We start from the raw sequence: 72089 nt of genomic DNA, 5'->3' as shown, positions 1-72089 counted from the left end.
TCAAATTCAAAGTAGCCTACTTTGGAGCATTGTAGTTTGAAAACCAGCTCGAATAAGCCCATGCTCCTTAAAGCAAAGTTGTAGTACTCACATAGCTCTACAAATTCTATTAACGAAGTTTGCCCTGATTCACCATGGATTTGGAGTTATAGATGTGTGAAGTCGAGCTGTCTATCAGCCTAATGGCCAAATTTGAATGGAGCATCACGCGCCGTCATGACCGAAATGCGCCTAGGCCAGTGTCTGTCACGTGGAGGCCTGTCCAGCGGCGATGGACCCACCGGTTAGGCTAGAGTGGGCAGAAAAGGGTGTCACGTCATGCTCGCTCACTCTCTCGCGCTCACTCTCTCTGCCTCGCCTCGGTCTCGCTCTCACCATGCCCGAGCGAAGCCGAGTGCCACGCCATCGCTACCGACCTCCGCCGCCGTGGCATTGCTCGATTCCTTGCACCCATAGCTCCACCATACCTTGCTCTACCTCGTGACTCACCATTGCCACCTTTTGAGCCTAGGTATAACCTCAGGTCAAGTTGCCATCACCGTGGCCATCGCCGGAGCATCGCCGAGCTCGCATTCGTTGTGGTCGTGCTCCACCATGCCATCTCGCTTGCTCACTTCTCTCATTAAGGTTTGCCTAGGGTCACATCTAACTCACCCGCTAGCTATTGAGCCAATGTTGGCATATCAGCGTCAGAATGCGGTTGCTCACTGCATGCTCTCACCACCGCCATGCCATGCATGAGGCCAAACCTCACCATCGCTCCACCATTGTCCTAACCTAACCCTACGTCTTCACTTGGTAGCCTTGAAGCCATAGCAGTGCTCACCTAGGCATGCCATCACCGGAGACAATGGGCCCATCGTAGCGCAGCGCCGCCATCCTCCATTAGCACTGTCGCTGTAGACAACTGTCGTTAGTGGTTCGACCATCTAGCTTGTTGGATGCGGAATGAGATGGGGGACACATCAGTGCTGATCGTGCCACCGAAGACCTCGCCATCGGTGAGTTCACCACCGGTAAAGCCAATGCTCTGCTCTGCCTCATTGCCACATGTCAGCACCTGGGTGTGTAGTGGATCAGGTGTACATAGCATTTAAGGTTTAGTTTGTTTTTATTTATTTTCACAGATTTGAATACAAACTTCAAAAATTCATATCTGGAGCTAGGAGTATCCAAATGGGGTGAACCATTTTTTTTATTTATCTTGGAGTGTACTATTTGATAAAAATATGAAATATACTGTTTAGTGTACTTTTCTAGGAGAATTAAATTGAGCAATATAAGCGCTTTTAAATTAGGTTATATCTTGTAAAATGCATAACTTGAGCTAGGAAGATGATAAAATTGTGATTGCAATTTTTCTGGTCTTGTGTTGACATGCTCTAGCTAGGAAAAATACTAAACCTATAGTAGGCATATTTGAAATATGGTATTCATATTTAATCCTAATTAATTGCTAGTTTCTAGTGAAATAAAATGGGGTAAAAATACATAACCTATGATCATGCAAATTTGTATACAGTATTCTTGTGCAATGAGGAAAGTAAGAAAGATATTAAATCTATTACAATTTTTGCTAAAGTAAGCATATGTAGCTTGCCATTTTTGTAGAGGTGTCTATACTTATCCAAATGACACAAAAATTGTGCAGTAGACTATTAGGGTCATTGGTAGGCTACTGTAATTTTCTCAAAATTTATTCAGCAATGGAAATATTTATCCTTTAAAACACCTTATTATATAAGGAAATTGATAAATAAATATAAATAAATTAGTTAGGCATAACCATGATGTTTTCTATGATGCTTATGATTCATATGATCTGCTGGTGCCATTAGTTAAGCTTAGAAGTAATTGGTTATAGGCAGCTAGTTAATTATTGCTTTATAATTCAACTAGATGGCTGCATGTATAGTTTCTGTTTTGGTGGTAAATTCATGATGATAATGATCTGTTCTGTAAACCTTGTTGATAACAAAGTTGTAGATAGCTTACTTATCTACCTTGTGTTAAATTTTCAAAGTCATAGGCCCTACGGTTTGAGAATTATAGCTGTTAGAAGTCTACTGTCAGAAATACTTGTTCTCTAGACAGATCCGAAAGATGGAATTATTTGGCCTAGATAACTACTAAATCACCTTAATATTATTAAAATAAAGTTGTAGGAAATTTCATAATCCTTCTAGAAAGTCCACAACAATATTATTTAGATATGTATAACTCTAGTTAAGGTCAAAACAAATGACTATTGTCTTACAGTCCACAAAATTGCTTAGATGAGAATTTGTTTAATTACTAGAGAAGAGATATACACCTACTCAGTAAAAAAAATTTATCTTGTTATCACCTTAATGCAATGCTATTGAGAGCACTTATGAGGATGCATTTCATCACACCATATCATATCATGCATGTCAATATATATGCATTCGTGATATCTTATTTCATGCTCATGCATATAGGATTGTCCGAGGGGATCACTCTATTTGAATTCAATGAAGAAGAAGAGGAACATTAGGAGGCACCTTAGCCCATAACTCCAGAAGGCAAGGAGCAAGCTCTTAAGGACCTACCCAAGTGTTCGGATCATCGGCCAACATCTTTTCTCAAAGGCAAGCCCTGGAGCATTTCAAGCCTCCCATGTTTTACAAAATGTAACTTGAGTCCTTTCTATTTGAAGCATTAGGTTATAAGAGTTGAATTGGAAACACTTGATGCATAGAACTACCTTGTACATATAAATATACCTTTAACCCTATGCAGGTCTAGGATTGAATATATGCTTAGCCATGCTTAGACTGGTAGAAGTCGGGTGATTTCCTGTTACCTACGAGGTATAGGCAGATACCAGAGCACGGTTGGCTATATTTGCTATCATGGAAAAGAACCACGGGGTAATGTAACTAGAGGTCAAACGGAGTCTATGCATAGGTTCGCTCATGTGATTCTGTCTATGCCGATTAACGACTATACCATTGTTGGCACTTCTGACAAGATTGAACGCATGCCTCTCACTTAGCTGGCCAGATAACTTGTTCCGACCATGAAGTCGAGTAGCTCAACTCAGGCCGGGCCCAATTCTATTAGAGTGCGCACTCTGGATGGTAGTAAGGATGTGTGGGGCGCTAGATGTGAGCCCAAGGGTAGGGTAGTCCTGATCATCCTAGCAGCTGGTTGTCCCTAGTTGTGCGGCACTGATCGAACCCACGAAATGTGTAACTGAGTTGTACCAAAGGTGACCTAAGGTGACCATTGATCTAGTCTGCCTGGTTTTGTGCTAGAAATAAATTCCCAGCTGGGTGAAATCGATTCGAATCATCGTCTCTCTCGGACAGTGAGAAACTTAGCTAGCTCCAACATCGTAGTAACTAGATTATGGAATGATGGTTGTGGTGAACTTGGAGCTTTTACACCAGCTATGGTTACTACTATATGCTACTAAATGATATACCATATGTTTGGCATAGGTTAGTTGCTAATCTATAGATGAATAGCTATAATTAACTTGATGACCGAACTATGAATGTATAATTGAATTAGTAGCTTTTCATGCAAAACATTATCAAGCTAGCTCCACTTATAAAGACTTGCATGATCCTTGGAGTCACTTTCTTTTTGGTTTATGATGGGTAAGTCTAGCTAAGTACCTTCGCGTACTCAGGGTTTATTTCCTACTTGTTGCAGATGGTATAGTCTATCATGGCTACTGTAAGAACTGCTTCTATCCTACCGTGGATGAGGAGTAGGGTCTTGGGCAAGCCATCTCTTGTTAATTCCCTCTATCATGCTTTTGTGGTTGTGATGATGAACTGGCACTATATTGGAACAATGTTGTGAGGTGTTGGTTTTCAACTTAATTGCTTCCATGACTATTTTATTTGAACATGGTTTGTAATAACTCTTAATCATACTTTGATGTAGGACATTATATTTGTGAATTGATGTAACATGTGACATGTCTGTTGAATCATGTACGATCTTGGTTAATCGAGACCCTTTGTGGTATATATGTTGATGGTTAATCGAGACCCTTCATGGTACTCGATGGACTACTAGGTTTATATGGGCTCAGGTATGATAGTGTGACCACTTGCGGGCTATCATTGTACTTATGCTCTTATAAATTGGATGGTTCTACTACAGCTGGTATCATAGCAAGATTCAACATTAATTGCCACATGTGTATTTATAACAAAGGTTTTTGTTTTCTAAAACTAGTTTTTAGAAACTTATAACTATATATAGGTGTTTAAATATAAAGTTTGAATCTAGAGTGTGCGAGTGATCACTTCCTTTATGCCCAGTTAAGGATTTTAGGTGGTTAATTAAGTACTAACTTGGTGGTTTTTACTTTTGTTGTCCATACGACGTGCTATTGTATGCATGTCATTCACTTGAGTAGTAATGTATGGATCAAATGCCTCTATGCCCTAGGTAAGATGATGAGTGGCATGACCGCAAGATGTGAGCATGCGGTCTAAGGGGAGAGGTAGCTTTGATACTAAACTATATATATGTCTCATATATATACAGAGGTATTTAATTGTGGGTTAGCATTAATATGACTGTATATGCATATTTATATGTATATATGGATGTATTTACTTTCAGGTAGCTTAGATACAGAAGTATATATGTGTATATGGAAGTATTTAGATTGCAACCTAGAGCCTAGATTTTCATTCTTGCATATATAATTATGGGGTTGGGCTGAAATGAAATTCTTTTGCAGGTACGCTAACAGCAAAACATGTAGCCCAACTAGTTACATTATATATGAGAGAACGCATGTATGCCACCGTGTATGCCATTAGAAGTTTAATTCTCCTAAGTTTGTGAGGACATATGGAACGTGCATGCATCATGATAAATGATTATTACATACTTGCATTGTTCTCACGAGAGTTGCACCATTTTGTTGGTACCGATGGCAGCATCAGCTGGGAGTGAGACCTTCCTAGAGATGTTTGGTTCCCCTGCCCTGCTTTGCAGGGTCCTGCATTTTGTGGGGTATGCCAAACCACCCCTGTATTTCAGGAATGAAGAATAACTAGAGGGACAACCATGGTATGAGGTGTAGCTAACCATACATGCTTGTACCCAAACACACCTATGGTAGGAGTGGAAGGTGGATTCTAAAGGGAAAACTCCTTGGGAAGCTGCCCAAGTAGTGGCCTATGAAGTGTTGAGTCAGATATTTCAGCAACACGGGGATGAGCTTACCGGTAGTGCCACTGGTACTTTTCCTCTGGTGGATCCATCAATAGCAGTATGGGCACAGCACAACCATAATGTGTTGATCTGAGACCAGGATGAGCGGGCAGATAGTTCTAGTGTCGCTATGAGTGCCATGTTTGCCATGATGAAGATGTTCTATACTCATTAGGATACCCAGAACTTCTGGCAGCAGTCCTACACCACTTGCAGGGACAAGCTCATGAGAGCCAAAGTTGTATAGCGTAAACTGAGGAAGCATGTGTGCAAGCACAAAAAGGCAGCAAGTGAGGCTCGTTGGGACTTTGATCAAGCTTATGTAGTATTGGGAAATCTCCACACTTAGATGAAATAGGTTGATTAGCAGAGAGCTACCGCCCAAGAGGCAAGAGCTGATGATTAGGCTATGCTAGCAGGACTCTAGGAGAAGCTAGAGGCCACTCGCATCGTGGCACTCATCGCTATGCGCTAGTGGATGCAAGCAAACAATCGTGCAGTAATGGCGGAAGCTGCATGAAACAATGTTGAATCCTTAGCCGCGCAATAGGACCAAGTCAAAAGGGACTTTCTCGAATAGCTTGCACATACCTAGAACATGGTGGTTGATCTTTAGCATGAGGTGCATTAACTAAACAACCAACTACACCCACTCCTTGATGAGGAAGAAGAAGATCCAAAGATGTTAATTGAAGATGATGATTGGGAGGAAGAAGAAGTGGATCTAGAGGATGAGGATGATGCTATCTCCGACCTCAATAGCGAGCACGCTAAAGAGTAGAGCCGTTTAGTGACTAGTTTGAAGTGTTAGTTGTATCCCTACTATTTATGTAATGGACTTGTAGTATGAACTTCAGTACTTGTAATGTAACTTCGGTGTAATATTGGTACTTTGCATGTTAATCCGTGATGGGTTGAACTTTGATGAAATTCTAGTTTTTTACTGGTGAAATATGACATGCATGTTAACGCATTGTGAGTATGATAAGTGATAAAATTGGTGATGTTATGTTGCGAGAATGAATTATTGTGCCTCTATTTTATTGTATGAATTTAAGATTCTCTCTAGTAAATTTAGTTTGGCATGATTACACAATTCATCTGCAATCTCATGCCATCATCCAATAATCACTTATTGTTGCAATTTTGCAGATGACTCACTCATGCTGGAGCAGGCACCAGCCAAGGTGGCAATGATGGTGACTTACCACCACCGCCGTCACCATCTGCGAATGGAGGATACACTATGCCTCACTACGTAGAACACTGCTCACACCCGCTAGCAACATTGAGGGCTAGAACCACATCAGTACAATTCATTCAAGAACTTCCAAACACCAAGCCACCTATCTTCAAAGAGGCCAAAGAATCGCTCCAAGCGGATGAGTGGCTAAACATGATTGAGCAGAAGTTCTGCCTATTGAGGGTCATGGAGCATCTGAAGGCTGAATGTGTCCCATCAACTATAAAGACCCACAGGAATATGGTGGACCCATTTCCTGTCCTCTTTACCTACAAATGCATAGGTCACATGGGAATAGTTCAAGGCAGCCTTTAGGGGGCATCACATTCCCCTGGGGCTAATGCGCATGAAAGCAACCGAGTTCATGAGACTTACTCAAGGGACCAAAACAATTATTGAGTTCATGCATGCCTTCAATAATTTGTCCAGATATGCCCTAAGGTTTGTTGATACAGAGGAAAAGAAGATTGAAAGCTTCAAGAGAGGCGTTGGCACCAAACTAATGAAGACTATGGTCAACTCAAGATGTGCTACCTATAATGAGTTTGTTAGTGATGCCTTAACCTAAGAGAACTAGAACAACTTACATGCAGCAACAAAGGGCTCCAAAAGAGCAGCTAAGGCAGGAGCCTTAGGATCATCCCAGTCTAGAGCTCTAGTGCTAGCTAGGCCACAATTTCATCCACTAGTGCCTAAGTGTAGGCCTCCTCCGCTAAAAGCTCAAGTCAATTGCCCCCAAAAGACATTCTATAGGGCGTTCACCGCTGCCCTACCCAAGGGTAACATGGGCCAAGGTAGCTTAGCAGGACCAAGAAGCAACTAGCCATGCTTTAACTACAATCAGCTAGGTCATTGGTCCAAGGAGTGCCCCCATCCCAAGAAATGTGGCAATCAAAACTAGGGTAATCAGAAATAGGCCAATCCTAAGGCACAACCTAGAGACATGCATTACACAGCTATGGAAGAAATCCCTACAGGAGAAGTTATCACCGCTAGTATGTTTCTTGTTAACAAATATCCCGCCATTGTTTTATTTGATTCTAGAGCTTCTCATTCATTTGTGAGCCAAACATTTGCATCTAAGCATGATCAGAAGATAATTGAGGTAGACAAGGGTGGTTATAGTATAAGTTCAGCTAGGGCTACTATTTCTACAAATCAAATAGTGAGAGATGTGTTCATCTCTATACAAGAGAGGGAGTACACTATGGATCTTATAGTAGTGCCCAGAGTAGCCATAGATGTGATCTTAGGCATGAGTTGCATGAGTGGTCATGGAGTTCTTATTAACACTACCACTAGAACAATTATTTTGAGAGAACCAAAGGGGGTAATGCTTTTCTAGTGCCACTTCCCTAGAGTTTTGATCTTCAAAACTTGTCTTGTGCTATCCAAGCCACTACTCTCTATGATATTCTAGTGGTTTGCGAATTTCCTAATGTATTTCCATATGAGTTGTCATGTTTACCGCCCGATAGGGATGTGGAATTTAACATTGAGTTAGTGCCAGGTACAACACCCATCTCAAGAAACCCTATATGATGCAACCAAATGAGTTAGCCAAACTTAAATCCAGTTACAAGAACTTTTGGACAAAGGTCTCATTTGGCCTAGTTTGTCTCCATGGGGTTGTTCAGCCTTGTTTGTAAAGAAGAAGGACAAATCCTTGCGGATGTGTGTGGACTATAGGTCGCTCAATGTTGTCACCATTAAGGACAAGTATCCTTTGCCCTATATCAATATTTTGTTTGATCAACTAGCAAAAGCAAAGGTATTCTCTAAGATTGACTTGAGATCAGGCTATCATCATATTAAGACTAGGCCAGAAGATGTACCTAAGATAGCTTTCTCTACTAGGTATGGCTTGTATGAGTATTTAGTCATGTCTTTTGGACTGACAAATTCTCCTGCCTACTTCATGTACTTGATGAATTCAGTATTCATGCCTGAGCTCGATAAGTTTGTGGTCATGTTTATCGATGATATCTTGATTTACTCAGAGAATGAAGCAGATCATGCAGAGCATCTGAGAGTTGTCTTGTCTTAATTGAAAGAGCATCAATTGTATGCCAAATTTAGCAAGTGTGAATTTTGGTTGAGCAAAGTACCTTTCTTGGGTCATATCTTATCTGAAAATGGAATATCTGTAGACCCAATTGAAGTACAAGAAGTCATGGATTGGAAGGCCCTGACTTAGATTCATGAAGTTTAGAGTTTTCTAGGGTTAGCAAGCTACTATCATCGTTTCATTCCTGACTTTTCCAAAATAGCTAAGCCCATGACTAGACTACTCTAGAAGGATGAAAAGTTCAATTGGACTCTGGAGTGTGAAGCTGCTTTTCACACTTTGTAAACCCTGCTAACTACAGCTCCTATTTTAGCACAACCCGACATTGAGAAGCCTTTTGATGTGTTCTGTGACACATCTGGTACATGTTTGGAGTGTGTGCTCATGCAAGAAGTTTAAGTTATTGCCTATGCTTCCCAAAAATTGTAAAAGCATGAAGTCAACTACCCTACACATGATTCGGAGCTTGCAGCAGTTGTTCACGCCTTGAACATTTGGAGACACTACTTGTTGGGAAACATATGTCACATATACACTGATCACAAGAGTCTCAAATATATCTTTACTCAACCTAAGCTGAACATGAGGCAACATCAATGGTTAGAGCTGATCAAGGACTATAATTTGGAAGTGCACTACCATCTAGGAAAAGCCAATGTTGTAGCAGATGCCTTGAGCCAGAAGTATCATTACAATTCTCTATTAGAGGATGGGTTTAATCTATTACATCCTATGGTGCTGCACAATATCACCGTTAGTTGTTCACTTGAAAGCAAAATCATCAAACTACAGAAGACAGATGTGGGTGTATTTCACATCAATAAAAAGATGAAAGGACAGAAGACCAAACATTTTAGGTTAGATGAAAGAGGTGTGCTATGGTTCAAGGACTGACTTGTGGTACAAAAAATTCGTGAACATAGAAATCAAATTTTAGATGAAGCTCATTCATCCAAGTTGTCTATCCATCCAGGCAGTAGCAAAATGTATCAAGATTAAAAAAACTATTTTTGATGCACTAAGATGAAGAAGGAATTTGTAGCCTAAGTTACTATGTGTGATGTCTATAGCCGAGTGAAGGCAAATCATTTGATACCTGGTGGACAGCTCCAGCCGTAGTCCATTCCAGGCTAGAAATGGGAGGAAATAAGTATGGACTTTATTACAGGCCTCCCATAGACACAACAATGTCACGATTCCATATGGGTCATTATAGATCACCTCACCAAGTTGGCACATTTTGTACCGGTTAACACAATGTATTACGCTGGGAAGTATGCTAAGCTATAAGTTTCTCAAATTGTGAGGCTACATGGAGTACCAAGGACCATAATCTTAGATCATGGACCACAATTTATACCTTGTTTTTGGGAACACTTGCACAAGGCCTTGGGAACCAAACTAATCAGAAGTTCAGCATACCATCCACAAACTTCTAGACAAACCGAGCGAGTGAACCAAATCTTGGAAGATATGTTGAGAGCTTGTGTTATATCCTCTAAGGGTTCATGGGAAAAATGGCTATCATTAGCTAAGTTCTCCTATAACAACAGTTATCAAGAGAGCACCAAGATTACTCCTTTTGAGGCCTTGTACGATCGCAAATGTAGAGCTCCTTTGAATTGGATTGAGCCCACAGAAAGGAGGTGCTATGGCATAGATTTTGTCATAGAAGCTAAAGAACAAGTACGTGTTATCCAACAGCACATGAAAGCAGCTCAGTCAAGACAAAAGAGTTATGCTAATAAAAGGAGAAGACCACTAACCTTTGAAGTGGGAGACTATGTGTACTTAAAAGTTTCGCCCATGAAGGGAGTGCAGAGATTCAAAGTGAAAAGGAAGCTTGCGCCTAGATATGTAGGCCCATACTAGATTATTGAGCAAAAGGGAAATGTCACCTACTAGGTACAACTTCCCCTAGAAATGAGTGCTATATTCAATGTCTTCCATGTTTCTTAGGCTGAAAGATGTCTTCACATACCTAAGGAAGCTATTGCACCCACCAACATTAAGCTCCAATCGGATTTGACCTATGAAGAGAAACCAATCCATGTGCTAGAAGAAATGGAAAGACTAACCCAGAGCAAGGTCATTAAGTTCTACATGGTGGTGTGGAATAACCACAATGAACAAGATGCCACCTAGGAATGGGAGGATTATTTATGTGAGGTTTTATCCCATATTTTATGAAGAATGCTAGGTCTTTCAAATCTTGAGATGAGATTTCTATAAGGGGAGGGGCAATAGCACCCTAGTGTTAAGCATGGAATTTGGCACTTGCATTTCATGAGCACAAGCATCATCCAAGCATTCATGAACATGAGCATATGAAATTTCATCTCATTCTTATACATTATTGCATGAAATGTTGATTATATATATATGCTTATGCTTGTAATCATGCATGACCCATGTATGAAATGGTTGTAAGGTCACAACAATACCTTAGATACATCTAGGATGGTAAATGGAAGAACTTTTGTATTCATGACATGAACCAATTTTGCTTCTAAGTGTTGGGTTACCTTGGAATACCATTTTCATGATGCTAGTTTGACCAAAGTTGAACGGTAGCTTAGAGTTTTTGCATGGTTGTATAACCTAAATAAAAGTTGTAGTTCACATTAAGGGTAACAAACTTTATTTAAGGGTCATGAGCTAAATCAATGCCTAACAGGGTCAAATAGAGCTCATAATTTTCAACTTCATGCTGTTTGTAAAAGAAATTTTTTCTAACTGTGGTACTGGTTTTTAGTTTCAAAGTAGCCAACTTTGGAGCATTGTAGTTTGAAAACTAGCTCGAATTAGACCATGCTCCTTAAAACAAAGTTGTAGTACTCATGTACCTCTACAAATTCTATTAACGAAGTTTGCACTGATTCTCCATGGATTAGGTGTTACAGGTGCATGAAGCCATGTTGTCAGTCAGCCTGATGGCCAAATTTGAATAGAGCGTCGCACGCCATCGTCGCCGACCGGTGCTAGGCCATGTCTGCCGCATGGAGGCTGTCCACCGGTGATGGACCCACCGATCAGGCCAAAGCGGGAAGAAAAGGGCACCGTGTCATGCTTGCTCACTCTCTTGCGCTCACTCTCTCTGCCTCGCCTCGCTCTCGCTATCACCACGCCTGAGCGAAGCCAAGGGCCGCACCCTTGCTGCTGACCCCTGCTATGCTCACGTGGCACCACCGCTGTGCCATTGCTCGATTCCTTGCACCCACAGCTCTGCCATACCTTGCTCCACCTCACCGACTCACCATTGCCAACTTTCGAGCCTAGGTGTAGCCTTAGATCGTATCGCCGTCACTGCAGCCATCGTCGGAGCATCACTGAGCTCGTAGTCACCATGGTTGTGCTCCATCGTGCCATTTTGCTTGCTCACTTCTCTCATTAGGGTTAGCCTAGGGTCACGTCTAACTCACCCCGCTAGCCGTTGGGCCAATGCTGGCATATCGAGGCCAGAACACGGCTGCTCACCATTGTGCTCTCACCATTGCCATGCCATGCATGTGGCCAAACCTCACCATCGCCCCACCATCGCCCTAACCTAACCCTATGTCTTCACTAGGTAGCCTTGAAGCCATAGCAGTGCTCACCCAGGCATGCCATCGCCGGAGATGATGAGCCCACCACATCGCATCGTCACTATCCTCCATTAGCGCTACCACCGTAGACAACCATCGTTAGAGATTCGACCATCTAGCTCGCTGGATGCGGAATGAGATGGGGAACGCGTCAGTGCTGACCATGCCACCAGAGACCTCGCCATCGGTCAAGCCAGCGCTCTGCTCTGCCTCATTGACAAGTTGGGCCGAGTTGACTATAGGACCCGCATGTCAGCGACTGGGTGTGTAGTTGACCGGGTGTACATAGTATTTAGGGTTTAGTTTTTTTTCATAGACTTGAATATAAACTTCAAAAATTCATATCTAGAGCTACGAGTATCCAAATGGGGTGAACCAAATTTTGTTGGATTTACCTTGAAGTGTACTATTTGATAAAAATATTAAATATACTATTTATGGTATTTTTCTAGGAGAATTAAATTGAGCAAGATAAGTGCTTTTAAATTAGGTTATATTTTTTAAAATGCATAACTTGAGGTAGGAAGATAATAAAATTGTGATTCAAATTTTGCTGGTCTTGTGTTGACATGCTCTAGCTAGAAAAAATACTAAACCTATAGTAGGCATAATTGAAATATGGTCTTCAAATTTAATCCTAATTAATTGCTAGTTTCTAGTGAAATTAAATGGGGTAAAAATTCATAATCTATGATCATGCAAATTTTTATATAGTATTCTTGTGCTAGGAGGAAAGTATGAAAAATATTAAATCTATTACTTGACACTTTTCACTATGCTAAACTATTTTTGCTAAACTAAGCATATGTAGCTTGTCATTTTTGTAGAGGTGGCTATACTTATCCAAATAGCACAAAAATTGTACAGTAGACTATTAGGGTCATTTTTAGGCTACTATTATTTTCTCAGCATTAATTGAGCAATGGAAATATTTATCCTTTAAATCACCTTATTATATAAGGAAATTGATAAATGAATATAAATAAATTATTTAGGCATAACCATGACGTTTTCTATGATGGATATGATCTGTTGGTGCTATTAGTTAGGCTTAGAAGTAATTGGTTATAGGTAGATAGTTAATTATTGCTTTATAATTCAACTAGATGGCTGCATGTATAGTTTTTGTTGTGGTGGTAAATTCATGATGATAATTATATTTTCCATGAAACTTGTTAATAATAAAGTTGTAGGTAACTAATTTATCTACCTTGTGTTAAATTTTCATAGTGGTAGGACTTATGGATTGAGAATTATAGCTGTTAGAAGTCTATTATCAGAAATACTTCTTCTCTAGATAGATGGAATTGTTTGGCCTAGATAACTACAGAATCACCTTAAGATGATTAAAATAAAGTTGTAGGAAATTTCATAAGATTTCCATAAAGTTAACAACCATATTATTTAGATGTGTGTAACTCTAGTTATGGTCAAAACAAGTGGCTACTGTCTTGTAGTCTAGAAAATTGCTTAGATGAGAATTTGTTTAATTACTAGAGAAGAGATATACACATACACAATAAAAGAAAAATTATCTTGTTATCACCTTCATGCAATGCTATTGAAAACACTTATGAGGATGCATTTCATCACACCATATCATATCATGCATGTCAGTATATATGCATTCGTGATATCTTATTTCATGGTCATGCATATAGGATCGTCCGAAGGGATCACTCTATTAGAATTCAACAAAGAAGAAGAGGAACATCAGGAGGCATGTAACACCCTAGGTGCTAGGCTTACACTTGCATTGCATGAGCATAAGCATCATTCATTCACATATGAGCATAAACATATGAAACATTCATATGAAACATACCTTTGTTATTCTATGTTGCCACATGTGTATGCCTTATGGTCATCCTTGTTAATGCTAGTGGTTGATGTTGATCACTAAAACACCTTATACACACTTAGGATGGTACATGGAACAGGTTTGATACTCATGACATGGACCAAAATAGCCCCCAAGTCATTGTTATTCTAGAAACTCCAATTTTCATGATCCCACTTTGACCAAAGTTGAACTATAGCATAGAATGTTTGCATGGCAGTGCACCCTTAATAAAAGTTGTAGCTTATCTTATGTGGAACAAACTTTATTTAAGGGTCATGAGCTAATTCAGTGCCTAACATGATCAAATAGGGCTCACTAAGATCAACAAAATGCTATTTCTAGACAGAATTTTTGCGAAGTCCAAAATGCTGATTTCAGTTTCAAGTGCACCACTTTGGAGCACTGTAGTTTGAAAAACATTCTAATTTAGGAAAAACTCCTTTAAGCAATCTTGTAGCACTCATGTATCTCTACAACTTTCACTAATACCATTTTTTCTAACTCGAACTTGATTAGGAGATGTAGAGTCACGAAGTAACACTATTAGTCATCAAAATCGGACTTAGCTGATTCAAATTTCAGCCATGTCGTGGCTGACCACGCATAGGCCATGCACGCCACATGGTGGTCATCCGCTAGCAAAATGGCAGCGATGCGCCCTCCCTCCTCACTTGCTCTCACTCGCCTCTGCCTTGCCTCTCTCTTTCGCTCTCGCACTCACCGAGCAAACCGCAGCACGCTACTCCATTGCCGCCGACCTCCATCAAGCTCGCTGGCACCACTACACCACCATCCATCATGCCTCGCCCATAGCTCGGCCATCACCTTCTCCACCTCGCCGACCAGCCATTGCCTTGGCTCGAACCAAGGTAAAGGCCCATGGGTCATTGCTGTTGCCACCATAGCCGTTGTGTGCTGCTGAGCTGCAAGCTCGCCCATGGCCAGCCCTATCCACCATAGCACCTACCTTCTTCTTCATTGGTCCATTGTTACTTTAGGCCATAGGTACTCATGACATAGCCCAGTTCACCATTATCGCTGCCACCTCACAAGAACGTGTGACCTCATAGCGCTCACCAGCCATGGCCGCAAGCTTAAGCTCGCCATGGCCGACCTTAGCTAGGCCCTGTCAACTCCCTCTAGCATGTGTTTCCGCACCTCCACTAACCCTAGCACCATCACTAAAGATGGAGACCCATCACTAGTCATCGGCTCACTGGAATGGTGTCATCACCGCCATGCTCAGTGCATCGCCACAACGCCATGCATGGGGTCGTGCTCACTGGTGCCCTTGCAAGCCCTCATCGGAACCCTAGGTCTCCGCTATGTCCCAGTAGAGGTGTAGCCGAGCCTGTCCAAGCTCACCATGGCCAACCTTAGCTAGGCCCCATCGACTCCCTCTAGCACGTGTTTTCGCACCTCCACTAACCCTAGCACCATCACTGAAGATGGAGACCCATCACTAGTCACCGGCTCGCTGGAATGGTGACATCACCGCCATGCTTAGTGCACCGCTACACCGCCATGCATGGGGCCATGCCTCACTGGTGCCCATGCAAGCCCCAATCTGAACCTTAGGTCTCTGCTATGTCCCAGTAGAGGTGTAGCCAAGCCTATCCGAGCTCACCATGGCCAGAGATAGCCGGTGCGCCACCACACATCACCGCTGAGCTGCCATCACCACCATTGAGCTAGCTCTGGCAAGTCTCTAAGCCAACTGAGGGTACCCATCGACGCGGAACGGAGAGACGAGTGTAGTGGTGATGATGCTACCGCCGAAGACCTCACCATCGGCGAGCTTTCATCGGTCAGCGCCGTCCTCTACTCCCATGTCACTGACGGATGGGACACGTTGACCTATGGGCCCCTGCTGTCAGTCATAGTGGGTGCACTAGACCGGGTGCACCTAGCAGCTGAGCTCGATTTGAAATTCAATTTTCTTTATTTATTATTCTAGATTTTGTAGCAAACTTCAAAAATTCATATCTAGAGCTAGGAGTGTCCAAATTGAGTGAAACAAATTTTGTTGGATTCATCATGAAGTTTACAATTTGATAAAAATATGAAAGCTATTGTTTGGGATATTTTTCTAGGGGAATTTAATTGAGCTAGATAAGTGCTTTTAAATTTATTTCCATATTGTAAAATGCATATCTTGAGCTAGGGAAGTGCAAAAATTGTTATTCTAATTTTACTAGTCTTGTGTTGACGTGCTCTTGCTAGGAAAAATGCTAAACCTATAGTATGTATACTTGGAATATGGTCTTCCTATTTAACCTTGATTAATTGCTAGTTTCTAGTGAAAATAAATGGGGTAAAAATATAGAACTTATGACCATGCAAAGTTTTACATAGTGTTATAGTGTTGGGATGAAAGTAAGAAAAATATGAAATCTATTGTTTGGCACTTTTCACTAGGCTAAACTATTTTTGCTAAAATAAGTCTATGCAAATTGTCATTTTTGTAGAGATGGCTATACTTATCCAAATGGCATGAAATTTGTATAGTAGACTTTTGGGGTAATATGTAGGCTACTGTAATTTTCTTAGAATTTATTGTATAGTTTTGATATATGTTCCTTATTTCACCTTAGTGTCCAAATAAATTAATAAAGGCATTTAAATAATTTATTTAGGCTTGACTATTATGTTTTCTAAAGTGTATATGATGTCTATGAACTATTGGTACCATTGGTTGTGCCCAGATTTGATTGATTGTATGCAATGAAATATCAATTACTCTATAATTTAATTATAGTGACTATTTTTGATAGTTTCTGTTGTTAAGTAAATTGCATGGGTAAAATGATGTTTGCTGTGAATCTTCTCAATAACAAAATTGTAGATAACTTACTTATCTTGCTTGTGTCAACTTTTCAAGGAAATAGGATAAATTGTTTGAGAGTTATAGCTGTTGGAAGTTTATCTCTAGAAATGCTTATTCTCTAGAATTTCTAGACAGATCTTAAAAATTACTTTGTTTGACCTTAATAGACATTGAATCATCTTGTGATGACTATAAGAAAGTTGTAAGCACTTTGATAAGCTTTCTAGAAGTCTAAGATCATAGTATTTGGTTGAGTAGATCTCTAGATATGGCCAAAATAAGTAGCTGATGTTTACAGTCCACAAAATGACTAAGTGAAATTGTAATTGTTTGTCTTATATGATGCTTGTGTAGATGCTTAGGCTAATTGAGATTAGTTGTTAGCTATAGGTTCTAAGCCTCTTACTGTTGATAAACAACTTTACCTTAGGTTACTAGAACTTGGTGAGTGTATGTTTCTTATACTATAGAAGAGATATGCACCTACTCAGTAAAGATCAACTAGAAGAAAGTTATAAATCTACTTGGTAAACGAATGTTAAACTTATCATACATCTTGCGGATAACCATGCTCATGCATACACACTTCATCAGGTCATCTCATCTCTAATGCATTCATGATACTCATTTGTGCATATGCATGCAATAGGTTCCCCAGAAGGAGTGATGCTACTCAAGTTCGAACCCGAGCGTCAGGAGGAGCAGAAGGCAGCCCAGGAGCAGGAGGTTCATGTGGATAGAGGAGTCAACGTGGAAGATCTTCCTAAGTGTCCTGACCACCAACATTCCTTGTTTCTAAAAGGCAAACCCCGAAGCATTCTAAGCCTCCTATGTTTTCTAAATATCAACTTGAGTCCTTTTATGTTGATGCATTAAGTACTAAGGGTTGATTGGAACCACTTACTGCATATACTTTCCTTATCCAAACAAATATATCTTGAATCCTATGTAGGTCTAGGATCGAATATATGCTTAGCCATGCTTAGTCCAGTAGAAGTTGGGTGATTTCCTATCACCTGCAAGATATAGGTAGATATCTGGTCATGGTTGGCTATAATTGCTATCATGGAAATAACCATGTGTTGATGAATAATAGGAGACTGGGTGGGATTGTGATAGAGAAGCAATAAGGCATGGAGGTCTTGGTGCCTATTTATCCCCGTCTATGTCGGTTAAGGACCAATTCACTCTACATCCTCATATCATGTTGAATGCATGCCTAGCACTTAGTTGGCCGGATAAGTCATTCCGACCATGAAGCCAAGTAGCTCAACTCAGGCTAGGACCCGGTAAGTTAAAGTGCACACAATGGAGGAAGTAAGGATGTGCGTGGAGCCAGTGGCGTGAGTCTAAGGGTAGGCTAGGCCTAAACTTCCTAGCAGACTAGTAGTATCCCTGAGGGTGCGGCGCTGATCAAACCCGTGACTATACCTAAATTGTACCAAAGGTGACCCGATGCGACCCTGATGGGGGAAGTATAGTGTGGGGTGTATGACCCCGGATACCCACGGCAGGCCACATAGGCTGCGCCCCTAGGGGTGGCCTAGCCCACAAGACGAAGCCTTGTGGGTCACGACTCTGCTCGGCGCCTCACGTAAGACACCAGGAAGACATCCTAAAGATACTATGAGATCTATTAGGATATGTATGATCCCAAGATTCCTGTAATTAGTTATTACTTTCTGGTTATCTCTCAGATCTAACCGACTTGTTAACCTGCTCCCTAGACTATATAAGGCGGGCAGGGACCCCCTCCAAACTCACGCAATATCATACGATAGCTAATACAAACCAATAGACCATAGGAGTAGGGTATTATGTCATACTGATGGCCTAAACCTATCTAACTCATGTGTCTCTGTTGCCTTCTTGTTCTTGATCTCATGCTCCTCTGCCGATCAATCTACCTTCATGGGATACCCCTCAGAGGACTATCGATGATATTCTATCGACAGTTGGCACACCAGGTAGGGATGGGCGCTTGATCCATGGTGAGCCAGATGGACCTCAAATCAACAGCGCGTTCTCGTCATCAATCTCATGGAGATCCATGCCGGTTGATGATGATGATTCATCGCTGGCTACATCAACCCCCATGACTACAGATCCAATCTTGGAACCACCTCTGAGGTCGTCTTCACCAACAACTCACCGTCCACTAGGTGCTCACTGTCAATGCCAGCTAGATAACACCATACATCGCTGACTAGACGCTTCGTCTAAAGCTAAGTCATGCTTTAATATTTTTCTCAATATTCTCCAATCTCCGTATATCGCCATGATGTTTCTCCAAACTATTTTCTCCATATTTACTCTCCAAATGATTTTTTTGAACCCTCGATCAGTCCTGTTGATGCTCGGATGCCTCCAGAGATAGCCCTATCTCCGTCTCCTCCCTACATGTGCATGAGCGTCTGTCCTCTGTGTTATGGGTGGTCAGCAGCGTCTCCTTAGCGACACATGTTCCTCCTACACGTGCACGGGCTCCGTGCTTGATGTTATGGACTATGGGCTAGCTAGGGCTAGAGACTCAGCTACACACTAACTATTCGGGCAGTTTATATTAAATATAAATATATCTTCACACCAACTGATCGTTGAACTGCATGCATCATTTCATCACCATTGCTGATTTTTCTCCGAAGTTTATTTATTTGTGTGTCATGTACTACCTGTTCTACTTGTTTGTATTACAGGATCATCGTCTAGGTGATTAGACCACCTAGTGCTAAAACTTCTCCACCAATCAACTGGTCGGACCGCTTGGTTCATGGACTCCATCGACTATTCGTCGGTCGTTTCTACTCAATGCTCACTTCACCGTCGACCAGTGGACCAGACTGTTCGTCGCTCATGCTTCATCGCCAGCTACACCGGTTACTCCTCGGCACATAGATACTTTGTGCTCGAGGACTAAGTGGGCACACTTCACTGCATGGACATTGCCAGCTGCGTCAGTGCTCAGACCTCGCCGCCTACGCCGAGGACTCCTCGGTGCTCAAACATCGTCGCCTACACCGAGGACTCCTCGGTGCTCGGTCATCGCCAGCGACGCTGAGGACTCCTAACTCCTCGATGCTCAGACATCGCCAGCAACGCCGGGGACTCCTCATTCCTCGGTGCTCGGTCATCGCCAGTGACACCGGGGACTCCTCGCTCCTCGGTGCTTGGACATCACCACCTACACCGGGGACTCCTCGCTCCTTGGTGCTCAGTCATCACTAGCGATGCCAGGGACTCCTTGCTCCTTGGTGTTGTCACCAGTGACGCTGGGGGCTCCTCGCTCCTCGGTGCTCGGACATCGCCAACGACATCGGGGACTCCTCGCTCCTCGGTGCTCGGTCATTGCCAGTGATGCCAGGGACTTCACGCTCCTCGATGCTTGGTCATCGCCAACAACGTTAGGATGCCTCACTCCTTGGTGCTCGATCATCACCAGCGATGTCGGGGACTCCTCGCTCCTTGGTGCTCGGTCATCACCAGCGACACCGAGGACTCCTCTCTCCTCGGTGCTTGGTCATCGCCAGCAATGCCGGGGACTTGTTGCTCCTTGGTGCTCGGTCATCACCAGCGACACCGGGGACTCCTCACTCCTTGGTGCTCGATCATCGCCAGCAATGCCGGGGGACTCCTCGGTCCTTGGTGTCGTCAACAGCGATGCTAGGCTCACTCTTCGGTGCTCGAACATCGCCAGTGATGCCGGGGACTCCTCGCTCCTCGATGCTCGGTCATCCCCAGCGACATCGGGGAATTCTCACTCCTCGGTGCATTCTCATACTCAGGGTTTATTCCCTCTTGTTGCAGATGATGTGATGTATCATGGGTACTATAAGGACTGCCTTCATCCTGCCATGGATGGGGACTCAACCATGGGGCATGGTACTCTTAAGTTATCCTCTCTATTAAGCTTTTTCTAGAAATGACCGTGGTACTGACATGTATTTGAACTAAGTGTGATGTTGACATCAAACTACTTTGCTTCCGCTATTTGAACTTGGTTTGTAATAACTATGTGAACTCCGATGTATGTGAGATACTTGTGAACCATTTGTGAACTATGATGTAACATGTGACTTGTTATGTTGAATCATGTACGATCTTGGTTTGTATGTTCATTGGTTTGAGATCCTTCACGATTTATATGGGCTCAAGTATGATGCTTTAATCTCTTTGGTGATTGCTATTATACTTGTGCTCTTATAAATTGGATAGTTTTATTATAGCTGGCATTAGAGCAAGATTCAACACTAAACTTATCATATGGGTATTTAAAATAAAGGTTTTGTTTTATAAAATTAGTTTGACAACTTATAGCTATATATAGGTGTGTTAAAATCTAAATTTTAAATTTAGAGTGTGCTAGTGGTCATATCCTTTATGCCTAGTTAAGGACTATTAGGTGGCTAAATAAGTACTAACATGGGGGTTTTTAGTTTCGTCATCCATACGGCATGCTATTGTATGGATGCCATTCACTTGAGTGGTAATGTATGGATCAATTACTTCTACGCCCATGGTAAGATTGGTAAGACCACAAGGGTGAGCATGCGGTCTAAGGGGAGAGGTAGCTTTGGTACTGCGGTATATATATATATACTAAGGTACTTAATTGAGGGTTAGATTTGATATGACTATAGATACATATTTATATATATATATATGGCACGTATTTACTTTCGGGTAGCTTTGATACAGAAGTTTTTGTATGGGTATATATATTTGGAAGTATTTAGTTGCAACCTAGAGCCTAGATTTACATTTTGGCATATATAATTGTTGGGTTGGGCTGAAATGAAATTCTTGTGCAGGTACATTAACAGCAAAATGTGTAGTCCGATTAGTTATGTATATTGAGAGAATGTATGTATGCCACCGTGTATGTCGTTAGAATTTTAAAATTTTCCTAAGATTCATGAGTACGTAATGGAACATGCATGCATCATGTTCACTCATGCATTTACATTTTTGCATTCCACCCTCACTTATAATTGCTTACCCCATTCATTAAATTTCCTCTCACGTACGATATCCTCTCACAAGAGTTGCACTCTTTGATATAGATGGTAGCACCAGGAGCCCCACCTCGCAGTGACACATTCCTAGCTATGTTTGGCACTCCTACCTTGCTATGGAGGGTGCTAAACTTAGTTGGGTACGTTGAGCCGCCCCACTACATCTGGAGGGAAGTGGCAGCTAAGGGGCATCCATCATATGATGTGCAGGTGACCATTCTAGCCTATGCAAACAATCCACATTGGTAAGGTTGGAGTATTGAGTCAGATGGGTAGTCTCCTTGGGAAGGTGCCCAAGTGGTAGCTTTGGAGGCACTAAGTGAGATATGTTAGGAGTTTGGTGATGATGTGTCTAACATCGACAACAACCACTCCGAGGCATAGCTTAGCTATAGTACCTAGCTAGATGCGCTAGCTCTCTATCTTCGATCCTTTATGTAATGAACTGGTAATTTAGGTTTCGATCCCATGATGTACTCCTTGGAAGAAATCTCACAACCTTACATGTTTAATCTATGTCGTTGTTCAACCTTAACAAATGTCTAGTTTGTGCGCTAGCAAGTATTTGGCATGTACAGGAATGCAATGCATGATCGCTAAGTAATATAATTGATGATGTTGTGTTGTGGAAATGAATTATTATGTCTTTATTTTATTGTATGAATGTAAATTCTCTCCAATAAATTCAATTTGGCATAATTATATAATTCCTCTACAATTTTTCTAACATCATCAATAATTACGTGTGGTTGCAATTCTACAGATGATGCACACTCATAGGGGAGCTCGTGGAGATGATGCAGGGGGTAGTGGTTCACATGGAAATGACAATGAGGACCTCCCACCACCATCGCATCCCACGCTAGCGGAGATGATGGCAGACCTCATAGAAACCCAACGTTCCATGGGAGAAGTGTTGTGCGGTCTTGCACAGAATGGTGGCCATGGACGAGGAAGTGACCAACACTAAGGGCCTAAACCTCACTAGTTCAGCAATTTTATGGACTTTCTAGACACCAAACCTCTTATCTTTAAAGAAGCAATGGAGCCATTGCATGCAAATGAATGGCTAAATACAATTGAACAAAAGTTCCATCTCTTAAGGGTCATAGAGCACATGAAAGCAGAATATGCATCACACCAGCTGCAGGGGCCTATAGGCATATGGTGGAGTCATCATCGATCTACTTTGCCTAAGAATGCTCAAATTAACTAGAACCAGTTTAAGGCTGCATTTAGGGGACATTACATTCCCCCGGGTCTTATGAGCATGAAACATATAGAATTTACAAAGCTGACACAAGGTACCCAGAGCCTAACTGAGTATCTACATGCCTTTAACAATCTATCAAGGTATGCCATAGAGTTTGTTAACACTAATACAAAGAAGATTGCTAGTTTCAATAGGGGGCTTAGTCCAAAGCTATTGAAGACTCTAGCTAATAGCAAGTGTGCCACTTTCAATGAGTTTGTTAGTGATGCTTTCACTCAAGAGAATTAGAACAATATCTATTTAGCATCTAAGAGTCGTAAGAGAGCTTATGAAGCAGGTGCATATTAGTCAAAAGCTCCTATTGCTATGAGACATCAGTTCGACCCACCTGCTCCAAAGTATAGACCACCTTAGAAGAAGGTACAGACCAGTTAGACCCAAAAAGTGTATAGCAAGTCCTTTTCTATTGCCCTACCAAAGAATAGCATTGGACAAGGTAGCTCCAGCATTCCACCTAGCAACATGCTATGCTAGAACTGCAACATGCCTAGCCATTGGGCAAGAAATTGCCCCTATCCTAAGAAGAACAACAACCGAAAGTAGGGTAATCCAAATGCACGTCAGGGACACATGCACCATACCACCCTAGAAGAGATCCCTTCAGGTGAAGTTGTTACTATGGGTACATTTCTTATGAACCAACACCTCATAGTTGTTTTTGTTTGATTCTAGAGCTTCACATTCATTTGAGACAAACATTTGCATCTAAGCATGATCAGAGGGTAGTTACTATAGATAAGGGTGGTTATTGCATAAGTGCAGCCAGAAATAATATCTCTACCAACCAGATAGTCTGAGATGTGTGCATCTCAATAAACAACTGAGAGTATACCTCAGATCTTGTAGTATTGCTAGGGTTGGGGACAGATGTAATCTTGGGTATGAAATGGATGAGTGGCCATGGAGTCCTCATTGACACTTTGACTAGACCATCATGTTGAGGGAACCCTAGAGTAACATTGCTTTCCTAGTGCCACTTCCTAGGAGTTTTGATGTCCAAAACTTAGCCTATGCTATTCAGACCATGACCCTCCTTGATATCCCGGTGGTATGTGAGTTTCCAGATGTTTCTAGATGAATTGCCTGGATTGCCACCCGACAGGGATGTAGAGTTTAAGATTGAGTTATTACTAGGTACAGCACCCATCTCTCAAAGGCAATATAGAATGCCACCAAATGAGCTAGCCGAGCTTAAGGTTCAATTGCAAGAGCTTTTAGAGAAAGGTCTCATTCAACCTAGATCATCTCCATGGGGTTGTCCCACCTTACTTGTGAAGAAGAAAGACAAATCCTTGCGGATGTGTGTGGACTACCGACCACTTAATACCATAACGGTCAAGAATAAATATCCTTTAACTCAAATTGATATCTTGTTTGATCAGTTGGCAAGGGCTAAGGTGTTCTCCAAGATCAATTTGAGATATGGTTACCATCAGATTAAAATTAGGCCGGAAGACATACCTAAGATTGCTTTCTCCACTAGGTATGGCCTGTATGAGTACTTGGTCATGTCCTTTGGGCTGATAAATGCTCCTACATATTTCATGTATCTGATGAATTTGGTGTTCATGCCCAAGCTAGATAAGTTCGTTGTTGTGTTCATCGATGACATTCTGATCTATTCAGAAAATGGGGAGGATCATGCAGAGCACCTAAGAGTTGTTCTAACTAGGCTAAGAGAACATAAGTTATATGCTAAGCTTAGCAAGTGTGAGTTTTGGCTTCGAAAGGTACCTTTTCTAGGGCACATGCTATCAGAAAATGGGATCTCTATAGACCCGTCTAAGGTGCAAGAAGTTATGGATTAGAAGGCCCCAGCTTTAGTTCATGAAGTTTAGGGTTTTCTTGGTTTAGTAGGTTACTACCGTCGGTTCATTCCAGACATACTCCAAAATCACCAAGCCAATGACAAGATTGCTTTAGAAAGATGAGAAGTTTGTGTGGACTCTGAAGTGTGAAGCTTCTTTTCACACTTTACGGACTTTGTTGACTTCAGCTCCAGTTTTGGCACAACCTGATATCAAGAAACCTTTTGATGTATTTTGTGATGCATTAGGTACCGGTTTAGGATGTGTTCTTATGCAGGAAGGACAAGTCATTGCTCATGCCTCACGTTAGCTGAAGAAGCATGAAGTCAATTACCCAACCCATGACTTAGAATTAGCAGTGGTTGTCCATGCATTGAAAATTTGGAGACACTATTTGCTTAGCAATGTGTGTCATATTTACACAGATCATAAGAGTCTTAAGTATATCTTCACTCAACCTAAATTGAATATGAGATAGAGAAGATGGCTAGAATTGATCAAAGATTACAATTTAGAAGTACATTATCATCCTGGTAAAGCAAATGTTGTTGTAGACGCTTTGCGCAGAAAGTCTCATTGCAATTCTTTGTTAGAAGATGGCTTCAATTTATTACATCCTGCTATGCTACATAATATTATGATTAGTTGTTCTCATGAAAGCAAGATCATCGAGCTTCAGAAGACCAATCTGGGTGTGTTCCACATCAAAAGAAAGATGAAAGAGCAAGAGGCTAAGCATTTCAGGATAGATGAGAATGATGTTCTATGGTTTAAAGATAGACTGGTAGTGTCGAAGGATAAGGAACTTAGAAACTAGATCATAGGTGAGGCTTACTCTTCTAAATTGTCCATTCATCTAGGTAGTAGTAAAATGTATCAGGACTTGAATACCCATTTTTGGTGGACCAAAATGAAGAAGGAAATTATAGCTTATGTTGCTAGATGTGATAATTGTTGCCGAGTCAAGGCTATTCATTTGAAACCTGCTGGATTGCTTCAACCACTATCTATTCTGGGTTGGAAGTGGGAAGAAGTTAGCATGGATTTTATTGTTGGACTTCCACCTATTCATAAGAATTTTGATTCCATATGGGTGATTGTGGATCGCCTAACTAAGTCTACACATTTCATTCTAGTCAGAACCAACTATCAACCGCATGAGTATGCTAAGTTGTATTTCTCCCACATAGTATGTCTACATGGTGTGCTAAGAACCATTATGTCTGATAGAGGGCCTCAGTTCATTGCTCATTTTTGGGAACATTTGCACAAGATGTTAGGCACCAACTTAGTTAGAAGTTCTGCCTATCACACTCAGACCTCCAGGCAAACAAAATGTGTAAATCAATTATTGGAAGACATGTTGAGAGCTTGTGTCTTCTCTTCAAAGGGTTCAAGGGAAAAGTGGCTACCTTTAGCTGAGTTTTCCTACAACAATAGTTATCAAGAGAGTTGTATGGCCGTAAATGTAGAACTCCTTTGAATTGGGTTGAACCCAAAGAAACAAGATACTATGGTGTAACACCCTAGGTGTTAAGCATGCATTTGGCATTGGCATTGCATGAGCCCAAGCATCATTGATCATTCATGAGCATGAGCATCTCAAATATTATCTCTATGATTGCTTATATCACATGTGTTTATCACTAAATGCTTTACATATGCTAGGGTTTATAGGAAACCAATGTATAAAATGTGTGTGGGACCCTAGGAGTTCTTTTAACATGCTTAGAATGTCATATGGAACAACTTTTGCATTCATGACTTGGACCAATTTGGCTTCTAAGTCATGGTTATAGTGTAAGTTATCATTTTCAAGTTCCATGTTTGACCTAAGTTCAACTATAGCATAGAATGTTTGCATGGTAGTGCACCCTTAAGTAAAGTTGTAGTACATGAGTAGAGTAACAACTTTTATTTTTGGGTCAAGACCTAATTAGGTGCATAGCATACTCAAAAATAGTCCACAAGTAGCAATAGAATTACTGTTTTTGACTTGGAATTTTTTCTAAGTCTTGAGGTGGTTTACTGTTTCAATGAACCTATGTTTGATGCACTATAGTTTGTAAACTAGATCAATCTAGACTGAACTCTTTTAATCAAAGTTGAATATCTCGTATAGCTCTACAATTCTTGTTAAGGAAGTTTTTGTAAAGGACAAACTATTTAGGAGTGACAATCGCGTGAAGTAGCTCTGTTAGTCATGTTCATCCGAACCTGATGCCATTTCGACGCCGCCATCAGTGGTCGACCGAGGGCAGGCCAAGCGCGCCATGTGGTGGCCATACACTGGCACTAGCCTAGCTGGTTAGGCTAGCACAGAAAGATAAGTTACACACCTCTGATGCTCGTTTCCTTCACTCTCGTGCCCCGCTCTTCTCTCGCCTGTGCCAGAGCATAGCAAAGCACAGCTCCACCGTGCCATTGCCAATGCACCATTGTGCCCGCTTGCCACCATCGCTGCACCACTATCCAATCTAGCTCGCTAGCAGCTCCACCATTGTCACCTCTTCCACCCTGACCCGCTTACCCTACTTGTCGAGCTAGGGTAAGGGCGCATTTTGCTTCGCCGCCACCGCGACATCACCAGAGCATTGCCACGCTCATGGCTCATCGTGGCTCAGACATTCCATTGCCCTGCATGCCTCCATCTCCTTTGGTCCAGCACCCTATTAGTGTCTTGTAGCTTAGGCTCAATCTACGGATAATGCCACCGCATGTCAGTGCCGAAATGGGTCACCACTCTGTGCGCGGCCGCCATTGCCATCATGGCACTGGAGCTCCTCACCATCGAGTTGGTTGACCATATCCCTCTGTCCTCTCAAGTCTTCGATAGGGTAACCCTAGGTCTAGTTAATGGAATGTTGGAGACCTCTCTCCCACCGCCATCTCACCAGGACAGTGAGAGCACCGCCGTGCACTAAGCGCCGCCGCGTGACTACACACGCAGACCAAGCTCACCGTCACATCACCAGAACCCTAGCCACCTAGGTTAGCTCTGATAGGTTACCACAAAGCTATCAAGCACCTCATCAGAGCATATGGTACCACCGTGCGACCACCATCGTTCGCCATTGCCGCCGGCGAGCTCCTTCCGATGAGCTTCTAGGCAAACCGAGCACACCTACTAACGCGGCTCGACGTGTAGAGTGCAGCGGTGTAGATGCTACCTTTGGAAACCTCACCGATGGTGAACTCTCGCCGGTCAACCGCTATGCTCTACTTTAGTGTGTCTGACGTGCGGGTCCCACTGACCAGCAGGCCCTAGCTATCAGTCTGTGATGATTTGAATTTCTAATTTATTTTTCCAAATTTCAATGCATGTTTCAAAAATTCATATCTCAAATTTGGAGTGTCCAATTTTGGTGAACCAAATTTTGTTGGATTCATCATGAAGTTTAGTATTTTATAAAAATATAAAATGCACCGTTTCTAGTATTTTTTAAGGTGAATAAAATATATAAATGGTTTCTATCTTGAAAAATGCATAACTTAAGCTTGGTATGTGCAAAAATTGTGATTCTAATTTTGTTGAGTTTATATTGACATGATCTAGCTAGGAAAAATACTAAACTGGCAATAAACTTGATTGGAGTAGGGTCTTTCTATTTATCTTTTAATAAATGGTGTTTTTATGAGGAAATTCATAAGGATAAAAATAAGTAATATATTGCCATGCAAATTTTTGTATAGTGTTATGGTACTAGGATGAAGCTAAGAAAAAATATAAAATCTATTGCTTAGCACTTTTCTATAGGGGTAACTATTTTTGTTAAAATAAACCTTGCTAGCTTGTCATTTTTGTAGAGGATGTTCTACACATTCAAATGGTATGAAATTTATTTAGTAGCCTACTAGGAGCACTTAGAAGCCACTGTAATTTTGTGAGAATTTACTATACACTTTTGATATATGTTTATTATTTCACCTAACTATCTAATTAAATGAATAAAGACATATAAATAATTGAGTTAGGTTTGATCATCATATTTTCTAGAGTGTATTTGATATTCCTGAACTGTTGGTACCAATGGTGTTGCTCAATTTGAGATTTTTATATGCCGTGAAAATATTATTGCTCTATAATTCAATTTTAGAGGTGTTTTTGGATAGATTTTGTTGTTGGGTATTTTGCGTAGTCAAAATAAAGTTTATTGTAACAATGGTTAATAACAAAAATGTAGGGAACTTCTTCATCTATCTTGTGTGAAAATGTCAGGTCTATAGGCCAAATGTTTTAGGAGTTATAGCTATTTGTAGTTGGTCTCCCAAAATGCTTGTTCTTTAGAATTTCTAGACAAAGCTAGAAAGATTGCCTATTTTGGTTTGGATATATTTTTAATTAGCTTTTGGTGATTAAATATGAGTTGTAGGCAATTTTATATGCTTTCCAGAAAGTCCAAGACCACAATATTTGGATAGGTAGAACTATAGTTATGATTTAAACTTGTAACTACTATGTGTAGATCAGAAATTATCTTATGAAGAATATTGGAAATGGATAGAGAAGAGTTATGCACCTACTCAGTAAACAAGAAATTAATGTTGTTATCATTTAAGTAACTTAACATCATTATCATAGCATCATGTACATTCCCATGTCACATCATCCATGATCCTTCTTATGCATTCATGGAGCTTACTTATGTATATGCAAACAATAGGTGCAACCGAAGAGATCACATTGGTGGAACTCGAAGCCGATCCACAAGAGGAGAGCCAAGAGGTGTAGCACTAGGAGATTCCCAAAGAAGGAGAGCCTAAAGCTGATCATCTTCTCGAGTGCCTAGATCATCAACCTGCCACATTTGTGAAAAGACAAGCCCTGGAGCATTATAAGTCTCCCTATTTTATTAATGTCACCTAAGTTAGCCGTATTGATGCATTACGTGATAGAAGTTGTTTGGGAACACTTGCAGCATATTACCTTTCCTTGTCCAGAAATATCTAGCTTGAATCCTATTTAAGTCTAGGAACGCTCCTTATGCTTAGCGATGCTTAGACTGGTAGAAGTCGGGTGATTTCCTATCACCTGTGAGCCATAGGCGATAACATGATCACGGTTGGCTATATTGTGCTATCATGGAACATAACCTAGTGTTGTTGATCAATTGGAGACTAGGCAGAGTTTTATGTTGCTAGTGATTATAGTGATTCTATTTGTGTCATTTAAGGACCGGTCATTGGAGGTCATCTTGTCATGTTGAATGCATGCCTCTCACATGGTTGGCTGGATAAGTCATTCTGACCATGAAGCCGAGTAGCTCAAATCAAGCTAGGACCCGATAAGCGAAAGTGCACACCCTAGAGGTAGTAAGGGTGTGCGTAGAGCTAATGGTGTGAGCCTAAGGGTGGGTTAGAGTCCCGAGCTTCCTAGCAGATTGTTTGTATCTCTGAGGGTGCGGTGCTGATTAGACCCACGATTTGGACCTAAATTGTACTAATGGTAACCCGAGGTGGCCCCTGATCAGGTTGCCTGGGTGTGTGTTAGGAATATGTCCCTAGCTAGGTAGGAATCGATTTGAATTGCCATCTCTCCCAGATAGTGAGAACTTGATAGGAGTATGGTTCATCGTAGTAATTGATAGAATTGTAGGCTATGAGATTATGAAAGAGCTCAACTTGGTATGGTTATTATTGTATTAACTTAATGGTACCAACAATGTTTGGCATAGGATAGTTGCTAATCTTGAATGAGATAGGATTAATAACTGGTGATTCACAGTTTAAAACTTATTGGACAACTAATGTTGTTTTTACAAATAATGTCAACTAGGTCTACTTATAAAGCCTTGCATATTCCTTGGTGTCTTAGCATTTTAGTTGATGATGGGTAAGTCTAGCTGAGTACCTTCTTGTACTTAGGGTTTTATTCCCATTGTTGCAGATAATGTTATGTATCATAGTTATTGCAAGATCTACCTTGCTCCGACCATGGATGAGGACTAGGACCAGGGGCAATGGCCACTCTTTTATATCATCTCACCCATGTGCTTTTGTTTGAGATGACTATGAAAACTAGCTATGTATCTAAACTACTATTGATGTCAGTTCAGAACTATGTTGCTTCCGCTACTGTTAAACTGATGTTGTAATAACTAGGTTGGAACTCCGATGTATGAGAAACTATTTGTGAACTTGTTGTAACATGTGGCTTGTATGTTGAATCATTTACAATCTTGGCTTATATGTTGGTTGATTCGAGATCCTTCACGATACTCGACGGACTACCCGATTTATATGGGCTCAAGTGTGATGGTTTGACTGCCTCTATGGTTGCTATCATACTTGTTTTCTTATAATTTGGACGGTTCTATTACTGCTGGCATCAGAGCAGGATTCAACACTAAACTTGTCACATATGTAATTAAAATAAAGGTTTTTGTTTTATAAACTTAATTTCTACAATTGTAGTAACAAGTTTAGAGTGTTGAAGATTGAACTTAAAACTATAGTGTGCAAGTGGTCATCTCCTTTATGCCAAGTTAAGGACTATTAGGTGGCTATTTAAGTACTAACATGGGGGGTTTTTACTTTCATCGTCCATATGGCATGCTATTGTATGGGTGCAACTCACTTGAGTGGTAATGTATGGATCAATTGCCTCTACGCCAGGTAAGAAGGTAAGTTGGTGAGAGGCATGACCGCAAGAAGTGAGTGTGTGGTTAGGGAGAGCTAGTTGTGATTCGTTTGTATATGCATGCTTGCATGTGTGTATGGTGCGTATTTAATTGTGGGTAGTGTATTGATCATTAGGTAGCCTTGATACAGAAGTATATATATGGAAGTATTTAGTTTACTGCATTCATATATATCTTGCTATCCTTGATATTCAACTTAGAGCCTAGATTTGCCTTTCTGTACATATAACTATGGGGTTGGGCTGAAATGAATTTTCTACAGGTACACTAACAATGAAACATGTAGCTCATTTAGTTATGATTATATCGAGAGAACATATGTATGCCACCACGTATGTCGTTAGGATTTATTTTTCTAAGTTTGTGAGGACGTACGGAACAAGCATACATCATGATACATCATTCATTCATATCATTGCATTATTCCTCCCCCTTGCAAGATCTTATTGTTAAATAAGTCTTTTCCATCATCGTGTTGTCTCACTTAATTGTAACATTTTACTATAGATGACAGCCCTAGGAGCCCCTATTGCAAGCAACACCTTTTTGGTAATGTTTGGGACTCCCACCTTACTGTGGAGGGTACTGCACTCTATCGGGTATGCTGAACCGCCTCTATTTTTGGAGCGAAGTGGTAACTGATAGACAATGGTGGTATGACATGTTGGTCATTCTCACTGCTCGTGTGGACAACCCTTAGTGGCAAGGATGGAGTATCGAGTTAGATGGATAGACCCCTTAGGAGGGTGCCCAAGTGGCCGTTTTTGAAGTTCTCAGCAAATCTATCAGGAATTCAGTGATGAGTTTGTCAATGGGCTTGTTGGATCTTCCCTCGAGTGGATGCATCACAGACTGCTTGGACTCAGCTAGGCGGTAATGCTTTGGTAAGAAACTAGGACAAAAGAGCAGGAAGTAGTAATGCTACCATGAGTGCCTTGTATGCAGTTATGAGGATGTTTTACTATCCCTAGGATAGCTACATCAGCTATATGCAAGAGCACCAAAGAGCACAGGATGCACAGTGTAGGATGCGAGGACATGTGCGCAGGCACTGAAGGACAGTTAGAGCAGCTCAAAATGAGATGGGTAATTATATGATAGCCTTGGAAGCCTATTGGGGGTAGTTTGTCCATGTTGTTGCTAAAAGAGACGCAGCTAGGGCTGAGTTACAGGACGTTCGTGCTGAGAGAGATGAGGTCATTCGCCTTGCTGAGACTAGGGAGGTAGCTAGGATCATGACTATGTTTGAGGCTGCTAGGCAGGCAACAGAGTTTGATCATAGAGAGCAGGAACTCATGCCAGATTGAGGAGCTTCAGCTAGATGTTCATCGTCTCAACAACATGGTGAACACAATTCTTCCTCCAGCTCCAGCGATGGAAGAAGATCCCAATGTGTTGATTGCTGAGGATGATGGCATGGAGATGGACATCGAGGAGGAGCCTGAAGATGAAGAGGTTGAGACTTTTGAGGATTACCATGGTGATGGTGTGTCCAACATCAACAGCGACCACCCTAAGGAGTAGCTTAGCTATAATATCTAGCTAGATGCGTTAGCTCTTTATCTTTGATTCTTGTGTAATGAACTCATAATGTAGGTCTTGATTTCATGATGTACCCCTTTTCAATGTTATTGGAACCGTGCATGTAATACATGTGGTGATTGCACTTTTTAATGAATTCCAGTTGTTATTGGCAAGAAAATTTTGGCATGTATGGAACGCATTGTGAGTATGACAAGTGGTTCTTTTGGTGATGTTATGTTGTGGAAATAAATTATTGTACCTCTGTGTTGTTGTATGAATTTAAGATTCTATCCAGTAATTACAGAATGGCATGATTATACAATTCTTCTGCAATCCCTTGACATCACCCAATAATCACTTATTGTTGCAACTTTGTAGATGACTCACACTCGTAGAGGGGCTGATGCCTAGTCGTGATGGTGATGATAATCTCCCACCACCACCACACCTCACGCCAGCTGGAAATGATGACATAGCTCCTAGAGACCCAACGGTCTATGGGGGAAGTACTGCGTGGGCTTGCACCGAACACCAGTCATGGATGGGGAAGGGACCAACACCAGGGACCTGAACCAAATTAGTATAGTGAGTTTAAGGACTTTTTGGACACTAAACCTCCTATCTTTAAGGAGGAAGAGGAGCCATTGCAAGCCGATGAATGGCTCAATACCATTGAGCAGAAGTTTTATCTTTTGAGAGTTATAGAGCATATGGAGGCTGAATATGCCTCACATCAGTTGCATGGTCCAACAGGCATTTGGTGGACTCATTACCTATCTACCCTCCCTGCTAATGCTCAGGTTACATGGAATGAGTTCAAGGCTGCTTTTAGGGGGCATCATATTCCCCTAGGTCTTATGAGCATGAAACATACAGAGTTTATGAGGCTTACTTAGGGCACCAAAAGTCTCACTGAGTACTTACATGCCTTCAACAACCCCTCTAGGTATGCGCCTGAGTTTGTGAATACCAGTTGCTAAGAAAATTGTAAGCTTCAAGAGAGGACTAGGTCCAAAGTTGATGAAGACTCTAGCAAATAACAAGAGTGAGACCTACAACAAATTCATGAGTGATGCGCTCACACAAGAGAATAATAATAATATTTATGCTGCATCCAAGAGCCGCAAGAGGACCTTTAAAGCTGGTGCATCTCAGTAGAGAGCTCTAGTGGTGGCAAGAACCCAATACCACCCACCTGCTACAAAATACCTGGCACCTCAGAAGAAGGCCTAGCCAAGCCAAAGCAAATAAAGGGTATCGTCGAGCATACTCTATTGCTCTACTGCTTAAGGGTGGTGCAGGACAAGGCAACTCAAAAGCACCACCTAACAATCAATCATGTTTCAATTGCAACAAGACTGGTCATTGGCTGAGGGAGTGCCCTTACCCCAAGAAGAAAAATTAGAAGCCAGCAGCTGCAAATGCACGCTCGGGATATGTGCATTACACCACCCTAGAAGAAATTCCCTCAGGAGGAGTTGTCACGGCTAGTATGTTTCTTATGAACCATCATCCTATAGTTGTTCTATTTGATTTTGGAGCTTCGCATTCATTCATGAGTCCCACATTTGCCTCTCAATATAATCAGAAGGTAGTTACTTTAGAAAAAAGGGGGCTATTGTATAAGTGCGGCTGGGAGCCAAATCTCCACCAATCAAATAGTTAGAGAAGTATGTATCTTGATAAGTAATAGGAAGTACACTAGTCGATCTAGTGGTATTGTCTGGTTTGGGGATAGATGTAATTTTGGGAATGAAGTGGATGAGCGGTCATGGAGTTCTTATTGATACCTCCATTAGAGTAATTATGTTGAGAGAACCCAAGACCAATGAGGCATTTCTGGTGCCCCTTTCCCAGAGAGATTGATCTTCATAATATAGCTAATGCCATCTAGCTTTCGACAATTGCTGATATTCCTATAGTATTGAGTTTTCGGTTGTCTTTCCTGATGAATTGCTGGGGTAACCACCTAATAGAGAGATAGAGTTCAAGATAGAATTGTTACCGGGTACCGCACCCATTTCCCGAAGACCGTATAGAATGCCACCTAATGAGTTGGCAGAACTGAAGATCCAACTACAAGAACTATTAGAGAAGGGTCTTATTCGCCCTGGTTCCTCACCCTAGGGGCTATCCTGCTATATTTGTGAAAGAAGGACAAGACTTTGCGCCTATGTGTGGATTATCGACCACTTAATTATGTGACTATCAAGAACAAATACCCCTTGCCTCGTATTGATATCTTATTTGATCAATTGTCAAAGACAAAGGTTTTCTCTAAAATTGGTTTAAGATCAGGGTATCACCAAATCAAGATTAGGTCAGAAGACATACCTAAAATGGCTTTTTCCACTAGGTATGGTCCATATGAGTATTTAGTCATGTCCTTTGGATTGACCAATGCTCCTGCCTATTTTATGTATTTGATGAACTCGGTGTTCATGGCTGAACTTGACAAGTTTGTGGTTGTGTTTATCGATGATATCTTGATTTATTTAGAGACTATAGATGAGCACTGAGGAGCACTTGAGAGTGGTGTTGTTGAGACTAAGAGAGCATAAGTTGTATGCAAAGTTTAGTAAATGAGAGTTCTAGGTTGAAGAAGGTACCTTTCCTAGGTCACGTATTATCTGAAGATGGAACTTCTGTAGACCCATCCAAAGTGTAAGAAGTCTTGGATTGGAAAGCTCCCACCTTCGTTCATGAGGTTTCAAAGTTTTCTTGGCCTAGAGGGATATTATCGTTGGTTTATCCTAGATTTCTTCAAGATAGCCAAGCCTATGACTGAGGCTACTACAGAAGGATGAAAAGTTTGTATGGACACCAGAGTGTGAAGTAGCTTTTCACACTTTGTGGATTCTGCTAACTACTGCTCCTAGTTTTAGCATAGTCTGACATTGAAGAAACCTTTGGATGTGTGTTTGCAATGCATTGGATAATGGTTTGGGGTGTGTTCTAATGCAGGAAGTCTGAGTCATTGCTTATGCCTCAGTGGTAATTAAGAAAGCATGAAGTCAATTATCCAACCCATGATTTAGAATTAGCAGCAGTTGTCCATGCTCTAAAAATTTGGACACATTACCTGCTTGGCAATGTTTGCCATATCTACACTGATCACAAGAGCCTCAAGTACATCTTCACCCAACCCGATTGAACATGAGGCAATGAAGATGGTTAGAATAGATCAAGGATTACAACCTAGGAGTACATTATCATCCGGGAAAGGCCAATGTGGTTGCCGATGCCTTAAGCCGAAACTATCATTGTAATTCTCTAGTTAGAAGATGGCTTTAACCTATTGCACCCGATAGTTTTGCACAATATCACTGTCAATTGTTCTCTAGAAACCAAGATCATGAGCTCCAAAAGACTGATCTTGGTATATTCCACATAAAGAGGAAGATGAAAGAAGAAGAAAGTAAGCATTTTCGATTGGATGAGATTGGTAGTTCTATGGTTTAAGGATCGGCTGGTAGTACCAAAAGATAGAGAGCTTAGGAACCAGATCTTAGATGAAGCTCATTCTTCCAAGCTATCCATTCACCTGGGTAGCAGCAAGATGTACCAAGACTTGAAAACTTGATTTTGGTGGACAAAAAATAAGAAAGAAATTGCGGCATATGTTGTTAGATGTGATAACTGTTGCCTGAGTTAAGGCCATTAATATGAAACCAGTAGGGTTACTTCAGCCACTATCTATTCTAAGTTGGAAATGGGAGGACATTAGTATGGATTTTATTATTGGACTTCCAACCACTCAAAAGGGACATGATTCTATATGGGTAATTGTTGACCATCTCACCAAGTCTGCACATTTTATTCCTATCATTGTCAAGTGTCAACCTCATCAATATGCAAAGTTATACATTAATCAAATTGTAAGGTTGCATGGTGTACCTAAGAGTATTGTATTAGATCGAGGGCCCTAGTTTGTTAATCATTTTTGGGAACACCTGCACAAGTACTTAGGTACCACATTGATTCATGGCTCTGCTTATCACCCCTAGACAATAGGTCAAACAGAGCATGTGAATCAGATCTTGGAAGATATGTTGAGAGAATGTGTGATTTCTTCCAAGGGTTCATGGGAGGATTGGTTACCTTTGGCTGAATTCTCCTACAATAATAGCCATCAAGAGAGCATCAAGATGGCTCCCTTTGAAGCTTTATATGGTCGCAAGTGTAGGAACCCACTTAATTGGGTTGAGCCTAGTGAAAGTAGATATTATGGTATTGACTTTGTCAAAGAAGCTGAAGAACAAGTTCAGATCATTCAACAACATATAGAAGCTGCTCAATCAAGACAAAATAGTTATGTAGATAAAAGGAGAAGTCCTATTGTGTTCCAAATTGGAGATTATGTGTATCTGAAGGTGTCCACAATGAAGAAAGTACAAAGGTTTGGAGTGAGATGAAAACTTGCTCCTAGGTATATTGGTCCATATCAGATCATTGCACAAAAAGGACTCGTAGCCTACAAGCTCTAGTTACCTCTAGAAATGAGAGCTATATTCAATGTTTTCCATGTCTCCCAACTCAAGAAATGTCTTCATGTGCCCGAAGAATCTATTGAACCCTGCTAGTGTCAAGATCTAGTCAGGATTGGACCTATGAGGAAAGACATATTCGAGTGCTTGAGACAATGGAAATAGTGACCCATAGCAAAGTTATTAAATTCTACAATGTGGTATGGAATAACCATAGCGAGCAAGATGCTACATGGGAGCGAGAGGATTATCTTCATGTGGTCTATCCGGCTTTCTATAATAAATGGTTGGTAGTACAAATCTCCAGGACGAGATTTCTTTAAGGGAGGAAGGGCTTATAACACCCTAGGTGTTAATCTTGCATTTGGCATTGGCATTGCATGAGCACAAGCATCATTGATCATTCATGAGCATGAGCATCTCAAATATTATCTCTATGATTGCTTATATCACATGTGTTTGTCACTAAATGCTTTACCAATGCTATGGTTTATATGTAACCAATGTATAAAATGTGTGTGGGACCCTAGGAGTACTTTTAACATGCTTAGAATGCCATATGGAACAACTTTTGTATTCATGACTTGGACCAATTTGGCCTCTAAGTCATAGTTGTAGTGTAAGTCATCATTTTCAAGTTGCATGTTTGACCTAAGTTGAATTGTAGCCTAGATTATTTACATGGCAGTGCACCCTTAAGCAAAGTTGTAGCACTTGACTAGAGTAACAACTTTTATTTTTGGGTCAAGATCTAATTCGGTGCATAACATGCATAAAATTAGTCCACAAGTAGTAATAGAATTACTGTTTTTGACTTGGAAAATTTTCTAAGTCTTGAGGTGGTTTACCGTTTCGATGAACCTGTGTTTGACGTGCTATAGTTTGTAAACTAGACTCATCTAGACTGAACTCTTTTAATCAAAGTTGAAGATCTCATGTAGCTCTACAATTTTTGTTAAAGAAGTTTTTGCAAAGGATGAACGCTTTAGGAGTGACGATCGCATGATGTAGCTCTGTCAGTCATGTTCATCCAGACCTGATGTCGTTTCGACGCCGCAGTCAGTGGCTGACCTGAGGGTAGGCTAGGCGTGCCACATGGCAGTCGTATGTCGGCACCGGCTCGGACTAGTCAGGCCACCATAGAAAGATAAGTCACGCACCTCTAATGCTCATTTCCTTCACTCTCGTGCCCCGCTCTTCAATCGCCTGCGCTTGAGCATAGCAAAGCATAGCATCGCCACGTCATCGCCGATCCTCCGCTATGCCTGCTCACCGCCATCGCTACACCACTGTCCAATCTAGCTCGCCAGAAGCTCCACCATTATCACATCTTCCACCCTAACCCACTTGCACCACTTGCTGAGCTAGGTAAGGGCCCATTTCACTTCACCACCACCGTGCCATCAATAGAGCGCCCCCGCGCTCATGGCTCACTGTGGCTAGGACATTCCATTGCCCCGCATGCCTCCATCTCCTTTGGTCTAGCACCCTGTTAGAGTCTTGTAGCTTAGGCTAAATCTAGGGATAACGCCACCGCATGTCGTTGCCGGAACAGGTCGTCGCTCTGCGTGCGGCCACCATTGCCGTCATGGCACTAGAGCTCATCGCCGTCGAGCTAGTCGACCATATTCGTCCATCCTCTTGCATCTTTAGTAGGGTAACCCTAGGTCTAGTTAATGGCATGATGGAGACCTCTCTCCTACCACCATCTCACAGGATGGTGAGAGCACCGCTGCACGACTATGCATGCGGACCAAGCTCGCCATCACATCACCAAAAACCTAGCCACCTAGGTTAGCTCTGATAGGTTACCATGAAGCTGTTGAGCACCTCACTAGAGCATATGGTGGCCAGAGGACATTGGCATACTGCCACATGACCACCGCCATCCGCCATTACCACCGGCGAGCTACTTCTAGTGAGCTTTCGGGCAAATCGAGCACACCTACCGACGAGGCTCGACGTGTAGAGTGCAGCGGTGTAGATGCTATCGTAGGGAAACCTCACTGATGGTGAACTCTCACCGATCAACTACCATGCTCTGCTTCTGTGTGTCTAACATGCGGGTCCTACTGACCAGCGGGCCCCAGCTGTTAGTCTGTGATGATTTGAATTTTTGATTTATTTTTCCAAATTTCAATGCATGTTTCAAAAATTCATATCTCAAGTTTGGAGTGTCCAATTTTGGTGAACCAAATTTTGTTGGATTCCTCATGAAGTGTAGTATTTTATAAAAATATAAAATGCCTAGATCATCAGCCTGCCACATTCATGAAAGGCAAGCCCTAGAGAATTATAAGTCTCCCTATTTTATTAATGTTACCTAAGTTACTCGTATTGATGCATTACATGATAGGAGTTGTTTAGGAACACATGTTGCATATTACCTTTCCTTGTCTAGAAATATCTACCCTAAATCCTATTTATCTCTAGGAACACTCCTTATGCTTAGCGATGCTTAGATCGGTAGAAGTCGGGTGATTTCCTATCACCTACGAGCCATAGGCGATAACTTGATCATGGTTGGCTATATTGTGCTATCATGGAACATAACCTGGTGTTGTTGATCAATTGGAGACCAGGCAGAGTCTTTTGTTGGTGGTGATCATAGTGATTCCTTCTATGTCATTTAAGGACCGGTCATTGGAGGTTATCTTGTCATGTTGAATGCATGCCTCTCACATAGTTGACTGTATAAGTCATTCTAACTGTGAAGCCAAGTAGCTTAATTCAGGCCAAGACTCGATAAGTGAAAGTGTGCACCCTAGAGGTAGTAAGGATGTGTAGGGAGCCAATGGTGTGAGCCCAAGGGTGGGTTAGAGTCCTGAGCTTCCTGGTAGATTGGTAGTATCTCTGAGGGTACGACGCTGATTGGACCGACAATTTGGACCTAAAATGTACCAAAGGTAACCTGAGGTGGCCCCTGATCAGGTTACCTAGGTGTGTGTTAGGAATATTTCCCCAGCTGGGTAGGAATCAATTCGAATCACCATCTCTCCCAGATAGTGAGAACTTGACATGAGTACGCTTCATCGTAGTAATTAATGGAAGTGTTGGCTGTGAGATTATGAAAGAGCTCAACTTTATATGGTTATTATTTTATTGACTTAATTGTACCAACATGTTTGGCATAGGATAGTTGCTAATCAAGTATGAGGGAGGATTAATAACTAGTGATTCATAGTTTAAAAGATATTGGACAACTAATGCTTTTTATGCAAATATTGTCGACCAGCTCTACTTATAAAGCCTTGCATACTCCTTGGTGTCTTAGCATTTTAGTTGATGATGGATAAGTCTAGCTGAGTACCTTCTTATACTCAGGGTTTTATTCCCATTGTTGCAGATAATGTTATGTATCATGGTTATTGCAAGATCTACCTTGCTCTGATCGTGGATAAGGACTAGGACAAGGGGCAATGGTCACTCTTTTATATCATCTCACCCTTGTGCTTTTGTTGGAGATGACTATCAAAACTAGCTATGTATCTAAACTACTATTGATGTTGTTCAGACTATGTTGCTTCCACTACTATTAAACTAATGTTGTAATAACTAGGTTGGAACTCCGATGTATGACAAACTATTTGTGAACTTGTTGTAACATGTGGCTTGTATATTGAATCATGTATGATCTTGGCTTATATGTTGGTTGATTTGAGATCCTTCATGATACTTAATGGACTACCAGATTTATATGGGCTCAAGTGTGATGGTTTGACTACCTCTGTGGTCGCTATCATACTTGTGTTCTTATAAATTGGACGACTCTGTTACATATGGTATTGATTTTGTCAAAGAGGCTGAAGAGCAGGTGCATATCTATCAACATAATATCATCGACAGTCCTCCGAGGGTATCCCATTAAGGTAGATTGATCGGCAGAGAGGCGTGTAATCAAGAATAGGAAGGCAATAGAGACACATGAGTTAGATTGGTTCAGGCTGTCAGTCTAACATAATACCCTACTCCTATGATCTGTTGGATTGTATTGGTTATCATATGATATTGCGTGAATTTGGAGGGGTCCCTATCCACCTTATATAGTATGGGGGCAGGGTTACAAGTCAGTTAGATCTAGGATATAATCAGAAAGTAATAATAGATCATGGGATCATACATATCCTAATAGATATCGTAGTATCTTCAGGATATTTTCCCGGTGTCTTGCGGGAGACGCCGAGTAGTGTCGTGCCCCGCAAGGCTTCATCTTGTGGGCTGGGCCACCCCTGGGGGTGCAGCCCATGTGGTCTACCATGGGTATATAGGGTCATATGCCCCATAGCTAGTCCCCAAGCACCTTGTACCCATTGTGCAACGCCGTCTTTAACTTGTTCGAGCAAGTGCAAACAAAGCCGAGTAGTCAAACTCATGGTCCGACCACCATGATGAGTTGCCAAGCAGTTGTGAGCATTCGTCGAGCAGCGTGAACCATCGCCGAGCAGTGTGAACCATCACCAAACAGTGTAACCCAAGTACGGCTTGCCATAAGGGTGTTCGGAGCTCAAGTTCATAATCAAAAATTTCTTCATAGTGGCCAAGTGTGCCCACTTAGAGTCCAACCACGAGAAAGGGAGATAGTCTTTTTAGCTTCAAGAGGCATGGAGTCTTCTAGAATAAAGTAAACACATTCACCGCGAGGTGAAGTGTGCCCTCTTAGTCCCTGAGCCTGACAATAGATGACGTAGTCATGTGGTGGTAGGGTCCAAAGTAGAAGAATAGTAGAAGACTAGCCGAGCAGGCAGCTAGTCCATGGGCGTAGCCCCGAAATGAGAAAAAGCACATTCACCGCAAGGTGAAGTGTGTCCACATAGTCGCTGAGCCTAATAGCAGGTGACGTGGTCACATGGTGCTAGGGTTTGAAATAGTAGTCAATAGAAGAAAAATCCCCAATGCATTGAGGAACCAAGATGTAGTGCTGATGCAGTCCCTGAGCCATAAGAGGAAATCTTGGAGAAAACAAATCATAGAAAAAATACTAGAGTAATGGTTGTACAGTAGTAATTACTGAGCGGTAACTGTTGGCGGAGAAGTCAATGAATATTCGGTGAGCCGTAACAAATTATGGAGATAAATGGGCGATACAGGCCATGGTTGCGTGAAAGCCCAGGTAACAGCCCACCTTGTTGTTGTGGAGAATTCAGAGAGGCGCCAATCATGGGAGCGGTTTACAAAAACCCTCAAATGCGAAAAGGTGGGGGAGTACTTTATAACTACGTCGCTCCACCCCGCGCTCCCACCTTTGCCACTTTGCCATCTCATCTTCTTCCTTAGCCCTCGCATTTCCCAATTCACATCCACATGTGCTTCTGCCACTAGTCCCCATCTGGATCTGAGAGATGGCACCAAAGAGAGGAGCTGTGAACCCAAAGAAGGTGAGCCCAAAGAATGCGAGCACCGGAGCCTACCATGACGAAGAGTGGGTGCCATCGCGCATAGGGGAGGCAGAGCTCAATAGATTGGTGGAGGTGGCTGTTCTTCCCGACATCATCACCACCGGATGGCAGCCATCCCTCGGTGAGCCCTTCCCAATGTCTCATACCAATGAAGCTATAGTATTTGAGGACTACTTTTGGCACAAATTAGGTTTTCCTATTCACCCAATCTTGATGGATTTGTTGGAGTTTTGCAGAGTCAGTCTATACAACCTCCACCCAAACACCATATTGCACAAATCTATCTTCATCCATTTTTGTGAGGTGTATCTCAGAATCCTTCCCTACTTCAACCTCTTCTGTCACCTGTTCTAGTTGAAGAAGAGAGGTGGCGGTGGTTCCAAGGTGGTCGGTGGAGTATATCTTCAGCTACGCGATGGAATGGTGGGCGAGTACCTTACTATGTCACTAAACGCTGAAGGGGTGGAACACCGGTGGTTCTACATGAAGCAGAGCCACCCTACCGTCCGCTGCGACGCCGACCACATCCTAGAGAGCCAGAAGAGATGGTTAGAGATGCCAAGCAGTGCTGATATGGATCATGTGAGGGAGTTCCTTGGCTTAATAAAGGGCGTGAGGACCATTGGTGGATTGGTGGCAGCGAGCTTTATAGTGCACCATGTCTAGCCCTACAAGGAGAGGGCTCACGTAGCCTTTAATTTCAAGGGGGAGACCGACGGTTCCTGAGAGAGGATAGAGATGCAGTCGAGGGACATAGTGCAAGTGCAGGCTATAGAGCTATTTGCTCCATTTGCCTCGTTCAACTTTCCAGGGTAGATGAGACCCTTTTACTGCAAAAATCTGCCTCCTTAGGTAAATATCTCAATTGTGTGTTCCTAATGCTTTTTATCCTTTGTCGTTGTCGTGTAGTGGACTAATTCACTTATGCAAAGATCCATTCGTAGGAAAGAGCGGTGTACTTCTCGAGCATGCCGAGGGGCGATTGGCCACAGGCCGTAGATGCCTAGCCACCAACGTAGCCTAAGGAGGGAGTAGCCAGCATCTCATCAAAGAGTCCATCCCTAGTGTCAGAGAAAGTCTGGGGGAAGAGGGCAGTGGCAGATGAGCTAGCCCAGAAGAAGAGAAAGACAGCTAGTGCCACTCCCCTCAAGCCAAGCGGGTTCTTGCTTGGCGATGACTAGACCACTCGGACACGGAGTACCGTGATGTCTGAGTGGTTGGATGACGATGAAGTTCTAGTGGCTCCTCCACCGAGCATGAAGGTGCCTCTGCGCACCACATGCATGGAGGAACAACTAAAGGGAGGGGAGGAAGTCCCCCAACAGCAGGCGATAGGAGTCCCCGAGCAGCAAGCAAAGGGAGTTCCCGAGCAGTAGGCAAGGGGAGTTCTAGAGAGGTGGGCGGAGGGAGTCCCCAAGTAGCAAGCGAGGGGAGCCCCAGAGCGGTGGGTGGAGGAGAGGCCAACGGTAGAGACCATGAGACCTCCACCCCAAGTTGCAGGAATTGACCCCAACGCCGTAGCTAGGGCTCGAGTAGGCAGCACCGGTTTAGAAAAATCTACCAGAAAGCCGATACGCAAGTACCATTGTCTTAGAGTTATTTGGTTGTCATATCCTTATCCTTTTTCAAGCGATTGACAAGCTGATCTGATGTAGAGTGAGGCATATAGAGGATCTGACCCCACCCGTCTAGACTAACAAGCAACCAAAGGCTAGTCCCAGGGTGGAGGAGATACCGGTAGACCCCATCCTAGAGTTCTTGGGTGCTCAGCGTCCTGTGGAGGAGTCAACTGCTGCTGTTGGTGATCTTGGCAATGGCGAGCAGTTGGCGCCAATGGCAGATAAGTCGAGGAGATGCCTAGGGCAACGACAGAAGCCACCAAGTCTTCAGAAGCGGACGCTAGAGTCATCGATGCCGTGCCAAAGGTCAGAGTAGAGAAAATGTAGTGCCCAAGGAGTAGATGGCACTCCCTGAAGTGCTGAAAGGCATGGTCAGACAAGCTGTCTGGCCACAGAGCCCCCCGGTGGTGCCTCCAGCTATGGTGGAGGAGGACGAGGTGGAAGAGATCGAACGTGAGGAATCTCAACCCCAAGCTATCTGAATCCTATACAAAGCGGTGATGAGGTGGTGGTTGTTGAGGAGGAGAACATCACTAGGGAGCTCAAGAGGCTAGAGTCCACCCTTGCTGGAGTGATGAAGCAGATCAAGGTCAGTACTACATCTATAATGTTCATCTTTAATCGTTGGAGATTGTTCTTCATAATCTTGGTGTTTTTCCAGGGGATAACTTGGACTACCGAGCAGCGACACTAGCTGATAAAGAGGATGGAGCCCCTCACCGAGGAGAATGAAAAACTCAAAGAAGCACTGAAGCTTATGGAGAAGAACATCTAGAGGGCCTAGCGCAAGCGAGACCTTGCAGAGTCCAACGGCGTGGGACCTGGATTACCAGAAGGGTGTCCTTTCCGAGCAGCTGGCTACAACATCCGAGTAGCTACAGGGCAAGTCCAAGCAGCTAGCCACTGTCACTGAATGGCTGACGAGTGTGTCCAAGTAGCTAGAGTAGAAGTCCGAGCAGCTCCGAAACATCTTCGAGCAGAGAAAAGGTATGGCATATCGATGATTTTCCTTTTGCATTACTGAAGTATTATTGTTAATGACAACCATTGTGCTTGTAGAGCAAGATGCAGAGCTCGACTAGCTGCACCAAGCCATCGAGCAACTCCAAGAGGAGAATACAAAGGAGTCAGGGCAAGCAGACAAACTGGCCGAAGAGCTACAAGGTGAGTACATCTTCATTGGAGTTACTGTTGGAGTTATGTCTTTACTTGATGGAACTTTGTAATGCCTGTAGACTATCGTTGTAGGGTCAAGGCACAGTTTGATGTGCTAGAGTAGGAGGCTAGGTTCTAGAGGAACAACTTTGATGCCATAGTCACTGGAGTCAAACAGGTGCTCGACTGCGTCGACCCAAAAATGGCTCCTTAGCCCGACGTGTTTGGACACCATCATCGAGAGGTGTAAGGTGACATGGGAGAACTTCAAGAGCTTCAACCGTGACACCATTGTTACTGCTATCACTCATGCACTTGTGATGGTCTAGTCCCACTACCCAGCCATTGACCTTTAGGAGATAGGGGCCAGATTCACCGGAGCAACGAGTGAGACGGAGCATTAGCAGCTAGAAGATGAGGTGGAAGACATGGTGAAGAAGCTAGGCGGTGACATCGACCTGTTCGACAAGATGGACGGTGAGGGCAAAGCTCAGTGATCTGCTCGAAGAGTTATGCTATACTAATTGGAGAGAGTAGTTAGAACATGTAAGGGCGTAAACAGATATTTATGTATATGTATAAATGTTGTAAAGTAGCAAGTGTTGTTTGTTGGTATTGCAGTGAAAAAATTGTTATAGTGTTAACCCTAACGCAATTATATATAGTTTAAGTAGCATCCGAGCAGTTAGTTCATTACTAAACTCTTTGGCCTTAGCTAGCCCATAGTCCATAATGTCTAGTGTGGAGCCCTTGCATGTGTAGGAGGGACATGTGTGACCAAAGAACCACAGCTGACCACCCATAACATAGAGCGCGGAGCCCGTAGCATGTGTAGTGAGAGATCGAAGACTGTGTCTTCTCCTTAGAGAATAGAGCGAAACATGTGCTGCTCAGCGATTAGTGAAATAACTTAGAGATAAACATAGTATAAGTGGCGTCCGAGTAGTTAGTTCTTCATTGAGCTCTCGATCTTGGCTAGCCCGTAGTCCATAACATCGAGTATGGAGCCCATGCATGTGTAGGACAAATAGGCGTGACCAAGGAACCATAGCTGACCACCCATAACGCAGAGCGTGGAACCTGTAGCACGTGTAAGGACAGATTGAAGACTAGGCCTTCTCCATAGAGCATAGAACAGAACGTGTGATGCTCGATGGTTGGTAAAACATTTCAGAGATATGGAGAAACATGGCAGAGTTGTTATGGCAATCTCATATTGGAATTCATTAAGGAGTAGCTTAGTGCTCGGTGATTAGTGGAGATTAAATCGTAATGGAGAAAAAATGGAGACAAATTATGGTGACCAAATCTTTATCCATCATGGGGTGGGGAATACATATCTAGAGGTTTCAAGGATAGAAACGTATAAGGTGCTCGATGTGCCATGAATTGGGGATATCGATTCCGTCCAAGTCACATAGCTGATAAGACCCTAGTTAGGTAACTTCTTTGACGATGTAAGGCCCTTCCAAGGGGAGGAGAGCTTGCACATCCCTTTTTTTTTGCTTTCTGCGGAGAACAAGGTCATCGATAGCAAATGAATGACCTTTGATGTTGCGATTGTAGTACCTCCGCAAGCCTTCTAGGCATTTGGCTATGTGGACGTAGGTGATCAGGCATTCCTCCTTAGCCCTATCGATGTCCTTGGTCCGAATAGCTGTGGCTTGCTCTCCATCATAATTTTCCACCCTAGGTGCTCGGAAGGTAATGGTTGCTGGTAGTATGGCTTCTGAGCCATAGACCAAGAAATATGTGTAACGTCTTGCCTCTACAAGGCCAAGCCCACTTACATCTGGCAGCTTTTCTAGGACATAGACTGCCCTCACAGACCCATACAAGTCTTTTCTACGCACTTTGTCCTCACTCATGCGCACCCAGGAAGGACTTCTCGATCGGTCACCCATCCTAAAATTGCTTTAGACCAAGCACGCTTAACCTCAGAGTTCTTTAGAGATGAGCTTTCAGAAAAGAAGTTGCAACTTGTTGGTATGAGTATCCTATTAATCCTGTTAAGTCCTGGGGCGGGATGTTACACATAGAGACATACCGGTGCTGCGACAACCTTGAGTGCGCAGTCCCTAGACCATAGCTGGTAACTCTTTGATCCATCTGCATGGATGCTTTTCTTCTTTCTGATATAGCCTTTTTTTGAGGGCATCAAGGATCATGCCATTAGCCCTTTCGACCTGGCCATTGGCTCTAGGATGGGCAATAGAGACATATTTGACGGAGATGCACCGGTCTTCGCAGAAGTCCCAAAAATGATGACTAGTGAATGTGGTTCCGAGGTCGGTGATAATGTTGTTCAGGAGACCGAATCTGTTGATGATATCCTTGAAGAGCTCGACTGCTTTCTTTGTAGTAGCCGAGCAAGCGGTTTGTACTCGATCCACTTGGAGAACATGTCGATGGTGACATACATGTACCAGAAACCACCTGGCGCTGGCTTAATGCAACAGAACCACCCAATTTATACAAGATCAAATACGGTTGTCCCCGCTAACACGTTGACATGCACATACATTCACTTATATAAACCCGGTAGTCCACCGAGTGTCCCGAAAGACCTTAGTAAATCAACATCACAACCAAGATCACGTGATTAAGCAAATACACATCACATATGTAGAGTTGTAGCAAAAATAATATTACAAATGGGTTCACAAATAATAGTACAAGTTTGGGTTTCAAAATCGCTTAGTGAAAACAACATAGCTTTCAAATGATTACATTAATATAAGTTCCAAATATATTTCTAGCATAAGTGACATCCGTAGACAAAAGCATATAGATGAGAACTAAATATAGAATCACTGAGCCACTAGCGGTTAGCCACCACCTTCAGCAAGCCGAGAACTCCACCTACAACATGGTGGGATAAACCCTAAGTACTCAAATGTACTCAGCCAGACTTACCCATCGGAAACCAAAACAAATGACACCAAGGATCATGCATAGCTTAATTTAGTGGATCTGGCTGACACTCCCTATTTGGTGGAAAAGCATAGGTAATAATGATTAACTTTTAACCTAAGCTAGCAGTGACTTTAAGCCATTAACTTGTCATCTATATTAGCACCTGTACCAAGCAATCACTTGATTAAGATGCAAACATTATTAACCATAGTAGGTATAGATCGTGGCAACATTATCATCATCATCATCCATTTAACCATATCATTAAATTAAGTGAATCTACGTTGCCGCTGCTCAGTCAAGTTCTCACTATCCAGGAGAGACGACGATTTGAATCGATTCCTATCCAGCTAGAGGGGTATTCCTAAACACACACCCTGCTTCCCCCATTAGGGTCGCAATCAAGTCACCTTTGGCACAACTCTAGAGTCGCGAGTCTAAATAGATCGGCATTCTCAGAGAACCACTCTGCCAAGGTTGATCGGGACTCTAACCCGCATTGGGCTTATGCCAATGGCTCTCTACACATCCTTACTACCTCTAGAATGCGTGCCACTGCTCGCGTTCTCGACCTGAGTCGAGCTACTAGGCTTCGCTATCAGAATGAGTTATCCGGCCAGCTAAGTGTTAGGCTACGTTCAACATGACATGAGGACATATAGCATATTGGTCTTTAAACGACATAGACGGGGATAGATTCACACCCAAGACCTCCATGCCTTGTTGCTGCACTAATGTCATCCTGTCCGGTCTCTTTTCATTATTAACACATGGTTCTTTTCCACAATAGCAAATATAGCCAACCGGGATCCACCTCATCCTAAAGCCCATAGGTGATAGGAAATCACCTGACTTCTACTGCACTAAGCATGGCTAAGCATTTAACCCGTTCCTAGACTTAAATAGGATTCAAGTGTGATATCTGGACAAGGATAGATATATAATGCAACAATTGGTTCCAACCAATTCCTATACTTAATACATCATGAACAATAAAAGATACTCAAGATATTTGTAAAAACATGGGAGTCTTAGAATGCTTTGGGGCTTGCCTGGGATACAACCCAAGTCAGTTCAGTTAGCTTGCACCATCTTGGTGACATCTCTAGTCCTAGCACTTCCTTAGTCCTTCCATCTTTGGGATAGATCCACCAAACCCAATCTTCGAGTTTGGCTCCACATCACATCCTTCACATGGTTCATCTAGCATACCTAAATGAGATGCAAGATGCATGTGTATGAATGTGATGAATGGTAACACAAGATGCATCACATAAGCATTCAAGACAAACACAAGATTATGCAAGACATAGACACCAATAGCTATTTAACTAACATCACACAACTAACTATAGAGATCAAGCACATCAAGCATGACACAAGTTTAACAAGGTCACAAGTATCATAACTTGACCATCAACAAAGGCATAAGCCACACTTAGCAACACATGGAGTAAACAACCACAACTAGCATATGTCTATTTCTGGACTAGAAACAATAGCTTCATGTTTGGATCATAACTAGAGTTATACAAATCCAATAGCCATGAAACAAGACATTCTGGAAAGCTTATGAAATTTTATACAATTTATCTTTAATCATCTTAGCATGATTCTCAAGTCAACTAAGTCAAATATACCCATTTACAGAAACTGGTCCACAATTGACAGAGAGCAGCCATTTCTGAAACCCAACTTTAAATAGGCATAACTCACAAACCACAAGGACAAATACCACAAAATTTAATAGCAGCTAGATACATGAATTATCTACAAATTTGTTATTAACAAGTTTCCCGAAAAACATCATTATCGTGACGTAATCCAAACAGTTCCAAAAACTATCCCGAAACAACAATTGCAAGAAAATAATTATTAAATCATGTTTCAAACATGCACTTGGGAAAACCATTGCCACCAACATGTTCCATATATCAAATGAACACCAGAAAACATAGTGTCCACCACCAAATAAATTCTTTCAATACATTTCTTAATTTATCTGAATAATAAGTAGAATTAAAGAACATATAACAAAAGTGCACAGTAAAATCTACAAAAATTATAGTAGCTTCCACATACTATCAATAGACTATTGTACAAATTTGAGGCCATTTGAACACATATAGCAACCTCTGTGGAAAAATACCAAATGCTAATGCAAGAAATCATGTGAGAGCAAGATAAACCAATAACTCACTAATACAACAACCAATGACTATGAAATTTTTATCACATATCAAACATCACATGAGTAGCATGCCATAAAAATTTCACTTCATTTGGAGCCATACATCTGTAGTTATGAAAAAGGACAAATACAACTAGCATTCAAACCCTAACTGCACAAATCTATTTTTACAGCTAAAACTTTAAACTAAAACATGTCATATTATAGATCTACTATGAATTTCACAAGGATTCATAGAAAATTTCACAAGGATTCCAAAAAGTCTGCATAAGCTATTTTACGATTTTTCTATGAATTACTATGAATTTCCAAGTTCAGCTAATTTCCTACAAACAGGTCCTTATTGGTACTATTCATTTGAGTCATAGACTTTGCAGTTAGGCCCCTTCCCTTAGTCCAATTCATGCGCGAGGTCCCTGGTCGCAAATCACAGCAGGGGAGGCATGGGAGTTTGCCACTAACGGCCAGAGGAGGCTTGTCGGTGGTAGTGGAGTGGTGGTGGAGCATCAGGGGAGTCGTGCGTACCCTGGGGATAGCTCAGCTCGCCCCGAGGCGGCTCGAGTTGGCCCGACCATGCGAGCCCATTGCTCAGTGGCAAAGCGGCATGGTAGGGAGGGCACGACGGTGGTGAAGCGATGATCGTTGCTGGCTCCGGCTGTCTTGGCTCCTGGCACGCCTCTTGACGACCGTAGCTCGACCTAGGGTGGCCTATGGCTACTAGCCATGTGAGTAGGTGGCACCGGAGGCACCAGCTTCTGTGGCGAGGCCATGACGCCGAGGGGGCACTTGGGAAAGGAGCTGGGGAGGAGCGGCGCAACTTGGGGGAGGAGCAGAGGATGGTGAGTTAGGGTGGAGGAAGATAAGAAGGGAGTAGCAGTAGTGAGCTCCGCTCATTTGCCATGGCGGATGCGCTTAGGCACCGGCGGAGAGTGAGAGAGGAGACACAGAGCGAGAGGAAGAATGGGAGATGGGCGAGTTCTTGGGTCTCCAAATCAATGCAGGCGAAGGCAGGGGCGCGGACACATGGAGGGGCATGCGGCAGCAGCTCACTACCATGGCAGGGCAAGGTGGTGAGAAGCGGGCACACCAAGGGCCATGCGGCGTGAGCGCTCTATTGCAACTGCGATACAAATTTCCAATACCACCTCAAACGTACAACTGAAATTCCATTTTCCTCCCATCATATCTCCTAAACAGATCGATTATTTGATGAACCGATTGCATCGTTACGTAGAGCTACGTGTGTACTACAATATTTCTTAAAGGAGTCTTATCTAATTCTCAATGATTTCCAAACTATAATTCACTAAAGGTAGCTACACGAAAACTGAAACACGAATTTCAGTCATCCCAGACTTAGCCGATTTTTGAGGTTTCAAAACAGCACTGAGTTCAATCTTTGGGCCTCGGTTTGACTTGCTTCAAAGCTGATCTAGCTCTTGACCATTAAACAAAGTTTGTTCTACATAAGATGAACTACAACTTTTATTTAGGTTCCACTGCCATGTATATACTCTAAGACGCAGTTCAAACCAAGTCAATGTAGCATCACGATAAAGCTTAAATTATCCTTTTTGATCTATTGAAGCATTTTCTGGCCACTTGCTCAACATGAACCTTTCATAACTTTTGTTGTAGAGTTCCTCTAGAGTCATTTGGGCAAGGTTGCAAGGTTCATTTAATGACCAATGTTTCCATTCACTTAACAAGGCAATTCTAAAAAAAGATGTAACTTATCATTCATGTGACTTCTTGATTCCAAACTTCATGAAACTTTTCCATGGATCAATATAGATGGATATTGATGTGAGACACATGAAAGAAGTACATCCAACATTACTCAAGCATACTTTTTGGAAAGGGCAACATGTAAGCAATGGTGCATGGTCCAAGTTTAAGTGCTGGCTCATTTTCATATGTTTGATCTAACATCTCCATCACCACTTAACATGTCATGGTTGAGCTCAACTAGTAACAAACACCCAGGGTGTTATAGCCCTCCCCCCTTAAAGGAATCATGTCCCAAGATTCAAGATGAAAGACTTTTATGGAAGAGAGACATGTTACCAGTTTCCAATATCAGCGATAGCTTTAGTCTACATAGCTTCAAGCATCAGAGGGACCAAATTGGTCGAGACAACTTTCTATACTTGTTCTTTGTAGTAAATTTTTGTCAGAAGAATTTCCTTCATTAGCTTCCATAAAGCATTGTTACATTGGGAGGAATCCAAGATAGCACTATCCTGTGTACTTCGTCCTCGATGTACGAAGAGTGATACAAGTGTAGACTAAATACTTGTAACATCTACTTCCCTAGTGGATATAGCACCGACCTTATGGACTTTGCACTAGACCATAGTCTGTTGATGGATATTCCTTGCAACGGTGCTATATTTGTTCCCAAAATGTTTGAAAAGCAGTTCTCTACTAAAGTGGCTTAAGCACAACTTTTCATAAAGGATGTGATCATAGATGGGGTAAACATCCTTTGAGGGTATGAGAAGCTAGTTTACCATTATCCAAGCCGGCTGTAGCAGTGCAATCACTTAGATGTCAACTGATGGAAAGCTACATAATGTTCCATGTGTGCAGTGCTCTTTCTCTAATAACAATACTGTATTATCTGAGTCTATTGAGTGAAGATGAATGTGATAGCTGACTCTGACTACCCAACAATTTCGATGCTCATTAGCTAAGGGAACCTTAGAATCTAAGTGGCAAGGGTACAAATCTAGGTTAAACTTGATGCAACCTCTTAGGTAAAACACAAGGAAGGCACCAAATGACAAGGCAGCATTGGTAAACATTGCCAAGGATGATGGATAGTGAGGCCTAGAGTGCAATAAAAGTTGCAAGTATTTCCTCAAACTAGGGAATTAGTTCACTACCATGCATTCTGAGTATGATTCTCCTTCATGGTGCAGTTGCTCAGTACGTTGAGTTGACTTGCACTATATCAAAACTATCTTTGTGGAACTACTTTTGACATTGGGCTTCATTTCTAATGTCAGTCAATATCTCCAAATCACAATTGGAAATCTGTTGTTTGACACCTTTCAAATTGCTTTCGATTTACAAGGGTACAAATTGACTCATAGAACACCTTGATTGCTCAAACATTGTTGATAGAAGAGGCCAAGAACAAGGTACAAAGGGGTCCAAGGAGTCTTCTTTAGGGCATCTAAAGGATTATCTAGCAATAATTATTGACCGTGTTACATACCTTGGCATCAATTGCAAACACAACTTTCAAATGCGAAGGATGATCGCAGTCACAAAGAAATTACAGATTTTGTACTCTTTGGTTTTCTGTTTATATTTCACAAACTAGTACTCCATTATGCATGAATTTTGGTAGAAATATAGATCCATGAGCCCCCTAACTGCTTACAAAAATTGAGCTCAAACAGACACTGTTTGACTATCCAAACAATGCGGCTACCAAAACTGCTCTATTCTGTAATTATAGCATACTGAATTGACAAAATATCTCTCAAATCTGATGTTTCACTGAACCAATCCTCAAACAAACTTAAGGCATCGATGTGTCCTAAGTGAGGAATGAGGTCACCAAAGTTTGAGGCCATTCCAACCATGTTTGAGTCACTAATCGTTGGCTTGAAGATGTTTGGTTTTGTACCCTAAAATCTGGACAAATTTCTCGTTCTTCTCTTTCTTTGATTCACACGTTGTGGTGTGTGTTCTATACTCTCGATCTCTTTGTATAGCAGCAGCAGCAGCAACTCTTTTCTCTGAGGATGTAGACTAAGGTTTTTCATATGTGGTTCTCATGAAACAACTTAAATCGTTTGATTTAGACACCAACTTGATGACGCACAAGCATTGGACTTGTGGCTATGTTTTCAGGACACAAAGCATCCTCTTCATGGAGGGACTGTCCTACAGTGATAAGGAACCATTCCTATATATCCTTCGGCACTTTGTCCAATAGAGTCTGGACACATGTGTTAGTGGCACCTAGGGGCACAAAGATGCTGACCGAAACTAGGGACGTACTTTCACTAGCTCCTTACATAGCCGATACAACGTCTTGTACTATCTGTGTGATTGTCCAAGATGGAATTGACTTGATAGCATAGGTTTTGGAAAACAAAGCAGTAGTTGCATTGCTAAATGGCTTGCTGTTACATTGCTTAACATTGCTCTGCGAGACATAGCCTTTGTAATTAGCAAAAAGTTGTCACCTAGCTAGAGGTTAAGCTTCCGACTAGTAACTAATCAGTTGTCTCTCAACACTAAAAGTTCTAAATTTGCACTCTTGCCAACAATAGTTGTGATTGACGCATAACAGACGGTCACACTGGAGATGGTTGATCTTGACTATGTGATCCGCATGAACATAATGATCAAGACTTGGATAGCCAGGTCATAATCATAATGTGATGTTCGATTCTTATCTGACTAACAACTTGTCCAACATTAAGTGTTATGTGCCTTTCTGATCCAATGAGAATGACATAAGTTGCTCACTAGATGACTGACATCATTTCAGGGACCATCAAGTAGAGTCACTTGTCTACCATCTCTTGCAGTCTGTTATTGTTTATGTTAGTGACCTATTCTTCAAAGGTTATCCTTTAGATGACTCTAGAAGGAAGTCCTATGGTATCTAGTTCGACGTACAGATCTTCTGACATGATAAGGAGAGATAACCGAGGAAGAGCTCACATGAAAATAACACATCGGTGTAGTTCGGCAATGGATCATGACTAGGAACCTCGATACCAGCGCATGCCAAGTAGCACAACCTTGTGTGCGCGCCCATAGGAGGCTCTTGGTTTCATCACGGCACCATAGATCGCTAATCGTGGCACCATTACTGAACATACAACCCACCAGAATTTTCACATGGCACAAATTTGGTTGCATAGGAGCAAGCACTATGCGAAGGAAGGATAGCAAACAAAGGTAGTCACAAGGTTAGGAGCCAACAAGGAGGCGATCAGAAGATCAAAACACAGCGCAAAGCAACATAGCCTAATTGCCGAAGGCTACTAAGCAGGAGACTCTTGCTTAATTTCCATAAACGCCTTGTGTCCACCAAGGTGATTACCAGGTAAAGATTAACATGCGATTTGGTCTTGTTGAGCAGCAACATGAGATCAAGACTGATAAACATGCAGAGACTTGAAAGAGTTGGAAAAAAACAAACAAGATTTGAGGGACAGAGCCAATGCGCTGACTAGAGATTCAGTTGATAAAGCAATGACATGATCTGTGGGGAAAAGGTTCCAAAGCTAGGATAGATAGTGATTAGCGTTGCACCAGATCATCTGTAAAAGAAGGAGCAATGAGATCTAACAAGGATTTTTGCAGCAGGGTCCTCCCACATAGGAGCAGGACAACCACGAAACATGCAAGCATTCAAGGGAACTAAGCTTGGGCCTAAGGTCAAGCAAAGGCATGGATAAAGGTCTTCATAGCGCAATGTTCAAGGCTAGCAACCTCGTGTATAGGCTCAGGCTCCTAAAAAAGAACTTAATTGGAGATGACAACCATGAGACTATCAAAACTTGGACGTTGTTCCAGGATAGCGCTCTTCAACACTCGTATGCTTAGCGAGGACAAAAGGGGTGACAACTACGGCACTATCTAGATAACGAGCATCCACACATACATCATGGTCTTAAGCAAGCATTTCAAATATACTCAATCTGATTACCTTAAGCGACTATTACTAAGCACAAAGCTCGCACATAACAAGTAGTCACCTACAACAACACCACTACACATAAACTTGGTAGTAAGGTGCTGTTATCTTTTTATTTCCTTTTTACTAAGTAGGTGGATATCTCTACAAAACTAGTTTTACTTACATTTAGCAATTTAGTTTTTGAAGGGGTGAAGTTTTTTTTACTAATTAATAACTTGTCATCTATTTCCTTTGGAAGCAAACATACAAGATGAAACTAATCACACACTACCTTCAAGCATAGCTATTCAAGCAGCATGGGACAAGACATTTTGTCTAGCTTCACACAGGGAAGATAGCAACATCACATTGATCACAAGTTACTTAGTATTAGAACAAGGTGAGGGAAGCATATTTATGCACAAGCACAATCATGATGCATGCTCGTCCTATTCATCCTCACGAAATTGCCAGCCTAAGGTGGCAATCATGTTCTATGTCGGTGGCATAACACATACTCTCTCGATATATAGCTAGTCGTCAGCTACATCCAATCTACGCATTCGTGGTTAGCGTACCTGTAAGCAAAGTCATTGTAGCCGATCCCCACAAGAGATAAATAAGCACACAATAAAAGCAGTAAACTAAGATACTCTCCATATATACATCCCCAGATATATATACTTCGGTATCTATAGCTACCCAACAGATATACCCATAATTAAGTACCTTCATATATACATGTGTGTAACATGTAAATATTCCAGTAACCATAGCTAACTCTCCCCTAGACCGACAGTTGGACGGTCATGCTCTCACAACTCAGACTTACCTTGGCGTAGAGGCAATTGATCCATACATTACCATTCAAGAGAATGGCATCCATACAATAGCACGCCATATGGACGACGAAAGTAAAAACCCCCATGTTAGTACTTAGATAGCCACCTAATAGTCCTTAACTGGGCATAAAGGAGGATGTCTCTAGCATAGTTTTGCAAATAAGTTTTGACAAATTTGCCTATAGCTAAAGTTTTAGTCAAAATAGGCTTTTTAAAACCAAAACTTTGTTTTTAAAATGACGTACATGACAGTATTATGCTTAATCTAGCTCTGATACCAGCTGTAACAGAACTGCCCAATTTATACAAGATCAACTATGGTTGTCCCCGCTAACACGTTGACACGCGCATACTTTCATTTATATAAACCCGGTAGTCCGCCGAGTGTCCTGAAAGACCTCGGTAAATCAACATCACAACCAAGATCGCATAATTAAGCAAATACACATCACATACGCAGAGTTGCAACAAAAATAATATTACAAATGGGTTCACAAATAATAGTACAAGCTTGGGTTTCAAAACCGCTTAGTGAAAACAACATAGCTTTCAAATGATTACATTAATATAATTTCCAAATATATTGCTAGCATAACTAATATCCTCAGACAAAAGCATGTAGATGAGAACTAAATACAGAATCACCGAGCCACCGGTAGTTAGCCACCACCTTCAGTAGGCCGAGAACTCCACCTGCAATATGGTGGGATAAACCCTGAGTACTCGAATGTACTCAGCCAGACTTACCATCGGAAACCAAAATAAATGACACCAAGGATCATGCATAGCTTAATTTAGTGGATCTAGCTAACAATTCCTTTTTGGCGGAAAAGCATAGGTAATAATGATTAACTTTTAACCTGAGCTAGCAGTGACTTTAAGCCATTAACCTGTCATCTATATTAGCACCTGTACTAAGCAATCACTTGATTAAGATGCAAACATTATTAACCATAGTAGGTATAGATCATGGCAACATTATCATCATCATCATCCATTTAACCATATCGTTAAATTAAGTGAATATATGTTGCCGCTACTCAGTTAAGTTCTCACTATTCGGGAGAGACGGCAATTCGAATCGATTCCTATTCAGCTGGTCGGAACAAGTTATCCGGCTAGCTAAGTGTTAGGCTGCGTTCAACATGACATGAGGACATACAGCGTATCGGTCCTTAAACCACACAGACGGGGATAGATTCACACCCAAGACCTTCATGCCTTGTTGCTGCACTAACGTCATCCCGTCCGGTCTCTTTTCATTATTAACACATGGTTCTTTTCCACGATAGCAAATATAGCCAACCGTGATCCACCTCATCCTAAAGCCCGCAGGTGACAGGAAATCACCCGACTTCTACCGCACTAAGCATGGTAAGCATTTAACCCATTCCTGAACTTAAATAGGATTCAAGTGCGATAACTAGACAAGGATAGATATATAATGCAACAATTAGTTCCAACCAATTCCTATACTTAATGCATCATCAACGATAAAAGATACTCAAGATATTTGTAAAAACATGGGAGGCTTAGAATGCTCCAGGGCTTGCCTGGGATCCAACCCAAGTCAGTTTAGTTAGCTTGCACCATCTTGGTGACATCTCCGGTCCTAGTACTTGCTTAGTCCTTCCATCTTCGGGATAGATCCACCAAACCCAATCTTCGAGTTCGGCTCCACATCACATCCTCCACGTGGTTCATCTAGCGTATCTAAATGAGATGCAAGATGCATGTGTATGAATGTGATGAATGGTAACACAAGATGCATCACATAAGCATTCAAGACAAACACAAGATTATGCAAGACATAGACACCAATAGCTATTTAACTAACATCACACAACTAACTATAGAGATCAAGCACATCAAGCATGACACAAGTTTAACAAGGTCACAAGTATCATAACTTGACCATCAACAAAGGCATAAGCCACACTTAGCAACACATGGAGTAAACAACCACAACTAGCATATGTCTATTTTTGGACTGGAAACAACAGCTTCGTGTTTGGATCATAACTAGAGTTATACAAATCAAATAGCTATGAAACAAGACATTCTAGAAAGCTTATGAAATTTTATACAATTCATCTTTAATCATCTTAGCATGATTCTCAAGTCAACTAAGTCAAATATACCCATTTACAAAAACTGGTCCACAATTAACATAGAGCAGCCATTTCTGAAACCCAACTTTAAATAGGCATAACTCACAAACCACAAGGACAAATACCACAAAATTTAATAGCAGCTAGATACATGAATTATCTACAAATTTGTTATTAACAAGTTTCCTAGAAAACATCATTATCATGATGTAATCCAAACAGTTCCAAAAACTGTCCCGAAACAACAATTGCAAGAAAATAATTATTAAATCATGTTTCAAACATGCACCTGGGTAAAACCATTGCCACCAACATGTTCCATATATCAAATGAACACCAGAAAACATAGTGTCCACCACCAAATAAATTCTTTCAATACATTTCTTAATTTATCTGAATAATAAGTAGAATTAAAGAACATATAACAAAAGTGCACAGTAAAATCTACTAAAATTATAGTAGCTTCCACATACTATCAATAGACTATTGTACAAATTTGAGGCCATTTGAACACATATAGCAACCTCTATGGAAAAATACCAAATGCTAATGCAAGAAATCATGTGAGAGCAAGATAAACCAATAACTCACTAATAGAACAACCAATGACTATGTAATTTTTATCACATATCAAACATCACATGAGTAGCATGCCATAAAAATTTCACTTCATTTGGAGCCCTACATCTATAGTTCTGAAAAAGGACAAATACAACTAGCATTCAAACCCTAACTGCACAAATCCATTTTTACAGCTAAAACTTTAAACTAAAACATGCCATATTATAGATCTACTATGAATTTCACAAGGATTCATAGAAAATTTCACAAGGATTCCAAAAAGTCCTCATATGCTATTTTACATTTTTCTATGAATTACTATGAATTTCCAAAGTTCAGCTAATTTCCTACAAATAGGTCCTTATTGGTACTATTCATTTGAGTCATAGACTTTGCAGTTAGGCCCCTTCCCTTAGTCCAATTCATGCGCGAGGTCCCTGGTCACAAATCACAGCAGGGGAGGCATGGGAGTTCACCACTGATGGCCAGAGGAGGCTTGTCGGTGGCAGTGTAGTGGTGGTGGAGCATCAGGGGAGTCGTGCGCACCTAGGGGACAGCTCAGCTTGGCCCAAGGTGGCCCGAGTTGGCTCGGCCATGCGAGCACGTGGCTCAGCGGCAGAGCGGCACGGTAGGGGAGGGCACGATGGTGGTGAAGCGACAACCGTTGCTGGCTCCAGTTGTCCCGGCTCTCGACACGCCTCCTAACGACCGTAGCTTGGCCTGGGGTGGCCTGTGGCTTGCTAGACGCGTGAGCAGGTGGCACCGATGGCACCAGCTTCCATGGCGAGGCCGCAACGCCGAGGAGGCACTCGGGAAAGGAGCTAGGGAGGAGCGGCGCAACTTGGAGGAGGAGCAGAGGATGGTGAGTCAGGGTGGAGGAAGACAAGAAGGGAGCAGCGATGGTGAGCTCCGCTCGTTTGCCATGGCGGACGCGCTCAGGCACTGGTAGAGAATGAGAGAGGAGACATAGAGCGAGAGGAAGAATGGGAGATGGGCGAGTGCTCGGGTCACCAAATCGACCCAGGCGAAGGCAGGGGCATGGACACACGGAGGGGCATGCGGCAGCAGCTCACTACCATGGCGGGGCAAGGTTGTAACACCCTAGGTGTTTGTCACCAGTTAAGCAGTGGGTTTAAACTCAACCATGGCATGTTAAGTGGTGATGAAGATGTCAAGGTCAAACCTATGGAAATGAGCCCCAACCTAAACTCGGATATTGCACCCTTGCTTTACATATAGGCCCTTTTCAAGATATATGCTTGGCTGGTGTTATTGGAATATCTTCATGTGTCTCACATCAATACCCATCTATATGGGTCACTAGAAAAGTTTCATAAAGTTTGGAATCAAAAAGTCACATGAAATGATAAGTTATATCCTTATTGGAATGACTTTACTAAGTGCTTGAATTGCACTATTAAGTGAATGGAAATGTAGGTAATCAACCAAACCTTGCAACCTTGCCCAAATGACTCTAGATGATCTCTGCAGCAAAATCATGAAAGGTTCGTGTTGAGCAGAGATCAAGAAAATGCATCAATCGGTCTAAAACTCAGATTTAAGCTTTATCGTGATGCTACATTGACTTGGTTTGAATTGTACTCTAGAAACTTTGCATGGAAGTTCACCCTTAAGTAAAGTTGTAGTACTTGACTAGATCAACAACTTTTATATTTGGGTCAAAGTCTAATTCGGTGCATAGCATGCTCAAAATATAGTCCACAAGTAGCAAAAGAATTACTGTTTTTGAGTGAAAATTTTTCTAAGTCTGAGATCGTGTTACAGTTTCATGTGCTACACTTTGGGTTGATATTACTCTCGAACCATTAAGATTTAGACAAAAACCCCTAAATAAAAGTTGGAGCTGGTATGTAGATCTACAACTTTTATTAGTAGAGTTTTTGCCAACTTGTCGTGGTTTAGGAGTTAAAGAGGTACGAAATATGGGCTTTAGCTTGTATGTTTGCGGTAGTATTTGTTTCTTCAGTTTTTGAACGCCTTTGGCAAAGGCCACGTCATGGCTGACCGTGCATCGGCGCGCAACACCGCGTGGCCTCCTCGCGCCTCACCTGTGCGCCACCTCGCCTAAGCCGAGCACCACGTTTAGAAGGGAAGACCGAGCCAGTGCTCTCTCATTCTTCCTCTCGCCCTTCGCTCCCTCTCGCTCTGTTTGTCCACCTTGGCCGACGAGTGAAGCTCCAGTGCTGCCATGTTTCGCTGCTCGGCTCCTTTGCTGGGCAAGCCAAGTGCGCTACCGCCTCCGTCTTTGCCTTCTCCCTTGCCCCGCGCCATTTGCTCGACGGCGCCACCGCCTATAGCCTGTGGCCGCCGGAGCTGCTCGCACGCCGCCACCATGGCTGCTGCTGCTCCGATGGCCGGGCCGCCTCGGGCAGCCGCTCGCCTGGCCGGCCTCTCCCTCGGCCGCGTGCGGGCCTAGGCAAGCCGCGTCCCCGCCGCTCGCCGCTGGTAGGGCCGCTGACCGGTGGGAATCAAGTTGCCATCGAGCTCCTCTGCTCCAACCATGACCAGGGGCTTCACACAACAATTAGGAGAAAGGGAGGGTCCTATCAGCAATGTTATTGACTCATATGAATAGTGCTCCTAGGGACCTATTTGTTTTAAATCGGCTGAAAGTTGGGAAAATCATAATAAATCATAGGAAATTCGTAAAATAGCAAATGAGGACTTTTTGGAATCCTTGTGAAATTTTCTATGTAGTAGATCTATAATATTTCAGGTTTTAGTTTAAAGTTTTAGCTGTGAAAATGGATTTATGCATCTAGGTTTTCAATTCTAGTTGTATTTGTCTTTTTCATAACTGCAGTTGTATGGCTCCAAATGAAGTGAAATTTTTGTGGCATGCTACTCATGTGATGTTTGAGGTGTGGTAAAAATTTCATGGTCATTGGTTACTTCATGAGTGAGTTATTGGTTTATCTTGCTCTCACATGATTTCTTGCTTTAGCAACTTGTCCTTTTCATAGAGGTTGCGATACATATTCAAATGGAGTAAAATTTGTACATTAGACTATTGAGAGTATATGTGAGTCACTGTAATTTTTGTAGAAGTTATTGTGCACTTTTGGTATATGTTCATTAAGTCACCTTGTTATCTAAAATAAATTACGAAATGCATTAAAAGAATTTATTTGGTCATGGACACTAGGTTTTCTGGTGTTCTTTAGTCATGTGTGAAATGCTGGTAAAGTTGGTTTTGCCCAATTATGTGTTTGCAACATAAGTTAATAATTATTTTCTTGCCGATGTGGTTTATGGACAGATCTGGGAACCTAGCAAGGTTCTTCATGATAATTTGCTTTGTTGTGAAACTTGTTTATACAAAAGTTGTAGATAATTTATGTATCTAGCTGCTGTTAAAATTTGGTATCATTTGGCAGAGTAGTGTTTGAGTTACAACTGTTTAAAGTTAGAATACAGGATTTGTTGCTCTCTATTTTGTTTGAACCAGTTTCTATAAAGGTATAATTTCAACCTACTTAACTTGGGAATCATGCTGTGATGGTTATAGATGAAATGTAGATAATTTCATAAGATTTCCAAAATGTCTTCTTGCAAGTCATTTGGATTTGTGTAACTCTAGTGATAGCTAAATCTTGTAGTTACTGTTTGCATGTCCAGAAATTGGCAGATTCCAATTATAGTGTTTGCTTGTATATTGTTAAGTGTGACTTATGCCTTGAATGATGACTGAGTTAGAGCACCTGAGATCTTGGGAAACTTGTGTCATACTTGGTGTTGTCGTCTTCTTTGCCATCTTAGCATGATAGGTTGTGTTATGTTTAAGTTAAGCATCGCAAAGTACTTAAGTGTGTTAGTGTAAACTATGCTTGTCTTGCTTGCTATTTTGTGATGCGTCTCATGGTACTATTCTTCATATTTATGCACTTGTATATTGCATCTCATCTAGGTACGCTAGATGCACCATGTGAAGGATGAGATGTTGGAGCCAAACCCGAAGACGGTGTATGGTGGACCTATCCCGAAGGTGGAAGGACTGGACAAGTGCTAGGACGGGAGATGCTCACTTAGCGAGTGTCATCTAACAAACACTAACCTAAGTGTTGGATCCCAGGCAAGCCCCGGAGCATTCTAAGTCTCCCATGTTTTTACAAATATCTTGAGTATCTTTTATTGTTGATGATGCATTAAGTATAGGGATTGGTTGGAACCAATTGTTGCATTGCATCCTTACCTTGTCCAGATAAAATCCTGTGAATCCTAATTAAGTGTAGGATCGAATGATGCTTAGCTATGCTTACACCAGTAGAAGTCGGGTGATTTCCTATCACCTGCGAGATGTAGGATGAGCTCTAGCCATGGGTGGCTATATTTGCTATCATGAAAAAGAAAGAACCATGTGTTAATAATGAAAAGAGACCGGATGGGATGATGGTAGTGCAGCAACAAGGCATGGAGGTCTTGGGTGTGAATCTATCCCTGTCCGTGTCATTTAAGGACTGATACACTGTATGTCCTCATGTCATGTTGAATGCATGCCTATCACATAGTTGGCCGGATAACTCGTTCCGACCGTGAAGCCGAGTAGCTCAATTTAGGCCAAAAGTCTGGGAAGTGAAAGTGCGCACCCTGGCGGTAGTAAGGATGTGTGGGGAGCTATTTGCGTAAGTCTGAGGTGAGATTGACCACCTGGCAGAGTGGACTCCCTGAGGGTGTGGTGCTGCTCAGAATTGTGATTCCTGAGTTGTACCAAAGGTAACCCGAGGCAACCACTGATCAGGATTGATTGGGTGAGTGTTAGGAATACCCCTCCAACTGGATAGGAATCGATTTGAATCGCCATCTTTCCCGGATAGTGAGAACTTGACTGAGCAGCGGCAACGTAGATTCACTAAATTTAAAGATATGGTTAAATGATGATGATGATGATAATGACAATGAGCCATGAAATACCTGATATGGTTATTATTTTTTGCAACTTAATCAAGTGATTGATTAGTACAGGTGCTAATATAGATGGTAGGTAATGGCTAAAATTCACTGCTAGTACAGGTGAATAATGCTAATTGTTACTCAAGCTTTTATGCAAAAAGGTTGTCCAGCTTGATCCACTAAATTAAGCTATGCATGATCCTTGGTGTCATTTGTTTTGGTTTCCGACGGGTAAGTCTGGCTGAGTACATTCGAGTACTCAGGGTTTATCCCACCATGTTGTAGGTGGAATTCTCGGCCAGTTCAAGATGGTGGCTAACCGCCGGTGGGCTCGGTGATTCTATAGTTACTTCTCATCTATATGCTTTTGTTGGATGATGTCAATTATGCTAGCAATGTATTTGGAACATATATTAATGTAATCTTTTGAAAGCTATGTTATTTTCACTAATCGGTTTTGAAACCCAAACTTGTAATATTATTTCCGCTGCAACCCTGTGTATGTGATGTGTATTTGCTTAATCACGCGATCTTGGTTGTGATGTTGATTTACCGAGGTCCTTTGGGACACTCGGCGGACTACCGGGTTTATATGAGTGAAAGTATGCACGTGTCAACGTGTTAGCGGGGACAGCCATACTTGATCTTGTATAAATTGGGCGGTTCTATCATAGCTATCATCAGAGCAAGATTAAGCATCATACTGCCATGTACGTCATTTTAAAAACAGAGTTTTGGTTTTAAAAAGCCTATTTTAACTAAAACTTTAGCTACAGCCAAATTTGTCAAAACTTATTTGCAAAACTATGCTAGCGACATCCTCCTTTATGCCAAATTAAGGACTATTAGGTGGCTATCTAAGTACTAACATTTGGATTTTTACTTTCGTCGTCCATACGGCGTGCTATTGTATGGATGCCATTCACTTGAATGGTAATGTATGGATCAATTGCCTCTATGCCTAGGTAAGTGTGAGTTGTGAGAGCATGACCGTCCAACTGTCGGTCTAGGGGAGAGTTAGCTGTGGTTACTAGAATATTTACATGTTACACCATGTATATATGAAGGTACTTAATTGTGGGTATATCTAGTTGGGTAGCTATGGATACCAAAGTATATATAGCTAGGGATGTATATATGGAGAGTATCTTAGTTTACTGCTTTCATTGTGTGCTTATTTATCTCTTGTGGGGATGGGCTGCAATGAAATTTGCCTAAGGTACGCTAACCACGAATGCGTAGATTGAATGTAGCTGACGACTAGCTATATCGAGAGAGTACATGTTATGCCACCGACATAGAATGTGATTGCCACCTTAGGATAGGCAATTTGTGAGGATGAATAGGATGAGCATGCATCATGATTGTGCTTGTGCATAAATATGCTTCCCTCACCTTGTTCTAATACTAAGTAACTTGTGATCAATGTGATGTTACTATCTTCCCTGTGTGAAGCTAGACAAAATGTCTTGTCCTATGCTGCTTGAATAGCTATGCTTGAAGATAGTGTGTGATTAGCTCGTCTTGTATGTTTGCTTCCAAACGAAATAGATGACAAGTTAATAGTTAACAAAAAGTTCACCCCTTTGAAAACTAAATTGCTAAATGTAAGTAAAACTTGTTTTGTAGAGATATCCACCTACTTAGTAAAAAGGAAACAAAAGATAGCAGTGCCTTACCACCATGTGTTGCATGATATGTGTAGTGGTGTTGCTATAGGTGACTGCTTGTTATGTATGAGCTTTGTGCTTAGTAATAGTCGCTTAAGCTAATTGGATTGAGTGTTTCGAAATGCTTGCTTAAGACCATGATGTAGGCATGGATGCTCGTTATCTAGGTAGTGCCATAGATGTCACCCTTTTGTCCTCGGTAAGCATATGAGTGTGGAAGAGCGCTATCCTAGAGCAGCGTCCAAGTTTTGATAATCTCATGGTTGTCGCCTCCAATTAAGTTCTCTCTTAGGAACCTAAGCCTATACATGTGGTTGCTAGCCTTGAATGTTGTGCTACAAAGACCTTTATCCATGCCTTTGCTTGACCTTAGGCCCAAGCTTAGTTCCCTTGAATGCTTGCATGTTTTGTGGTTGTCCCGCTCCTATGTGGGAGGACCCTACTGCAAAAATCCTTATTAGACCTCATTGCTCCTTCCTTTTACTGATGAGCTAGTGCAACGCTAATCGCTATCTGCCCTGGCTTTAGAACCTTTTCCTCGCAGATCATGTCATTGCTTTATCAACTGAGTCCCTAGTCAGTGCAATGGCTCTGTCCCTCAAATCTCGTGTATTTTGTCTCCAACTCTTTCAAGTCTCTGGATGTTTATCAGTCTTGATCTCATGTTGCTGCTCGACAAGACCAAAATCTCATGTTAATCTTTATCTGGTAATCATCTTGGTGGACACAAGGCATATCTGGAATTTGGGCAAGAGTTCCCCTGCTCAGTTGTCTTCGGCAATTAAGCTATGTTCTCTTGCGCTATGTTTTGATATTTGGATCACCTCCTTGTTGAGTCCTAACCTTGTGACTACCTTTGTTTGCTATCCCTCCTTCTCATTGTGCTTGCTCCTACGCAACCAAATTTGTGCCACAGTGAGAATTCTGGTGGGTTGTATGTTCAGTAATGGTGCCACTATTAGCGATCTATGGTGCCGCTGACGAAAACCGAGAGCCTCCTGTGGGTGCACACACAAGGATGTGTTGCTCGGCACGCACTGGTATCGAGGTTCCTAGTCATGATCCATTGTCGAACTGCACCGATGTGTTATTTTCACAGTGAGCTCTTCATTGGTTATCTCTTCTTATCGTGTCTGAAGATCTGTACGTCAAACTAAATACCATAGGACTTCCTTCTAGAGTCGTCCAAAGGATAACCTTTGAAGAACTAGTCACCGACATAAACATTAACAGACTACAAGAGGCGGTAGACAAGTGACTCCACTTGGTTGTCCTAGTATTGACGTTCGTCACCTAGTGAACAACTTATGTCATCATTGTTGTATCAGAAAGGCATACAACACTTAATGTTGGACAAATGGTTAGTCAGGATAAGAATCGAATGTCACATTATGATTATGACCTAGGCTATCCAAGTCTTGATTATTATGTGCATGCTGATCGCACAGTCGAGATCAACAATCTCTAGGTGTGACCCCTTGTCTGCTGACTTCGATGGTGACCATCTGTTATGAGTCAATCACAACTATTGTTGGCAAGAGTGCAGATTTAGAACTTTTAGTGTTGAGAGACAACTGATTAGTTACTAGTCGAAAGCTTAACCTCCAGCTAGGTGACAACTTTTTGCTAATTACGAAGGCTATGTCTCATAGAGCAATGTTAAGCAATGTAACAGCAAGCCATTCAGCAATGCAACTATTGCCTTTGTTTTCCAAAAACCTATGCTATTAGGTCAATTCCATCTTGGACAATCACACAGATAGTACAAGACGTTGTATCGGCTATGTAAGGAGCTAGCGAAAAGCACCCCCCTAGTTTCAGTAAGCATCTTTGTGCCCCTAGGTGCCACTAACACATGTGTCCATATTCTATTAGACCAAGTGCCAGAGAATATACAGAAAACGGTTCCTTGTCTATGTAGGAATGCCCTACATGTGGAATAATGCTTTGTGCCCTGCGAAAACTGCCCACAAGTCCAATGTTTGTGCATAGTCAAGTTGGTGTCTATAATGATGGTTGAAGTGTTACCAGAGGAGCATGTGAGGAAAACTCTAGCCTCCATCCTCAGCTAGGGAAAGGCTGCTACTGCTAGGAGAAAGGTTAGAGAGTGCAAAACACACACCTCAACGTGTGAAGCAAAGAAAATGGAGAACACGAAATCTATCCAGATTTTATGGCACGAAACTGGTTATCTTCAAGCCGGCGATTAGTGACTCAAACAAAATTGGATTGACCCCAAACTTGGTGATCTCATTCCTTGCTTAGGACCCTACAATGTCTTAAGTTGGCTTGAGTATTAGTTGAGTAAAACATCGGATTCGAGAGATATCTTGTCAGCTCAGTTTGCTGCCATTTCAGAATAGAGCAGTTTTGGTAGATGAATTGTTTGGATGGTCAAACGGTGTCCGTTTGAGCTGAATTTTGGTGCGTAGTTAGAAGACTCATGGATCTATATTCCTACCAAAATTCATGCACAATGTAGCAGTAGTTTGCAGGATATGAACTGATTACCTGTGAGGTACAGAATCTGTGATTTCTCTGCTGACTACCTGCATCCCTCCTATTAGTAGGTTGTGTTTGTAGTTCAGGTCATGTTGGCAATGTGATGACTGTTAATACTTTAGATACCCTAGAGAAGACTCCTTGCATCCCTTTGTGCCTTGCTTTTGTCCTCTCGTATCAACTATGGTGAGTAGTCGAGGTGTTCTATGAGTCAAATTGTGCCCTTGCAATTCGAAAGTAATTGGAAATGTGTCAAACCATAGATTTTTGGATTATGGTTTTTGAGATATTGATTGGCCTAAGAATGGAAGCCTCGACAGTCAAATATAGTTTAAGAAAGCTGGCTTTGCTACGATGCAAGTCAACCCAACTTGCTATGCAACTGCACCACTGAAGGCAAATTGTACTTAACCTGCTTGGTAGTGAACTAGTCCCTAGTTTTGTGATTACTTGCAACTTGTGTTGTCCTCCAAGCCTTGCTAACATCCTTCTGCATCAATGGTTCTCCAACGCTGACATGCCTTTGGTGTCTTCCATGTGTTTTACCCAATAGGTTGCATCAGATTCAACCCAGATCACTGTTGCAACTTGGATCCAAAGGCTCCCTAAGGAATGATCATCAAGAACGTTGAGCTGATAGAGTCAGCTATTACATTTACCACTCACTCAACAGACTCAGATAATATAGTGTTGTTATCAGAGAAAGAGTACTGCACACATGGAACATTATGTAGCTTTCCATCAGTTGACTATCTGAGTGAGTGCACTGCTACAACCAGTTTGGATATTGGTTAACTAGCTTCTCATGCCCTCAAAGGATGTTTACCCCGTCTATGATCACATCCTTTATGAGATGTTGTGCTCAAGCCACTTCAGTAGAGAACTGCTTTTCAGACCTTAGGAGCCAATATAACACTGTTGTAAGGAATATTTGTCAACCTGACTGCAATCTAGTGCAAAGTCCATAAGTTCTGTGCTTTATCCACTAGGAAAGTAGATGTTACAAGTATTTAGTCTATGCTTGTATCACTCTTCGTACATCGAGGACGAAGTACGTAGGACAGTGCTATCTTGGATTCCTTCCAATGTAATAATGCTTTATGGACGCCAACGAAGGAAATTCTTCAGACAATAGCTTACTGATGAAGAACAAGTATAGAAAGTTATCTCGACCAATTTGGTCCCTCTGATGCTTGAAGCTATGTAGCCTAAAGCTATCGCTGATATTGGAAACTGGTAACATGTCTCTCTTCCATAAAAGTCTTTCGTCCTGAATCTCGGGACGCGATTCCTTTAAGGGGGGAGGGCTATAACACCCTAGGTGTTTGTCACCAGTTAAAGTAGTGGGTTTAAACTCAAACATGGCATGTTAAGTGGTGATGAAGATGTCAAGGTCAAACCTATGGAAATGAGCCCCAACCTAAACTCGGATATTGCACCCTTGCTTTACATATAGGCCCTTTTCAAGATATATGCTTGGCTAGGTGTTATTGGAATATCTTCATGTGTCTCACATCAATACCCATCTATATGGGTCACTAGAAAAGTTTCATAAAGTTTGGAATCAAAAAGTCACATGAAATGATAAGTTATATCCTTATTGGAATGACTTTACTAAGTGCTTGAATTGCACTATTAAGTGAATGGAAATGTAGGGTCATCAACCAAACCTTGCAACCTTGCCCAAATGACTCTAGATGAACTCTACAGCAAAAGTCATGAAAGGTTCGTGTTGAGCAGAGATCAAGAAAATGCATCAATCGGTCTAAAACTCAGATTTAAGCTTTATCGTGATGCTACTTTGACTTGGTTTGAATTATACTCTAGAAACTTTGCATGGAAGTTCACCCTTAAGTAAAGTTGTAGTACTTGACTAGATCAACAACTTTTATATTTGGGTCAAAGTCTAATTCAGATGCATAGCATGCTCAAAATATAGTCCACAAGTAGCAAAAGAATTACTGTTATTGAGTGTGAAAATTTTTCTAAGTCTGAGATCGCGTTATAGTTTCACGTGCTGCACTTTGGGTTGATACTACTCTCGAACCATTAAGATTTTGACAAAAACCCCTAAATAAAAGTTGGAGCTGGTATGTAGATCTACAACTTTTATTAGTAGAGTTTTTGCCAACTCGTCGTGGTTTAGGAGTTAAAGAGGTACAAAATATGGGTTTCAGCTTGTACGTTTGCGGTAGTATTTGTTTCTTTAGTTTTTGAACGCCTTCAGCAAAGGCCGTGTCATGGCCGACTGTGCACCGGTGCGCAACACCGCGTGGCCTCCTCACGCCTCACATGTGCGCCACCTCGCCTAAGCCGAGCGCCACGTTTAGAAGGGAAGACCTGAGCCAGTGCTCTCTCATTCTTCCTCTCGCCCTTCGCTCCCTCTCGCTCTCTCGTCCACCTTGGGCAACGAGTGGAGCTCCAGCGCCGCCATGTTTCGCTGCTCGGCTCCTTTGCTGGGCAAGCCAAGTGCGCTACCGCCTCCTGTCTTTGCCTTCTCCCTTGCCCCGCGTCGTTTGCTCGACCGTGCCACCACCTACAGCCTGCGGCCGCCGGAGCTGCTCGCACGCCGCCGCCACGACTGCTGCTGCTCCCGTGGCCGGGCCTGCCTCAGGGCAGCCGCTGGCCTGGCCTGGCCTCTCCCTCGGCCGCGCATGGGCCTAGGCAAGCCGCGCCCGCGCCGCTCGCCGCCGGTAGGGCCGCTGATCGGCGGGGAATCAAGTTGCCAGTCGAGCTCCTCTGCTCCAACCATGACCAGGGGCTTCGCACAACAATTAGGAGAAAGGGAGGGTCCTATCTGCAATGTTATTGACTCATATGAATAGTGCTCCTAGGGACCTATTTGTTTTAAATCGGCTAAAAGTTGGGAAAATCATAATAAATCATAGGAAATTCGTAAAATAGCAAATGAGGACTTTTTGGAATCCTTGTGAAATTTTATATGCAGTAGATCTATAATATTTCAGGTTTTAGTTTAAAGTTTTAGCTGTGAAAATGGATTTATGCATCTAGGTTTTCAATTCTAGTTGTATTTGTCTTTT

The sequence above is a fragment of the Miscanthus floridulus genome, chromosome 1 (genome assembly GCF_019320115.1).
Source record: "Miscanthus floridulus cultivar M001 chromosome 1, ASM1932011v1, whole genome shotgun sequence".
In the NCBI taxonomy this organism is placed as follows: Eukaryota; Viridiplantae; Streptophyta; class Magnoliopsida; order Poales; family Poaceae; genus Miscanthus; species Miscanthus floridulus.
The sequence above is the reverse complement of the archived record's forward strand: the minus strand, read 5'-3'. Positions refer to the sequence as shown.